Source organism: Anas platyrhynchos, chromosome 24, assembly GCF_047663525.1.
Source record: "Anas platyrhynchos isolate ZD024472 breed Pekin duck chromosome 24, IASCAAS_PekinDuck_T2T, whole genome shotgun sequence".
NCBI lineage: Eukaryota > Metazoa > Chordata > Aves > Anseriformes > Anatidae > Anas > Anas platyrhynchos.
This window is the reverse complement of record NC_092610.1, coordinates 5,298,044-5,369,126: the sequence shown is the minus strand read 5'-3', so window position 1 is coordinate 5,369,126 and position 71,083 is coordinate 5,298,044. Positions and strand designations below refer to the sequence as shown.

The window sequence follows — 71,083 nt, the reverse complement described above, 5'->3', positions numbered from 1 at the left end:
TAATTTAATTTTGCTTTTGATTGTTTCAGTTTCTAGTTATGGTTAGAATCTAAAAACAAAAAGGCAAGACAAAGGTGAAAATGAGAGATTAAAGTGAAATGAGAGATTAAAGAAGCTGGGAAAGCTTTCCTTTGAATGTGAAATGGACTTTTGTCATCCAGTGGGAGGTCTCATCTTCTCACATCATTGATAAGGAATGAGCCCTGCACCACTGGGACAGATGCCTGGAAATATCTTTGTCTCTTCTATGCCTTTTCCCAGAGCTTACATGACTATTAGAAAAAAACAAACAAATACCGCAGGGTCTTTTTAAGAGCTAGTTAGGACAGGTGAAACCTATAATTAATAGGTTATATATGCAGGTATAATTAATTCTACCTCTAATTAAGAGTTTTCTGACATTCTAGAGTATCACAACTTCTCTACAAAACAGCATATTATTTTATTTGTACCTTTTTCCCCAGTGCAAGTGGCAATGTAAGGAGAGGAAAATAACTGCACTCTTGAAAAATATCAAGGACTTAACATGTTAAAATTTTGCTTTGTTGTTTTATTTTGGGTTTTCTTTTTAGAATTTTCCCTGCAATCAAGAAATCTGACTGGAAACAAAGCCTATTTCATTATTCCTTTTGTGGGCAGAAGAGTTATGTTTATTTCTCAACATTTTAGCAGGCTAATTTATTTTTGGAGAAAGTTCAGGTTGTTTCTTTATATTATTCTATAAAAGAGTGCCAGTCTTTAATCTCCCCATTTTAAAGTCTAGCACTGTGCAGCTAATACCATTGTTACCTTGGAGTAGGTTTCTCTGTTATTTCCCATTGCTGCAAAAGAGCATTATAGATATGAAATTGTGCTGGGCAGGGGCAGGGAAAGAAAAGCTGGCCAGGAATATAAATTACTTTTCCTTTCATTCATATCAAGTTTGCAGTTATGCTGCCATAAAACTAGAGTAAAACCCCTCTTAGCAAAGGTTTTACACCATGGAATTAAGTGGAGTTGCTTTGTGTTCACAACCCTGAATTCAATGGAACCCGAATAGTGCTAATAAAAGCACTAAAAAGATACACATAAAAAAATAAGCAGAATCTGGCCCTTCAGATGTACCCCTCTGATGTTGAAGCCCTAAGTCACGGCTACGTGCAGCAAGCAAGGAGAGCACAGGCAGCAGTGTCCTCCTTGCTAGCAGCTGTTGCTTGCAGGCCCGTGGTGGTGGGAAACCACTGCCCTGGGCAAGGCCAGGCCTCCTCTCTGAATACATGTAATGTGGTTTCCTCGCTCTGATGTGTCAGTGGGGCTTTCCAGGAGTGTCCTCTTCTGGGGTTTTGGAGAGCCGCTCCTGGGTGGTGGCCCCCTGAGCGCGGCGGGGTTGAGGATTCCCACACTTGCTCTTTGACTTGGCAGAGGTGGAGCTCTCTGAGCAGATGCTCCTCTGACTCATGCAGGTGTAAATAGAGATTTCCTCCAAGAAAAGCTGCGCGTTACACCTATCCGCTCTGCTGGAGCTGGTGGAGTCACTGCCGATTCATACTGGGAAAATTTGGCTCTATGACCCCGACCACTGGACCACACAGTCCATTCCCTTCACCTCTCCATGATTCATGTACAGTAACAGACTTGTAAGGATGATATGTTTTCAGCAGATGTTCCCTACGCCAGCTGGATGAATAAGCATCCAAAGCATTGCACTAAGTAACCAGGGCCAGCAGAGAAAACAGGCTGGTGGGCTCATGTCTCGGGGCATTGATCTGTGCGGAAAAGAAAAGCTTTTGCCCAGGGATCCTGAGGCATTATCTGCAAAATAGATGTAAACATGTACACAGTGGCAGGAGAGACATTTCAGGGAGTTCTGAGTTCTCTCTGTTCTGAAGTCCAGTAGCCCAAAGTGGGGAGGCTCTCCTCCCCACTTTGGGGAAGCAGTGGCATAAACCCCATCTAGATATTGCACATCTGCTTTAGAGGGGAAAAAAACTTATTTTTTTTCTTTTTCTTTTTTTTTTTTTTTCTCAAAATGATTGTTATCCAAAATTTAAAGAGAAGTTTTCCAAATTTTTATTTTCACAGCATTTGACATATCCAGCAGGGAAAGGAATAGACATAAATGCTGGATTGTGATGCCAAATGTTGGTTAAATACAGCAGGCCCCTTCTCAGGTCCTGGGACATGAAAAAGGCCATTCTGCCACAATCAATTCTGCTGAGACTCCTGGCCTGGATTTTGAAGACCTAAAAGAAAAACGTAACGTTTTGGATGGTTACCAGGATCAAAAGAAACTCCCAGCTGAAATGGTTTCTCTATATCTACTATCAAACATGTAGCTGCTACCCACGTAGTACTTTTAAAATCCATGAGAACAGCAAATTAATATGTAAAAATTGTATCTTTGTGTTTCATAGAAATTTCCCATTGAGAGCTATCAGTCAGCCCTCCAAATTATATCCATATAAAATAGATGAAGTCGTCAGTGAATTTAATGGAATCTCTGCTCTTTTCTCCTACTGGGCTATATAAAACTCTGCTTAGATCATTTTTCTTGGAGTGTGGAAAGGAGAGGAAAGTGGTTGCTGTGTATTTTCTTCTGTTCTTAGTCTGTGCTTCTTGAGAAGAATGGTTCAGTAATTGCTGAATGTTTTCAGCTATTTTTCTTCTTTCTCTTGATTGGATTTTTTTTTAGATTTCAATCAGCTCTATAGTGCAACAGCCACACTGAGAAACTATGGCAGGAATTTCCCTTGTACATGTTAAAGATCTCTTTATCAAAACTTCTTAATTATTATACATTCCACTTACAGTGATAAAACTCCATGTGATAATTGTGGTGTGCTTCTTTTTTTTTTTTTTAGATTCGATTTAATGAAGTATTTTAATTTTGTTTCTGTATCTCTTGATGTGAATCTAAGCTGAGCTGCCTACTTAGCCTGCCTCCAAATAAAGTCTATGCAGGACCTGTCCCAGGATTCTTCACCAGATTATATTTTCTTCCATCTTCAGTTTTCTATTTTAGGTGAACACAGTAAAATATCATGCATGAAGCTAATGACATGGTGACTGAATCCTCAAGAGCAGTCCCACAGAATTACAGACTGCTGAAAACCTTGCATATCAGAGTAATTATTTTTTTTAATAAACCAGATCAAAAATTGCTCAGCTGCTGGGTTAGATAACTTCACCAGAATTAATAGTTTTGCAGGCAGCAAAGCATCTTTGTCCTCTGAAATGAGTGCAAGGATGGTCTTCCTGGTGACTTGGAACCCATCAGCAGAGTCAGCGCCCTCTGCACCAGGGAGGGTGGTACCATTTCACTAAAAGTGTTTTCTTGTAGGATTTTGCAGCAGGACTTTGCCAAGAGTTGCATGATGACAGATGGGTGGTGAGGACCTTCTGCCTCCATTGCAAGGAGGGCTCTTTGTGCTAACTGCAGAGCTCCAACCGCTCTATTCAAAACCAATTCAAAATCCCATTCAAAGACCTCATTAACTCAGTGGGAGCCTGGTCCAACTGAGAATTTTAAGCTTAGGTCCTTAATAAGGACAGTCACAAGGGGACAGAGACAGCAGGATATATTCCATTTGTTTCTAACCAGGATGAAATTAATCTCTATGCAGAAAATCAGCTTAAGGACTCTACCCTACTTAAATTCCTGCAAGGCCTCTGTAGTTCACTTGAGTAATCATTGATTGGATTCTTAAGAGATACAGAGAAGCTCTAGCTAGTTACAGTACATCTGTGAATAACTGCATTTTTGGTCCTTAGGCAGTTCTGAATTTTGGAGAAAAAGGGGAAGAAAAATCAAACAGAAATGAAAGTATCCAAAAGTGTGGTGTCTTGCATAATAAGACTCTCAAAATCTGATCAAGTGAAACATTTTGGGTTGGTTGCAACATATTTTTTTCCATATATAGCACTGAAACATATTTTGAGGTCAATTTTCTTTTTCAACCTGAGAAGGTGAATTTTTTTTTTTTAAAAATGGCAAAACAAAATGTTCCCATTTTTTATATTATAATTTGGGGGTGGAGTTTTTTTTTGGAAAAAGTTTGAAGTTGCAATACATTTGTGTAAGGTACAAGCTGATCCTCATCTGAGTTTTTGGCTAGAAAAGTTTGGCTTGGGCTTTCTGCACCCCTTATTCCTATGCTACTGCTGGAGATGAAGCACTTGCACGAGAGGGGCTGTCTGTGTGGGGGTAGGTATAGTGGCCATGTAAGGGGAAATGGATTGTTCTCGTTTTGGCAGAAAAGACGAATGTTTTGAAATCTATGCGCACAAACTGCAGCAATATTTTAAGACCAATGGTACTGGGGACAGTCACAAGAAAAGACCATTTGCAACCCTGCAAGATTGATGCTTCCTTTCAGGAATGGGTGTAAAACGTAAGATTTCTCTGTGCCACAGGAAAAAAAACGCTCCTGGCCTGATCCAAAAGCACCTGAGCCACGGAACCGATCGGTGTTACCACAGTGACATCAAGAGGCCACCGCAGGGGACACAACTGCTCTGCAGAGCTCGCAGAGGGGCACTGGGGGACAGGGGCTCGCTCAGGGCCCTCTCTGTGGCCAGGGCACAGCCATTTCCCAAAGCCTGGCTCCCAGTCCTGAGCCTGCATCTGAGGCTGGCTTTCAGGGCAAAAAGCCTGCAGAGCTAAATACTTGTTGAAGTCACCCAGAAGCTTTAATGTTTCATGCCCCCCTCCCCAGGCAGGGTGGTTCAAGGCCTGCTGCTGCCTGAGGGCAGCCTGCCAGGCCTGGGACGAGCTGGGCCTCCGAAACACCTTCACACAGGGCTTCCTGAGGAAAACAGGGAGGTGTTGCTGCAGAACCACACAGTACCCACCAAATCCTTCTTTTTATTTCCTTGAAGATGAGTGTCGATAGCACTGACACCAACTGGCCAGGCCCTTCTCTGCCCGGCTCCCTGCCTAACCCAACTCACACCCCTCCCTCCATCTCCTACAGCTCTTTGCACAGAGGACCCCACCTTCACTATGCAGACACCCTCTTTAGTTGTAGCACTGCTAAATCTCTTAGCACTACAGCAAAACTTGAACAATATAATTAGTATTATAATTAGGACAATTACTTTCCATATGTAGCAGTCTAAAGTGCTTAGAAATTAATCAATTAAAAGCCAGAGTGGAATGAGACCTGTTCATCCCCTTGTTGTAGAACCAGTGTTGTGATTGTGCTCCCAGGAGACTGGCTTCATGTGCCTGGGTTTTGGGGGTATGCATGGCTGTGTTACTCCATACATTCCTCCCCCATGAAGCATGGTGGCCTCTGCCCTGGGATGTGGGAGAGGGTCCTGCCTGGTACCAACCAAGTCCATGTGGCTCCTCTGCCACAGGACAGCTGAGTTTTTTGGCAGGACAGGTTCCTTCTGCTCACAGAAAGGTGCTCCAGGGGGACCAGATTGGGTTGAATTCTTGGTATGTAGGTGTCAGAGATAATTCCATGCCTCAACTCTCTATATGCTTGTGGGGAGGAATAATTGCTGTTTTCCTGCCAAGCAAATGCTTGGTCTTATGGCTAAACAATAGAAACAATGCCAAAGGCTGAGGATGCCACAGTTATTCCCTGAGAGATTTCTTATTCAAGAGGTAGTTTAATTTTAATCATCATGTTTATCCAAAAATATGATCTAAGGTGTCAGAATTGGTTAGTTTGTTGAAGTGATGACATTCCCAAACAGAATTGGGATCTGCAGTACATGCAACAGCTGCATGCACCTGCTGCCTGCCCTGCTTTTTGCAGGGCAGTTTTGGGGACAGGCCATCTGTCTGGAGGACAACAACAGCTCAGCACCTGTGTCCCAGTAGCACACCACTCCTGGCCAGGGCTGTCCCCTCTCTCCTGCTGACATCCTCGGTAACCTCCTCTGCTACCAGCAGGCACGGTTCCCTCCACAGCCTTTCTGCTGATTTTCGGTGGGAATTAGTCAGATACATGCAATCATCCTTTGTGCTGGAAGTGCAACCAGGTAAATTTTATTGAGATACTAGTCTTTAACGCAGCAAGGGTTTCTTTCTAACCAGGCTAACAGCAGTCTTATCGTCCCCATTTTCCTTCCTCCCTACAACTTCTTGCTCAGTGTGACCAGCTGCTAAAAGCTCTCTCTTTTCCTGGGCTCAGTTGGGACTTCAGTTGACATTCACAGCTCTGAAAAGGCTTAACTCTACAGTGCAAATTGACTGTTTTCCTACATTTCTCAGCTATTGTTCTTGGCCATGGCTGTTTTGTTAAAAACATACATCAGTGTTTCTCTATCTGCTGCACGGGAATTTGGGTGAAAAGCTTGAGAGTGGGTGAAGGAGCAGAAGCAGCCTCCATGCAGGATCCTAGGTACGTGTAAATATTTGAAAGGTCATTCAGTTATTCATACAGTATGTTCTGCCAGCTTTGTGCAGAAAACACTCACCTTTTTTGGTGTCTTCTAATAAATCTTTTGGGGTTTGCAAATGTAGCAGCAGGCAGATTTGTTCCATTTTGCAGCTAAATAATCCATTGTTTGCTTGTTTGTTTGTTTCCTGAACAAATCAGGCCCAGGGACAAAAATATCATTCATAGGAGGTAATTGCAGATGCTTACAGTGAGCAGCAAGGGCAGGTTATGAACAAACCTGGGGATGGAAAATGCAAAAAAGATGAGATTTTTATATGGTGACTAAGTTCTTGAAATATGTTGTTTTTCTGTTGTGACAAGCAGCAAGCCACTATTTGGGCAAACCTCCTGCAGTTTGCAATGGGCAGGGTCCAGGACTGAACTGTGGAACAGGGTTCTCCTTTGCCCTCAAATAAGGTGAATTTGGCTCTGGATGTGAACTGCTCTTGTGGAGTGTGCCTGTCTCATGGCCAGACCCGATCCTGGGTTGGCCTCTGTGCTGGAGGACAAGCACTCAGCAGCACCCGCAGTCCTCTGGAGTCCGATGGATGCTCACACATCTGTGTGCCTATGCCGTAGGAGTCTGGGACGTTTTGTTCCAGAACTTTGATACATCTCAAAGTTGTCCTGTACCCCTGCTATCCTTTCCATTTTGGAGTCTTCCTCAGTCATCCTTTCCACCATGATGTGGAGACAGCTCCAGCTGCCATTGCAGAAGGGATTCCTCTCTGCTAACAAGCCCGTTATATCTTATATCCTATATCTTATATTGGACAGCCAAGGTGGGGTTTAGCTCCAGATTAAGGAGCAGCATTTTGGTTGTTGACTGGAGATACCTCTGCATGCCGGGTGGGTGTCTGCTCTAAGGTGACCTAAACAGCTCCCAGTCTCAGGCCAGATCTTCAGCAAATGTGTTGGGAATTTAGACATCCAGCACACATGGAAACGTCTAAGCTTAAGTGTCATAATCTGGAATTGAATCCCATATTTAATTTTATAAGGTTAGGTCAAGGTAGGAGGGATCTCTACTTTAATCAATCATATAAACACCCTGGGGGTGTTTAAGGGAAGGTTGGATGTGGTACTTAGGGACATGGTTTAGTGGATGAGAGTGGTGGTAGGGAGATGATTGGACCAGATATCTTGGAGGACTTTTCCAACCTTTATGATTCTGTGATTGCATACGAAGAACGACTGAACAAAAATATTGGCACATCAATTTATCCTCATTGACTGATTTAGATGAAACTGCTACCTTATTTAAAACCAAAGGATGGCACTTTTCTTGTGTAGCTTTGTAAGTAAAAGCTAACACAGCAGCTTCCTCTATCCAGCTGAATCAAAACAATAGTCTTTTACCTCTGTGAGCACTTAAACATACTCCAAGATGATTATTTTTTATGTCTGAATAAAGCAGAAGGCATGTAAAGTAATGTATAAAATATGGTAAGGTATATCTAGAGGGAGGCTGTACAGACATCTAGCATAGCAAAACTGATATAAAATATAATGAAAGAATAAAGCAGGTAACAGGGCAGATATAAATCCTGGTGCAATGAATAAAGCATGTCACATAATGGCGATAAAAAGTAGCAAATGGCAAAACACGCATCAGCATAGACATAAAGCATAATGAACTGATGGATGAAAGTCACTTTAATGGATAGATCACTCTTGTCACTCTGAATAAGCAAAATGATCATTTTGTCTTCTGAGCCCTCAGAGAGCTTCTGGCTACACAGGACTATCGGGAGGGGGTTCCAGTTTTCATATTCAGAAATTAATAATACCTGACACTTGCAAATACCTTTCGCTGAATATTATCATCAGGTCTAGAAATCTGTCAGGATGAAAACCTTCACTGCTGGCTTAGCAGGGGGAGCTGGGAGGAAGCAGGTCAGCATGACGCACTGAGCCAGGCTGGAGTGTGCCGAAACCCAGCGATGCTGCTGCTACGAGCCCATCCATGGCCACGTCCCCAGTGCTTGCACAAAGATCTGTTCCCCAAATATCCCCAATGAAACACAGTCTGCTCAGTAAGACGTAGGCAGAAAAGCACAGATGGACTGCCGTTCTCACTGTTTTTCACCTTTGTTCAAAGTGTATTTGAAAGCATTTTTTAAATCATGTTGATGTATTTCACAAGTTGCATTGTGATTCTCTCTGAATGCAAGGTTTCACCTTGTTACCACTAAAGCACTGTTGGGGGGACAGGAGGCTTTGCAGAGGGAAAGGAGGAACCCAACCACCTGCCCCTGTGGCAGGACGGCTGCAGTGGGGTTGGGCTGGATGGACTCAGGCACAGATGTCACTAAAGTCCAGGCTGGCAAAACTCACTGAATGGGGAATATTTTAAGCTGTGAGCACCCTCCATGTTGATCCAAGGTAGGATCCCATGATGCAGAGCTGTTTGTAGCTCACAAGCAGCTGCAAATCTCACTTGCGGAGAAAGCCTGACATGCTCCCTTGGCCCACCAGAGCCTTTACCTGCAATCTGGCAGCCAGCAGCAGCCTCTCAGTGACTGCACAGCTTCTTGCTTCTCTTGTGTCCTTTGCAAGCTGCGTTTTCACAAACCTTCTTTTGCAAAAAGGTCTGAAAGGGAAGTGCATTTAGTTTAATTATGAGACTCGACAAGCAGAAGCCATTTGTCAGCCACTTAACCAAACTCTCCCTTTTTCCTGGCAGCGGCAGATGCCTGAGCCCAACTGGTTTGCAACAGGAATTTGCGGTATCAAACCTAATGCCAGCCTCTGCAGGAGATTTATTGCTCTGCTGGCATGCAGCACCTCTCTCATTAAGGCTCTCACATTGTTGTTTGGCTTCTTCTAAAGTGCAAATACATTAAGCGATGCTTTGGAGCAAGCCAATTAGGAAGGACAGAAGCAACATTTCCATTGACTGGGGCCAGGCCCAGGACTAACCAGGATCAGGGCTGCATGGAAATTGGGAGACTCTTACAGGTGTTAGGGGTTTTGCACATCGGAAGCCGAGGTGCAAGCCAGCTCTGTTGTAGGCTTGTTGTCTCGCAGGGAAAAGTTTCTTAATATCTTTGTACTTTGTTTCCTCATCTAGACTGAAAACTTTATCTTTCTAACCTGACCTTCCGCTTGCAGGGTTTTCACTTCTTCAGTAATTGTCCTTACATAGAGTAGTGCGTGCCTGAATGTGGGTGTGAATGGGGCATAAAGATTTAGACAGGGAACGTGCAGCTGTGCTGATTCCCTTCTGAGTAACATGGGCAATCTGGTGGCTCCAGTTTATTCACAGTGGCTGTTCTACAGTCCTGTTTGGCACTGCTAGGTTAATAGTTGGATTTGATGGTCTTAAAATCTTTTAAAACCTAAGTGATTCCATCATGCTGCTCTCAGTGAGAAGCACCACAACCCAACCTGGTCATGTCTTCACCACTGCGGGAGCAAAAGAGCCCAGCACATGGCTTAGGTTCAGCTTCTCCCCATGCTCTGTCTGAAGGAGACGTCTTGATGGGAGATGCTTGCTGTTTGCAGCAGGCTGTGAATCAAGCTGGGGACCCTGAGCTGAAGCAGTGAGACCCCTCAAATGAGAGATCTTGTCTGGGATTGCTTCCAGGAAGGAGCCAGGGCCAAGGCTCCGAGAAGCACATAACACATGTCCGTTAACTCTATGGAAAAACTAGGGCTGTGTTCCTCAGAGCAGACTGACTTCCTACAACGCTGATCTTTCAGCAGCAGTCTGGGTGTCTGAAGGACCTGGTATGCAGACCACTGAAAGGGGCCACTCAGGATAATGCTGGAGGCCAAGTATGCAGTGGCATTTAGGCAGTGCAGGACTATTTGAAGCCAATAGTCCAGCCTGGGCCACACTTTCTATTTGTTTTTACACGTTGTGAGCTAAGTTTGGGTATGGTATGCTCAAACACACAAGCAAGCCTCTGTCTGCCTCTAAAAGGATGGGGGAATTGCATAGGGAAAGTACACTTTTCAAGGAAAGTCAGGTTCAAATTATGAACCGGCTTTTCATATTAGCAGGAAATAGTTGATCCTCCTGCACCTTCGTTCAGCTGGGCCCACAAACTGGCTTTGAGGGGAGGCAACCCCCAAAGAAAATATACTTCATGTGGAGAAGGAAAAGCAAAGCCTGTTTTTGTAACTGATTTGTAAATGAAAGATGTTTAAACAGGCCAATTTTTAAAGCCAAATATTATTTTTAACTGTATCCCCCCAGAGATGCCCCAGACATTATTGTGGTTTGACATAGCACTAGGTACCCCAGGGGTTCTGATAGATGCAGGGCTTGAAGCTTGTGGTGCCTTCAGTCCTCATCTAAGACTTTGTACTTTCCCTGAGCATGAAAAGATTTCATTTTCATGCTCTACAGTGGGTCCTCCAGTGAATGCTGGCAGCTGGAATTTTCTTTTTTTGTCCAGTAGTTAGATGAAATTATTGCATCTATTCTGAAATGCACTAAAACAGCCCCATTTTTAGCCCAAAGATCACCCACCGGAATGGAGACAACCAGAAACGGTGTCAGAATATTACCAGTTATTTGTCACAAGTGGCTTGGTTCAACAGGGACCCCAAAGCGGCAGGATTTAGCCAAAACCTGCTCTGAGGTACACGAAAACATGCAGTCACTGTTCACCTTATATCTCCCATTCCTTCCTCTTTTCACCTGACAGTTTCCTGGAGGCTAGGAAGCAGGAGCTCTGAAACACTGGAGTCTATATTCATAATGCTGCTTGGAATTAAAGCAACAAGAAAACTGTATGTCTTCGTAACATTGCCCCAGTGTGTCTGGAGGGGAAAAAAAAAAAGCTCCTGGCAGAGATAATGTTCCAGCAACCTGTCTCTCCCCACCTCCAGAGTTGAAGTTTTTACCCTCACAGAGCTGCTTTGCTCTGCCAGGTGATGTTGACGAGGAAGGCGGATGTTGTACTCCATTAAGGGCACTTTTTCCTAATATAAACTGCATCCTGAGTAGGGAGCTTTCTTGCTGTGTTTAAAGGAGTGTTGTAGGTGTCTGCTGCCTCAGTGCTGAACGTCTCCAGAGGCCTGGAGGGATGGTGGTCACTTGGTGTTGTGCTCAGTGCAAGCTCTGCCCATGGAGACACATCTGGGACAGAGCTGTCTCTCATGGACAGAGACAATTTTTAGGCTTGGGGACTAATATTAGGCTTTTGCACTCCTTCCGCTGCAGTAGTGACCTCAGGAAGGCAAAGTTTTTGCAGAGCCATAAATATCACAGAGGTTTGGGTCGGGCTGAGGGCTCAAAGGCAGGGGCAGACAGTGCGGCGATGTCCTGCTCAGAGCTCGTAACCCCAGGATGGGACAAGGGGAGGTGTCAGAAATGTCTCCTGTCCTTGGCAATGTTCAGTGCAGAGCTGGACTGGAGAGCAAGGCCCTGACCCCTGGACAAGCCCTTCTCTCACTTCAAAGCATGGAAATTAAAACAACAGGCAAGACTGCAGGCACATTCAGTTTCTCAAGGCCAATAAATATTCACCAACAGCACTGAGATCACAGAGCGTTTCCAGGAGATGTGGCTTCTCTTCTGTTTTGTTTATTAAAACAAACAAACAAAAACCAGCAATTGCACTTGAAGCAAATGCAGACAAACCCCTTCAGTGGTTAAAGACCTTTGCAAATATTTCCCTTTATACTTAAAGAGAGACTGAATGAAAGATACTGCTTTTAAGCAAACAGGTGATCCCATCTTGGGGGCTTCAGCCCAAACCCTTCAGCACAGTGATAAGGCATGATAAAATCTTTACTTCTGTCAATAAGCAAAAGCTATCTTGAAGGAGTGTTTCCCAGCTGCTGCCATGGGTTTGCGTTCACATATGAAGGCAAGAAGACGCAGGAGGCCTCTTGTAGCGAGACACCCAGAGCTATACTCTGTAGAAGTTACTTATTTCCTATCCTGGAAGAAAAAGAGGCAGAATCTGCAAAAGCTCATACCAGGAAGTAATGAGACCAAACGTATTTCAAATTTACTCTGTATAAAAAAATGTATCTTTGAAATTCGGAGGTAGGCAGGTTTGGAGTGGATTGCAGAAATATAGCTTACAGCAATGGCACCTTTTGCCAACACTGTAATTTCAGAGTCTATAAATTTCATGTTTTCCTTGTAAAGAGTTCTCTCCTTGTAAAACGAGCAGCCTGGGAATCTGCAAGCACCAGTTACCTTCCCAGCTTCCTTCTGGCCAGCAGCGTGGCCACAAACTGGGGCATTTCTGCATTCTCACCTCCCCACCTATAGATGAGGGGTAGAGATGCCTGCCCCCCTCAGCAGAGCCTGCTGAGACTAAACAAGTCGTCCAGACGAGGGATCTTACAGCACCCTTTGCAGGTGCTATGGTTTGTACAGGAGCCACACTGACATTTATGGAGGTGAACAGGGATGAGATGTGAATGGAGCCAAGTGTTGGATTTTGCCAGGGTCTCCAGCACGGCATGGAGAACCCCAGGCTGCAGGCACACCTGCAAGATCCTTGTACGAGGCCCTGCTCAATCTGTGCTCTTCTGACTCAAAAAAGCGAGGCTATGGCCCACGTGCAGGCGGTTGACCTGCTGGGGAGCCAGAAAAGCAGCATATGTAGGCGTGTAATTGCAGCAGGCTCCATCCTACCTTAGTTGCAGGTTTCCAAGGCTGTCGGCAGCCCTCCTAAGAGCCCGTGACCCACCAGCCTCCCATCAGGCAGGGCTCTGCTGCTGTCCCATGGTGAAAGGGTAAGGGGGAGACTTGGAGGCTGTGAGCATTTCTGTTGAAGCAGTGGGATAGCAGGGAGCACAAGTTGTCCATGGCTGGGTGATGCTCTGGCTCTCAGCTGGTCCCAGGGAGACCTCAAGGCTGCCTTTGGCTTCCTGATGGCCACGGCGCAGGATTTGTGCTACTGTCATTGGTCGTTTGAAGAGTATGTGTCCATCTTCTTCCCCACCACATTGTTATAATCACCAAACAGAAAAAAAAAAAAAAAAAAAGAGTCCTTTCCCTTTTCTTCTTCCCCCAGCTGTGCTTAGCTGTCATTTGCAAACTGTTTTCCAAAAATGCAAGGCTGAGAAACACAGAGGAGGAAAAAAAAAAAAAGCATGTGACTCCAAAACCTGGGACTTCAGTAATAAACTGTTAAGTTTGGTAAAAGTCCAAAGAAAACCATGGGAATATGCAACGGGGCCCAGCTGCACTGCCCCTGCCCTGCCCTGGCGTGTCATTGTGCTGCAGAGATCCCTGGCTCTGGAGGGAGAGCTGGACATAAAAGCTTTTATGTCTCAGATGATTTAAGTTATAAGTTTAGCTTGTCTCAGCAGCAGTGTCTCCAGGGGCATTCAGCTTCTTGTATTTCATACTCATGCTGCCCAGAACTCCTGACTTTCTCTAAAAACGCATCACCGTGGGACCTCCGTGGCATTTGGGAGCATCCACTCAGCCAGGCTGAAGGTTTCCAGTGCACATCCATGGACCTGCAGTACTCCCTACAGCCTTGGAGGGCTACAGGACAGCTACTCCCTGGCACTGAGGTGGAATTTGTACTCGTAGGTTCGTGATGAACAATCAAGAGAAGCCTCTTCCAAAGCAGGTAAGGCTGGCTATGCTGGCTGGGCAAAGTACCTGGGAGAGTGAAGCAGGGAGCTTGGTGAGTACATTTGATATGCTGCAAGAAGGTGCCCAAGTCCCCGGAGATCTCGTGTGAGTGTCCCCTGGCTGTCACTGCACGCTGGCTGCAGAGCTGCCACCCTGCCCAGCCACACCACGAAGCCAGAAACTGGAGCCACTCTGCTCTGCAGGAGGGCTAAAGCATGTCCTAAAGCACTGTCCAACAGAAAAGAGAAGGAAGCGAGTGAAGGAGGAAAAAGAGAAGGAAAAAAAAAAAAACAAAACAGTTTTCATGAGAATGGTGATAAATATATAGAAAAGAGCAAGTTTTAATGAGTTCAAGCAGACACAAATGTACTGCATGGGGCTAAGTCACTTGGGCTCAGGTCTTGTTGCTGCTTCACCTTTCTTATCTAGGGGCTGGCTGATGCAAATCACGTCCATCCTGAACCTGTGGATCTCACAGCCGAGGACCCCGTCCCTCGCTGTCTCACTGCCCCGCTGGGCCTGGAGGCTGGGGCTGCTCAGGCACCAGCTCCCAGGAGCACTTCCAGGGAACGGTGACTTTGCTGGCAAGGAAGCAGCTGCTTCAGATGGAGGAATTTGGATGCCGCACTGTAAAAACAGTGGGTCAAGTTTAAGGTGAAATTCTCGGCCCCCTTCTTTTGTTTCCGAGGATTTTTGTAGGACAAAGCTGCATCCAGGTTCGGTGCCTGCCTCTCCCTATACACCCCGCTTGCTGGCCACTACCTGCCCGAAGCAGCTTTTGTGCTTGCATTTGCCATCTGGGATGTGCAAGCAGTTAAAGATCTGTCAGAAAAGCAACACAATTTTGCTTTCTTTATTATTGAGAAATCAAAGACCTCATGTGACTGTGTAGATGACTTAACACATTTATAGACCAGGAAGGAAGTTGAACTGCACTGCTTGCTTCGCTTTGCAGTGGGGCAGCTGCTGCAAATTCAACTCCTCTAACTCCCAGCTGTGCAGAGGAATCCGAACATGACCACCGAAACGACCACCGAGCCCCCAAAATGTTGCTTCTTCAACATCAAGACGGCAACAGTCGCTCTAGGGATCTTCCACATGGTAAGTTGCAGAAGGGGGGACAGGGAAGGGGAGACGAGAAGGGAGAGGCAGAGGTGCAGTCCTTGCAGAAGGTGTAATTGTTGCAGATCACCAGGCTTCCTGACCGTTCATATTTCTGTGCTCCCAAAAGTGAAAGACAAATGATTTTAAAGGGATGAACAAGTTTGGGGGAACGGTGGGAGAGAGGTGGGGGAAAGGAAGAAACTTATTGTCTTGGGAGGAGTTTTTAACTATTTTTCCCCAGCTATACCCATTGGAGATCGTGGAAACTACCTCTGCTTCCTGCTATTTCCCTTACAGCTTAATGCAGGAGCATTAATTAACGCAGGAGCATTAATGCAGGAGCATTAAGCTCCTGCAGGGCTCGGCACAGCCACCTGGACCTATCGGTTAGGAACTGGGCGGCGCAGGGCAATGTGAACGTTGGGGCAAGCAATGTCTGGGTGGGCAAAGTGACCTCGTTCCCCTCTGTACGGCCACTTGGAGCCAATACACACCCTTTTGGTTTCCGTTTTGACATGCGGCTGTGCTCGGCTGCCAGCAGCTGGCGAGCTGCTCGGGGTGGTTGCAGATGGCAGTGAGAAGAGGCAGCGGAGCCTGGGGGGGATGCTTCTGGCCCCAGCCCGGTGGCAGAGAAGTGCTTTCAGGTGGCTTTGAGTCATGGTGAGGATGTGGTTTCTTGTGCAGCAGAGGCACTTTAAATAATCCCTTCTGCTGCACTCAGTGCGCACAGTCACAGGCTGGGAGCCCGCAGGGTGATAACAGCTAACGGGGACTCGCAGCTTGGCATCTGTGGCAGCTGTGCCATGCACAAAAGGATGTGCCATGGTCCTGCAACACAGCTAGCCACCTTTCCTGGGGCAGCCAGAGCAAACCAGGCATCCCCTCACTGTGCCATAGTCCCCTCCTCACTCACACAAAGCCGAGGCTGAGGTCCCACATGTGTTGCTGTAACAGTTTTGACTTCCATAACATCAATAGAGGATTTGATTCATAAAATGAAGGGCAACAGAATCTGAAGATCAGCTTAGTTGCTTTTGGTGAGGTAAGGGAAAGGGAAAGCTTTCAGTGAAGGATAAGGGGATATCAACACGCCAGGAGCAGCAGCACCAGGGGTTGCTGGAGGCTGCAAGTGAGGGGGTGGCTGTGCTCAGAGCAAGGCAGGGGCTGTGCTTGGGTGAGCAGAGTCTTGGTAGCTCCGTGATGTGGGGCAGGAGGTGGCCCTGTGCCACCCAGGAGCAGGAGAGCAGAGACATTTGGGTCTGCACCGCATCTTTGTGCAGCCCAGCTGCCAACATCTTTCCCCTGGCATTTCTCGAAAGCCAGGTGCTGTAATGGCATTTCTAATGCCAAATTTTAATCGTTTGGGGACCTCAAAATATTATGAGATTGGTTTAAAGAATCATGCAATTTTATTGCCTCTTTTGCCTTCTGCTTTTTGAGCATCTAGATTACCCCCCAGGCAGGCTTCTCATCTTCTCACCACAAGCTCAAAACTTATAATCTCTCTGCTTTAAAGAAAAGGAAATTGCTGAATTTCTTGTGCAGTCTCATGACCCCAAGACACAAAAACTGAGCCGTATGAAAGCTGAGGGTTTGCAGCGGAGCACTAACAATTTCTGACAACCAATTAAACGTGTAGCCTTCACAGAGGGACGGTCACGAACTGTTTAGAAATGGGAGCTCATAGGAAGCCTACACAAGATTTGAAGAGGAACTGGCAAAATGAAAGATCTGAGCAAAGGCAGGAAATGCATGACAGGGAGCTTCGACACGATTTCTCTAGAGAGATACAAGCATGCCTTGCGATGTGAGCTGCCTGGTGTCAGTGGAGAAATGGGCACAGAGAGAAAGGGAGCTAGTTTTTCCCAGCTGGGAGGGGGAATCATAAAGAAATGTCCTTTGTCTCTCTGCAAAATCCACAAACGTGTTGTAATGAGGCACATTTTTCTCATAATTGTTTCACTGTGATGCTCCTAACAACAGAAGGGACTCCTGATTGTCACCAGTGTGAGATGGCAGAGAACGAGACACCAGCTCATGGTGCTGGTGGCTAACAGAGAAACCTTCAGCTCCAGTGACATTATTTGAAATATGTGTTATTTAAATAAAGCGCTGTACATCTGCTGAAGGCATAGGATGAGTTTTAAACAGCAAAAGGCAGAGCCTTGGTGTGAGGCTTTGCAGGGCTTTCAGGAAGGACTTTGCAGAAGAGGTACAAAGGCCGCTCAGTGAGGGCAGGAAAAACTGCTTTTCTTTGCAAGATGGCAAAGGCAGAAGTCGTAAGACAGACATCCTGAGCCAGCCCCGAAGTCCAGCAGCCTCCCAACCAGTCTCCAACAGCAGCCAGCCACTGCTGCCTGGAGAAGAAGGTCTTGGCAGGAGGACAAGTGATCCCTGCCCTATGCATCCTCTGTAGTAAGTACATGAGAGACTGCTTGGGGTTACATGAAAATCTCTCATAGTTTCTAGCTGTTGAGTTTAAAAATCTCCAGATCTGCTGTGTCCATATTTCCTTTTCAATCATTTCTTTTCCAAGTTTGACAACTCTTAGCATAACAGGGCTCTCCATGAGCAGAGGCTTTTTCCTACAAGGTCTTTTATGTTGATGTGAGTGTTATCCCTCATCTGGCTGTTAGCAGTGGAGACATGATTCAAACCAGAAACTGTACGGTACACTTAGTTGTAGTTTATAGCTTGTCCTATATAAATAAAAGGGTAGGTTTATGTGAGAAGACACCCAGATTCTCTGCACTGCTTGCTAAAAGAGTGTGAAGGATGATCCTGGGCCCTGACGCCAAGAGATGCTGTCTGGCTTGGGGTCAGTCCCTTTTGGAGCAGGTTAGTCCTGAAGGAAACTAGTTGCAGTGGCTCAAGCCAGAACCAGGGAACAAGCTAAGTATTAAGCAGTGTGGGCAATCGGGATTTAGTGCTGGAGCTACCCATTGACCCTCTTATGTGGGACAAGCCTGCACTGAGCAGCTGAATGTGACTCTAAACATGTTTGTAAAATAGACTCACCCTGTGTCTTAAGCACATTGACAGGCATGGACTTAGGATAACCCATGTTGTAATGAGGCCTAAACTCTCATTTTTCAGCCAAAGCCATCAGCGCGTGCCCTCCTTCTGCTCTGCTGGGACATAATTCGTTTCCCCCCTGCACCAGACACACGAACACACTGTGGGATCTCACCACGCTTTTGGAGCAGATCCTGCAGGGCCACAGCTGGGTCCTTCTCCCTCTGCCCACCCATAGCTGCTGGTATCCTGGGTAGGAATCTGCCATTTGAAAATAACTCGTGTGCAGCTCAGCTGCTGCTACGGTGTCTGGCTGGATGTGGCTGGTGGCAGGAGGGGTTAGGGTCAGCCTCTGAAACTCCGTGGCACAGCATTACAAAAGCAAAAGATTGGTTTCTAGAAGATCAGTGCAGGGCATGTGATGCCAGGGAGCATTAGCAGCTAATATGCAGCTGGGGCATAGATTAAGGAGCCAGAGATGCTCTTGAAGATGTGGGCTGACCCACGAAAGCATATGGGGAATGTGCAGGGACACTCTGAACCCTCAAATCTGCTGCTGCTGGCTCCTGACAGTGACTGTCACTGCAATCCCAGAGCCTCTAACTCCCCGAGTCCCTCCTGCTCCCCGTGTGTCTGTACCTCCTGTGTCATCTCAGTCGGTTTCTTTTAGACAGATCCCCAAGAAAACCAGTTTGATTTTTGGAGTAGATTGTGTTGTCTTCCTGCTTTATGAGCTAACACAGAGGAATAGCAACCTTTTTCATTTCCTGCCTCGTCTCTACCTTTTTGATGATGTTGCTGCAGGTGAGCAGAGGAAGGGGAAGAGAAAGGGAATTTATAACTCAGCAGTGACATGGATGATTTGCTACATCAATACTGTTGGTTTGTATCCGTGTAAATTATTGCTGGGAGTCCCAGTGATGAATCATAGTGATGCTGGGTGATAGCAATGCCATCAAACACGAGCTCTCAGGCTTTGTGGCAGTGTCTTGTCCTCCTATAAATTAGATTTGTCTTACTGCTGATCTCTTCATAGGCAGTTGAAATAAATCATGGGTGTGCTCAAACAAGTGGGGAAGGAGAAGGAGGGGGATGAGGAGGGGACAGTTGTGTGGTTAGCAAAGCTTCACGAGGTGTTGTGAGGTGACTTGCAGGTGACTTTCAAAGGAAGCCTGTGGAGGAATTTGTCCTTCTGCTCTTTGGCTCCTGCAGAGGTTTCAAGTTATTTGACATCAGCTTCAAGAGCAAAGCCTGGCAGTTGCTTCTGTGTGTACAGCATAGGCAGAAAAGATGCAATTCGTTTGCAACTAGTTCTTGATTAGAGACAAAGGTCTTGAAAAGTAGCATCTCAGTAGGTTGGTCTGGCCTCTGTCACAGCAGTGCTCTTCTCTTTGGTTTTCAGAAAAAAAGAAGACACATGACGCAGCTTCTGACAGCAGCTTAACCCCACTGTAGCTGCAGAATTATTCCCCAGGGAACAGGGGCTGCATGCATTGTGCAATTAAGTTTCTGCCTTGCAAGACACCCCCTTGCTTGCTTAAATTAACTGCCTTGGGTTAACGGCTGGCTCTACCTCAGTCCTGCATCGCTCCCCCGTGTTACAGATCTAACAGTCCTGCAGCAGGGGTTGGATTTTTGCCAAGCAGTTTGCAGCTCTCGTTTGAGAAGGAAGAGAGGTGTCCTCCAGAGGATGTGGCCATAGGAGAGAAAATAAGAAGTGGAAGCTGGTGGAGGGGCTGGGCGAGGCATGGCACTGAGCAGGCTGTGAATTGATTGCCAGGAGGTGAGATTTCCTATTTTAAACCACTCTCTGCTATCATGACATAGCAATAAAAGGGAACTGGATGTTGCTCAGAGCTCGTGTGTCTGTCTGAAATGGGAACCGTTTGGTTTCTTCTGGAGATGGAGGGTGTGTCTCGAATGAGAACATAAATGGAGCCCTGGGGAGTATGTTCTCTGCAGGAATGGATCCGACTGACTCACGCCAGGCAGCGGGGTGTCAGACCCAAGGCTGGGTGATGGAGACATCTCCTGCTCCAGGCTCTGCACTTGTGATGGAATGGCCCAGGGACCCTCGTCCCTTATTGTGTTCAGTGGCTCATTCTCTCTATGCAAAAGCCCTTTTAAATGGAAAGTTTAAACTGACTTTCACTTAAAAAAATCTTCTCATCAATCTTTCTGCTTGTGCTTGGGTTTTCTATCTGATATGTAGGCCTCCATTTAACAGAAACCCGAAAAAGCAATTTCTTCTTGTATTTCCCATGCTGACAGTTGAAGAGTTTGACCAACAGCAGCAATAAGGAAAGCTAAGTCTCTTGGGGAGTGTGTGCATGAATCCTCAGAAAAGTTAGGGCAGGCAAAGTAAGCGTGGGATCTGCACGTGTAGTTAGTTAAGAGGTGTTTTACATCTCAGGAGAGACCATCAAGTGTAAAGAAACTTGAGATCGCTGCAATTTCATCCTGGGCAAGGCTCAGTGCTTCCATGGGAGTTTAAACACTATTACATTAAAATGAGTTCATGTTAACTTTCTTGTGCCCCTGTAAGGAGATCTGTCGGCCTCACAAACAAATTGTGGTGCTTGTTTGCTGGACAGTGAAAACAAAATAACATAAAACAAAAACTTTGGGATATTGGACAATGCAGAAGAAAATGAGAAAATGTGACACATCCAACTCTGACTCTAGACAGTATTTAAATTCAGAGGGACAGCTAATGCCTTGGGCGGGACACCGGGCTGCAGTCCCCACTGCAGCAAGCAGGGCTTGGCCGATGCTCCTTCAAGAGGTGAGAGGCTCCCAGGAACCCTGTGGATGTGCTCCAGTTCTTTTGGAAACTGTGCTTACAGCTTGTGGCAAAGAGAGCTGATGAATTTGGTTTGGAGGATAGTTCCTAGTCTTCTCCAGCTAATGCAGACAGTGGGAGAGTCTGCATTCAGTTCCTGTCTCTGCTACAGGCCAGCATCACTGCTGCCCTCCCAGCCTTGCTTCCCCATCTCTGGGCCAATGCAAAGCCTTTCCTGCCATGTTTTTTTGTTTATTTGTTTGCTTGCTTGCTTGCAATGTCAAGCGTAGCACAGGAGGCATCTGACGGCATTACTCCAGCCAGAACTCTGCCTAGATCTTGCATTGCACCTCCAGCCACCGCTCTTCAAAAGACAAAATGTGTTCTCTCTTCTGCTTGCATAACAGCTAGGCTTGTCTCATCTCCCTGCAGTTGCTTGTTTTGTGCTGTTTCCCACACGCGGCGTTTGCAAACATAGCACAACCGCAGCTGTTCCGGTTCCTCCCTGCCTGCATCACTTCTTTAAGCAAGTGTTGAAACGAAAGGCTGCTACAGCTATTGCAGAAAAGTTGTTTCAGATACACGGTATGTGAGCTTGTGTTGATCTTGGTGGCAGATATACTGGCTTCCTGCATCGCTGCGGGCTTCAGATAACTCCCAGGCAGAGGCTGTGCAGTCCACGTAAAATGGCTTCTCTCACTCACCTCTGCACAGTGACCTTTTTTTTTTTTTTGCTGACAGTCCTTTTATTGCCTCCTGCCCACATAGCGTGCAGAATGGGTGCTCCCAAAGCTGGGCCTGGTGTTGGTGGGGTGCAGACGGAGCCACGTTTGCACAGGTTCCCACATTTTTGCACAGCACAGGATTTCCTCTCCTGCAGACTCAGTTCTCATGCCTCTGCAGGAAATCACACAGGGCACGATGGTCCCTGCGTTTCTGCTGGTCTGACTCCTGCTCTCTGCTCTCAGGCTGTTGCTGTGGCAAGAGGTCCTCCTGGATGGAGGTACAGCTCAGGCAGAGAAGACGTGGCAGGTCTTTGCAAGCAGCAGAGAGGTCAGAGAGCTTGTCCAGACAGTGAGAGGTGGAGCCGCAGGATGTTCCCTGCTTGCCCATGTTCCCTGCTTCCCCAGGGAATGTAGCAGCAGCCTTCCTCCCCATGCTGTGAAGGCAATTTGAAAATAACCCGGCACACCCTCTGCTGCTCATGGAAAGTGCAGCTGTGTGTGTAGGGCTGGCAGACCGAGCTGTGGTCCAGCTTGCTCCTGCCTAAATAATGCAGAAGAAATGAAGAACACGGCAAGCGTGAGGGACAGCAGAGAATGGAGGATGAGGAGGAACTGATGAACAGTATGGGAGACAGGGTGGTGCAGAAATGCGCCTTCAAAATACACAGTGCTGAAAGTATCAGAAAGGTCATGAAGGAGCAATAAATAGCATCAGGGCAGTTCTCCCCAGGAGGAGGTGTTTGCTCTGACAACACTACGTGGGTACTGACTGATTCTCTCTTGTGGCCTTGGACTTCTGGTTCTTGCATCCACAGCAGGTGTGATGCCCTGGGATGTGCTGTCTGTAGCGTACAGGCTGGCAGGGTGGGATTATCCCCAGGAGGGGCTGTGGTGAGGCTGTCTGGCATTGTGGCTCTTTGTTTTCTGGGTTTACATGCATGGAAATTCCCTGGACCTGCTGTTTGAGGTGCTCCATGATGAGGTTTCCAGCCTTAGAGAGCTTCAGCCTGACTGCCCAGCGCCTTACGTGTGAGCCAGGAGCTCTCTCTAACCTGGGGGTTAGAAATTATCTTTCACTGCAGAAGTACAGGGTTAGGACTGAGACCACAGCTTCTGTGAAACTTGGTGGAGAAGAGAAAATCATTTCGGTTCAATGTTAAAAAGTACATTTCCAAGGTTTTCTCAAATAAAAGAAGGAAAATGATATTTTTTTGTCAACGAAGTAGTATATGCAAACTTACAGAGAGAGCTTTATTCTTTTTGTGTTTCTTTTTGCAATTTGAAATGCTCTTGTTACATTTAGTTCAATTCCAAAGCAAAATGCAATTTCAACATGTAAAGCCAGGACTTCCACGATAAAACATACTGAAACAAATCTTGATAACTTTATAATTCCTCCATCTTCTTTCAGAAGCTGGCAGAAAAAGGCGGTTAAACCCAAACCATTAATAAACTGATAACTTTTCCCTCAGTATTTGCTTCTAAAGGATTTTAAACCCTTCATGGCTGTCTCACTTGGAGAGCCACCCCACACTTAGGACTGGGGCCATTGTGTGCTCCCTGGAAACAAATCTGCTGATGGGAAGTTGGCCTGTGGCCCACTGAATTGTGTCTTTTGCCTTTGTTCTCCTAGGTTATGAGCATTTTGCTGCTGATCGAGTATTCCCTGGAGGTGGCAAGCGGGAAAGGCTTTTGCAAAGACCTGGACAAGGATTACTACAGAGTTGGTAGGTTGCAGGGGTGCTGGAAAGCAGCGAGGGACAGGGGGGGTTGAGAGGGAGCCCAAAATCCAGCATTGGGTCCATTTTCTTTTTCATCAAAGAGAAATGGAAATTGGTATTCAGAGCAGATGGACCAAAAGCTCAGACTTGGAGAGAAAATTTAACCTCTACAGATTTGGATTTTGGTTTAGTCCATGGCTGTGTTTGGTGTTTGGAGACCAAATGTGAGCCCAGTGAAGCTGTTATTTCTTTATTTCAGAGGGGTGTGGATTGGGCCTTCAGCACAAACTCCTTTTGTATTGCTCCAGCTTTCCTTCGCTCTGCAATACACTTCCCCACTCCCATCCCTTTGCCCCAAATCCCTCCTGTTTCTTTTTTTTTCAGAAAATGAGTTGTCTGCAAGAAGCAGCCAGTCTGTTTCATATCTCACAAATAGTCACAAGCATCACATTCATCACAGCTGATTGAATTCCTACTGCTCGAGCTAGGGAGGATCTAGCTTAGCTTTCAGAGACAGGCAGATTTCTCATGTAGGGTGCCATTTAGAAGAAAATAACTCTCCAAGCCTCAAAAATTACTGAGCCAGGCTAATTTGGCATGAAGCTGTTTGGAGACAACAAACACATGGGTACTTTTTCCTTTTCTTAGTCACTTTTCGGTGTAAAACCACAAGTTGAGATAACCGTTCCCCACTGTGCTCAGAAAGCAGGAAACCAGACTCCCCCAGCCTGCATCGCCTCTCCTTGCGGAGAAGTCCTAAGGAACCCCACACAAAATGCAACCCACAGCAACAAGGACTTGCCAGTTCCCTGCTTTTCCAGCTTGTTCTCTCCCAGGCTGCAGAAATGTGCAGAGAGACCCCTGAGAGGGGAGGAAAAGGAGACCAAGCCCAGCAGCCTCCTGCACATCCCAGCCTCACTTGCCCCCGTGGTCGGGGTCAGACTGTGGAAAGCACCAGGCATAGCTGCTGTCTGGGCAAAGTTAGTGTTGACAGATGGGTCTGGATTTGTCAAAAACTCCAGCTGGGTTCTGGGAGGCACTACTGTGATCCACCACAGCTATTTTGACAGGCATCAACATTAAGTGAAGAATGGAAATTTGGGTGAGTCCTGCTACTAGGGTGTGGAGCAAAGGTCTGCTCTCATGGCGCACATATTCCACAAGGGGCTTTATTTCCAACCAAGTCCAGGCTGGGTGGGTTGGAGGCTACTTTGCTTGGCTGTGGTCCACATGGGCCCCTCTGCAGCTGTGGCTCATCTCAATACCCAGGGCAGGCTTGCGTGATGACTGCTTTGCAAAATGCTTTCTGCGGAGCTTTCCAGAGGCTTCCTTAAGGCAACATGCAACGCAGCAACCAGGCTCTAAAGCCCTGCTGCTTTCCTTGATGGGATCAGCACAATGTAGGTAGGAGAACCCAGTTTTCCATTTCTGTAACATAGATTTCCAATTTTAATTTTACAGATAAAAATCAAATGATGCAAGTGTGACCTTAAGGTCTTCCTTTTTTTACTGTTGTTGCTTCTTTTTTTTCTTTTTTTTTTTTTTTTTAATGTTTCTTCTTGTTGTTTTGGTACACCTGGCATGGACATGAGCACAGTGGGAAATATTTTTTCCTGATGGTACAATATTCTGACTAATTCAATAATATGAAGTGCTGAAAACTGAACATGATATTTTCAGATCTGAATACTTTCCCACAGACACAGTTACATAAAATGACAAGTGTTTTTCATGATTTTTTTGCAGAATGATAATCTGAGGCCAATAATTTTCACTTTTCTTCCAGTATCTAAGTAATATTTTTTTTTTAAAGAAAAAGAATCAAATTGTTAAGACAGATTTTCCAGATAATTTCCATACTAAACCTTTATATGCTTTCTAAGCAATATGTGCACTTTTGCAAATCTGGAGTGTTTTCTTTAAGAACAGAACCGTTCCGAGTGGAACTGGCCCTGTTTTTAACAGCCCCCCCTCTTCCCACACAATCAAAATGACAGGTCTTCCCCCTCCCCCTCTTCCACTGCCTCCTACACAAAAAGGAACATTTCATAATGAAATCCCCAGCACTTCCACTTGGCTTCTCTTCCCAAGCGTTTTCAAAGGGCTCTGCCTGGGAGATTGAGAGTGCTTTCTGAATATAGTTGGAATAAACACAGCGCAACCCTTCTATTTCCAGAAAGTAGCAGGGAAGCAAGAGAGCTAAGAGGTACACAAAGTTCAATACGACTTCAAAACCCAGATGGAAGAGTTGGAGAACAATTTGGGGAGAGGTTCTGTAGATGCCCTCAGCATCTGCTGCTCTATTTGTAGATTCGGCCGGATTAAAGCACGTCTCAGAATATATAATGCTAACACTGTAGTCACGGCCCAGGAATATAAACCAGGCAAGGTTTATGGGAAAATGCTTTCCACCAATAAATGATACAGTACAAAAAATACAGATAGCTCTTTATAAATAATCACAGCTCGCTCAGGATTTCTCAGAAATCTATTTCAGAAGCAGGATGCTCTGTCCCTAGCAGCCTGCCACTCCATGCTGGTTTACAAGGTGCCACAGGCAGGGTGGATCCTAGAGCACTCCTTGGAAATATGCTTTTAAATTAAAGGTCACCAAGAGATTAATAGAAGACCTACTAAAAATGTTCAATTAAAATGGGAAGAAGAACTCAGTTTCTTCTCTGTCCTTTGGGAACCCTTGAACCTTCCCACCCACAGTGGGGTGAACCCAAAGATGTTAGCTAGTCTAAAGCAGGTCAAACTTTACTACCTACGTAATATTTAAGCAATATCACAAGATTGATTTGGCCAGGCAGAGGGAGCAGGAAATAAACTCTGCTGTGTTGTGATCTGGGGCATTCACGTGCAATTTTGAAGAATCAGGTTCACATCTTTAGGCTCTGTCTCACACACAGCAGAAAGCTTGGCGTGCGTTTCCCATGCAGCTCCTCCATTTCCAGGCTATTAGAAACCTCCTCTTGGAGCTGAGAAGTGTTTCTAACAAAAGTCTCCTTGGCAGTGCTTCAGTCTTTAAAAAAAAACATGAGCTTTGGCTGACTAGATTTTCTTGCTGGAAAAAAAAATAATAAAAAAAATAAAAATAAAAAAAAACTAATCCCCCCAAAACATTTCAATTAAAACCTCCTTACAAGTTCTAAGCCACTTACATGATTGCTTTTCTGTCTTGGAGATGTAACGCCCCACTGCTTGCCATAGTTCAGGTCTTTAGTATGTCTTCAATTCATGTCTTTTCGTATGCCTGAATTTTAATCACTTTTATTTTTCATTAATGGCTATATAAAAATCATCACTGTGGGCAAAGTACAACTGGAGAAGTTGTTTCAATTTCTGCCCTGTCAGCCAAGAAAAATACTATGGTATGCCTGGACCTGTGTGTGTGTACATCCCATATCCTACGCAGAAAATAGTCCCTCCTGCTCTGATCAGAAGCGGATCAAGCTGAAGGGACTGGGAGGCTTTTTTCCCTTGCTAGAGCTGCCCATCCTTCGAATGTGGCTGTCCAGAAACATTTCCCTGCAGCTTATCAGCAGCACACAACCATCCTCGACAATCTGTGAATACAACTGTTAAACCACAGCTTTATGAGCCTTGCCTTTCCCAAGCCAGTTTATTGGCTGTAAAATAGAAAGGAGTTCATCTGCATCCATGGCAAATATGAGGAGTCACTCAAAGTCCCTCCTGGTTATATTCAGAACATAAAGCCCAATGTGAAGTTAATCAAAAGTAGACATTCGGCAAAAAAATTATCTCCCTTCCTGTTTGTTGGGTGGGCTTATTTGGTACCACTTGCTAGTAGTGCAGCTCTGCAGAGGCTCTGATATGAGCCCCCATTCAGGTTACTCTACTTCCCCGAGGGAAATGGCATTTATTTCACAGCATCCAAATTCCTCCTCATGAAATTCCTTGGGATCTCTGGGAGACTCAGCTGGTCTCAGAGAGTTTGAACAAGAAAAATAAGGCAGAGCAGTTTATTGTTGTATGCTTTTGGAAGAGGCACCTCAAAACGGACAAGCTCTCACCATGCTCTGCCAGCGATGAAGTGCCATTGCCAGGATGGAGGTGGTGTGGAACAGAAATATGGGTACGATCCTGAGGCTGTACAAGTGCACCAGGTTTTGTGAAGAGTGACATTTCTTCCGTGCCTGACTCATAAAATCAGAGCAGAAGTAAGGTGGGTCCCTGGAGGTCTCCAATCCAACCTCCTGCTCACGCCAGGGCTGACTCCAAAGCTGGGGCAACTTGCCCAGGGCTTTGGCCAGCTGCTGTTTGCAGATTTCCAGAAATGGGGATTCCATAAGCTCTCCGCTTCGCTGCTCAAGGATGCATCACTTATTGTAAGACTTTTTTTTCTTTTTCTATAGAGTTTCCATTATTGTGACAAATGAGTCTTTGCTTGCACTAACAGCCCTCAAAGACCCCATGTACCTCCTACAAGGGCTAACTTTGTTATTCCCTAAATACTTTGGTATTTTTTTAAGGTGTTACAGAAGAAAACAGTGTATTCCTGAGACAGGCAGCAGATGAACATGAGAGGAACAAAGGGGAAATTGTGGAGTGATGCCCCTAGGCATGAGATTATACAGATGCTCAGCCTTGCTATAAGAGTCCTAAATATGGCCATTTTCTGAGGCCCTTTAAGTACAAAAGAGACCAACATTCATCCTACAAAGGCCAACTAAGCATGAAGGGAGAGATTGAATGGACTTAAAAATTACTTTCTTAACATTTTTGAACCACAGATACTTAGCATGGAAAGAGCCTGTTGGTCACACCAAGCTGGGCTGTGGGGTCTGCTGTGGCCGAATGCCTCCAAGCCCAGGGACCCTGCTGCTCTTCTCCTGGTCCCGGAAGGCAACCTGCCACCCTGCCAGCCCTTGTGGAATATTTCAGGTGGCATTTGGCCCCTCTAACATGCTCTGTGTTCCCATCCCACAAAGGATTTTTATAGGCAGGGTAAGAGCCAGCAGCTACCACTCCCTAAGGGTTCACTCCTTTAGCCCATTCTGTTAAAAAAAAAAAAAAAAAAAAAAAAAAAGGATGTGCTCTCACAAAGGAAGAAGTCATTTTGTCAAAGCAAAATCTTTGATTACTGAGGCCAGATCTGTTGGTGCTAAAACATCCCTAGAACAGGGAGATGTGCTGCCAGCAGAAAGGGCGAGTGTATCTGCTGTGAAGAAGCAGGAGGCAGGCAGTGGGTGGAAGGTTGCTTTTTCTTGCTTTTCCTTTTCCTTTCCATCCCTCTGTTTCTGTCAGGTTGCAGACTTTTTGTTTCTTTGGGTTTTCTTTGTGTTGTGTTTTTTCTTTAATCTAGGTTCTGCTTGGGAAGTTCAGCTGGACAATTAGCCTGCAGAAGCGATGGCTGGTTATCCCATTAATTAGCGAGCCTGCCGAGAGCTGAAGCATGAGACCAGGCAGAAAGAGGCAGAAAAACACAGCTGCCTTGAATCTGAGGAAACACCATGCTAAAGAGAGAAATCCCCTCTGGGGCAGGCAGCTGATTGCTGATTCTGGGAGGAGAACAAGGGAAAATGGGGTTTAGCGGGGCTCGGCTGTTTGCTTTTTCATCCATCTCTGCAAATGCTGAGTGTGTTGTCTTTGTCAAGCTCTTCTTTATTTGGAGCTTATGCTGTCGTTGTGCTAACCTTTGTTTCTTTGTGCACCACCTCAGCCTTGTTTCCACTCTCCTGCTTCTGAGAGGTGGGGTTGGTTTTCTGCCTTGAAGCTCGGGCTCTTTCCGTGACCCTCATGAGCTGCAAAGCTGTGAGCAGCCTCTTCTGCAGTACAGCACCACATCCATTCCTCTCTCTGTTCTCGTTTAAGGCTTGCTGGGTTTGGGTTTCCTTTCCCTGCTGTTTCCTAAGACTTCTTCCTCTTCTTACATGTTTCAATTCTCATTATTTTACAGTTAAAAAAAAAAAAAAAAAAAAGCAGGGAGAAAAAAAAAAAAAAAAAAAAAAAAAAAAAACACACCGGGATTTATTTTCCAGAATAGAAGCGAAAGCTGTAAAAGCTGCTCCCTCATTTTGTGCTGTCAAACTCCCTTTTTCCTGATACACCTTAAGTGTTTGTTGGACACTTTCTATTGCTCCCTTTGGCCTTTCCTGGCTGACACCTGTGTGTGCAGCAGCTCTTGTTGCTCTTGCAGCAGCAAGCCTCTCCTGTTCCAGATAAGCCACTTGTGCTCCTCCAGGAGATGTGGGCTCCTCAGAGGGTTTTCCCCTTCGAGCTCCCGAGAGAAAGGAGTTTCTCATGCTTGGGGAAGGAAGTGCTGGTCAGAGCTTCTTCTCAGGCTAATGGTTTCTCTCAGAAAATCTCAAGCGTGCTGCTGACTACTTGAGAAGAAAGTAAGGGAAGTTAGAATATCTGACTGCTGTATCAATGCGTTTAAATGAAAGTGGGTGCCCTCTGCTAGCAAAGGCTGTGCAGTGAGGAGCGTTGGTGCCACCTGCCCTGTCTGGCTGCCAGTTGTGGCTCAGCCCAGCTGTCAGGCAGGTCTTTTACAACCCTGGGAGGGCTCCAGAGCTTCTCACCATCATTTTTGGTCCTTTCTTTAGCTTGCATTTGTCCATACCTACCCTGCTTAGAGCTGGAGGCATGCCTGACAGTTTGCACGTTGCAGTTCCTGCAGCTCATGGGCGCTCATCTCCTGCCAGATGTCACAGGCATGGCTGGGTGGAAGGTCTGTCCTTCTCCAGCACAGCTCTTGCTCTGACTGGGGAGAGCTGAGTGCATTTCGGTCCCTCACTGGCCAAATTATGGCATAACTGCAACTGCTCTGGGGCAAATATTTTGTTACTGCAAACAACAGTGTTGGGATTACATGCCAGAAAAAGAGGAACTTCACTGCCTTGACATATATTTTTTTTTAATAAAAATCAAACACAAACAAAAAACTATTGTTAGCAAAGATAGGAGTTGAGTTAAAGGCAATTTAATATATGCCCAAACACTGATGTACTCTTCTATCCCCACATTTGGTAACGTGCTACCAAAGCTGTAGGCAAAAATTCTCAAAGCTGTCCAAGGTGGTGTGGTGTCTTTGAGAGAGGGTTTGGGGTGGAGTTGTGTAATATGGAGCAGTGAAAGGATTTCATTGCAGCTGGAATAGATAAGGAATCCAATATATGACAACATAATTCTATATTTCTTTATGAAAGCAAGTGGAAGGGCTTAAAGAGGTAATGGAAGAATATAGTTAAGGACTGGATTTATTCACTAGTCGTGGAATAAATTGCACAGCTGTCTGCGGGGAAAACAAACCAGTAATCAAACCTTTCTGATGTCTGAGGGATGTTGTACCTTTGGAAAGCAACAGTTGCTTTAAAAAAGCCAGAAAAAAATAAAAGTTTGGCTCTCTTCTAATAAATCTCTATCCTTTATTCAAGCATTTTGTAATTGGAGACCCAAATAATGTGTTGCTACTTTAAATTCAGGTAAAGCAATAAGAAAGAAATCAGGCTTGAGCTGGAGGAGGCACTACAAAAGACTGTGCATCATGCAGAGGTGGATAAAGAAAGTAGCAGTGCTTTGCCTTTGGAGAGAGCTGCTTTTTTTCTTCTTTTTTAAGAAAAAAAAAAATGACGCTATGTAGACTGCTACAGAGATCAAATATGTATAGTGTTCGGTGCAAGCAAAACTTTGGTAGTCCTTATCAGGGCAGGCTGCAATACCAAGAGGGAAAATTGCTTTGTGGGAACTGTTCAGTAGGAAGCTACACACCTGGCAGAGATCGCCTTCCTGGGCCCACAACAGCAGACAGCGATTACCTAGCCCTGTAGGCAGAACTACCTCATGTTGTTCTCCTTGCACGTTCATTTTTTTAAGGAGGATGTTGCATTTGGCAACTACAGAGACTGGATGGAGGCGAGGTATTTCACTCCGAAACTCTGTGGTCCATGCTAGTGGTGGGTGGTTGAAATTTGTGCTTCTTGCCTGCTGAAGTATCTTGCAGATTGTCCCATAGCTTTTGCTGTTGGTTAGCTTATCTGAGTCTCACATAATTTCCTGCTCAGACTTATTAATCCTGCATGCCTAAAGCTACTCTGCCTTTCATTATTATTATTGTTTTACCTTAATATTGTAGCCCAGGATATTTAAAATTTCAGTCCAAGCAATAAAGACTTTTGGCTTCCATGTGCCTGAGCTGAGAACCTGCACAAGGAGAGGGCTAAAGTAACAGAAACTTCAAAGGCAGATGAAAAAGTGAGTGCAGAAAGTGCAAAGAGGGCAATCTCTAGCACTTTGGCTGCATGGCATTCACTCTGTCACATCTGCAGTTGTTTCTGCCAGGTTATCACACTTAAAATCTTCCCTAGAGGCATGGTTGAATAGGTACATTAGACTCCAGCTTTTAGTAATGTGGAAATTACTTTTCTTACTTGTAGCTGATGTCATCACCAGTTTCCTGTTGATCATCATGCTTTTCATCATCAGCTTCAACCTGCTCCTTGGTGTGGTGAAGGTATGTTCTCCACAAATGACGTTCAGCCACTTGCCAGGAACTCTCCATGTTAGGGGAGGTATTGGGGGAAGGACTGGAGGATGCTCATTGGAAATGCTGAAGTAAGACCAAAATGATAGATAAATATCTCTGCTCTTTTAAAACAGAGGGAGAGCAACTGGTTTTACAGTTTCAGGCTCATTTGCAAGGCTGCTAACTGTTAGATTCACCAAAACTGAGTGACATTTAAATCAAAGCCATTTCTTATGTTATGGGGTGGAAATAATCCTGATTTGGAAACGTTGCTGTATTGCCTCATTTCCTTGCTATTTTGCAAGTCAGGTCTTGGAGGGTAGCCGTAATTCCCCTATTACATGAGGATTCATTTTCTATTTCAGGAGAAGAAGTGACTGTGCATTGGTCTGGGAACTTGGCTTTCTTTGTAGCTCAACACTTGGGGTAGCTGAACAACAGTTCTGGTGGGATCAAGTGTCAAGGTCACAATGTGAAAGTTGATGGAAACTTTCTGAGGGGGTTGAAAAATATCAATGTTGATGCCCTTCACTGTTTCTGAAGCATTTGTCAACACTATATCTGCATTTGGAGGCAGAAATTGCAGGAGAGGATTTGTTCTCAAAGCACACATCCTTTCCAGTATCGATAGCTGTTCTCTTTCTCTCACTCGAAACAGAAATAACTGGCATTGCTTTTCTTTCTCAGAATAGGGAACGTCTCCTGATCCCGTTCCTTGCTCTACAAATCATGGACTTTCTACTCAGCCTCCTAACGATGTTCAGTTCCTACATACAAGTCCCAGCCATCGTTTCTGTGTCATCCCTTAGCCACATGGTAGGTCACAGCTCACTGTTGGGATGGTCCTTGGTGTCCTCTATGGGATGGATGCCCACACAAAATGTAGGGGTTCAGGGTCACTGCCCTGGACCACAGCTTTTCATGGAGGTGGATCCTACACTGGCTGCAGGCAGGGTGCAATTCTTAGGGGTTAGAGGATCCACAAGGAAATCGAGTGACAGCTGGGACAGTGTTTAGTTTCCCATGTCTGAGAGTCTTCCTGTTGATTTTATTTTCTGTCTCAGGGCTCTGGGGAGGTTGTTGTGAGTGTGCTGGAGACAAGCTAGGAATATCACTGCACCAGCTAGAGGCTTCTTCAGAGGAGCTAGTATAAATGAACCCAACAAGATGGTTTGCTAATCATTTTGGCTTGAATAAGTGAATTAAATAGCTTAGGTTGTAAATGAGATGAAAGCAGAGGCCTGTGTAAATGGGGGAAATCTATAAACGTGACACAATCTTGTAATCATAACCAAAACCCTGTTCCCTGCCCTTCTTGCGCTTGCAGCAGGGACGCTCGAAGATCCCATTCCTGGCTCTGCAGCTCCTGGACTTCTGCCTGAGTATTCTCACCCTCTGCAGCTCCTACATGGAGGTCCCCACCTATCTCAGCCTCAAGTCTTCAGACAACGGGGTAGGTGGTGAGCAAGCCCAGCAGATTTGTCATGCTGCGAACTGCTAAGTTTCTTTCAGTGGCTGTTATGACAAAGTAAACTTTCTCTGATCTCTATGGTGTATCCAGAACTGCTCTGTTTGATGATAAAAGAGGATTTTCCATATGTTCTCACCAACACAGTGTTCTTGACTGACAGCTTGCTTATGCATGTGTTTCTTAAAAGTACACTCTGTTTTTCTTGTAAGAATCTTATGGATGCAAATTGCAGGGCAAAATGATTTGGATAGAGCCTGCCTGCATACATTGAAAATGCATCAACTTTTCATCTTTATTAAACAGTCGCACTTTTAGTTCTCATTTAAATAGTCTTCTGAAGATCTTTGCCAAAGGAGTGTTAACAGCAATAATAACAACAATAATGATATACCCAAAAGTAACTGGAGATGTGCTTGTTGTGAGAGGCAGGCTGACAAATCTGCTGGGATATCCACCACATTATGTGACCCTAGGAAAGGGAACAAGTGTTTGACTGACACCCTCTACCTCTTTTCACAGGGCTTTTTGCCAACCCTGGAGAAGTTGTCAACAGAGGAATATGCCAAAGTGATGGTCACCTTCACAATTGCGTTCATTGCTGTCCTCTTCCTGAAGGTAAATATCTGTAGGGTGTGGTGAGCAGCGAAGGCTGAAATAAAGCTCCCTAGCCTGAGGGACAGGAGGATTGGTTCTACTTATCTCTCAAATCTTCCAGGGCCTTGCAAAGTCTTCTCAGTCTCTCCTTGGGTGCAATAGGACATATGCCTCAGTGTAGGTCTGATACTCAGGTCACTGCTTTTGCTTCTGCAAGTGTGAGTTATAAAGCAAGCTCTCTCTCATATTCAGAAACTATTACTGCCCATTCATCTCTAAAAGGATAAGACGTTTGAAAACAACTTATAGGAAACTATTCTGCTATTGTGTGACAAAATAGATAATTAAGCAGCAGGTTAGATCTTCCACTTGGGTAAGTTCTTATGTGCACCGATGTAAACAGAGCAATGCAAGCTGATAGTCTGAAATTTAATTAAAACCAATGAGCTGCTAGATTCTGCTTACATCTGAGAAAACTCCACTGTGAGAGGGTTTCTGTTCTTCCTGCTTCAGTGGATCACAGAACAGATTTTTCACTGAGGGGTTTCAGACCAGCTAAGAAAATCTCATCTCTCCAGGTACTCAAGCAGATTCTGTCACAGAGAAAGTTGCTACTTGTTGGTTAGAAAGCATTTTTTTATTTAGATTCTTCCTAGGTGGCCAGAAAAGCCAGTGTGGAATGGAGCTTCTGGAATGATTGCACTGCAGACATGTCTTTAGCATGTATTTTAATTGCATAAACTGAGCAATAAGAGTGGAGATAACCCTGAAACCCAGCTGGCTGTGTGGGTTTTTGTGGTGGTTTTAAAGGTGACTCCAGCTCAGACAGACCCAACACCGTTTTCATCAGAAGTCTCCCTGACCTGGCAAATCAGTTGGTTTGAATTTTCTACAGAGTTAGTTACAAGATGGATTCATCTGCAATGAGTTTTTGTGCTGGAGTTTGCAAGAGGAGAGATTAGGGAAGAATAATCTGAAAGATGAAGTGGACAGGTGCACGTACTCCTTGGTCTACTGAGGTCCTCAGAAGTCCCCAAAACAAATCATTAGGAATCAATCCTTCAAACTTAGTGACAATCCCTTCCATCTTTTATTTCTAGCAAAACCATTGTCATGAGAGTTCCTTCCCAGTGATACAGATCTGATGAGGAACAAAGCTACAACAGGAAATATTTTATAGCTAAAACCAATTTAGGTTAAAACCAATTTGACCAATTTAGGGCCCATCAGCTCCAATTCACTGACTACCCCCACCAAGATAGCATCTAAATCATCCCCTCTACCACCATCATGATAAGAATGCAGAAACCAGGAGGAAATAGAACATTTCTGATGGAAGATGAAATAAAATATTTAATATAATTAATTCTGAAGTAGCTCACTGCTGTTCCCTCCTGATGTTTAGGACAAGCTTCCTATCCACTTGTAGTGCCACTAGCTGCCAGTGAGGTTTTCCACTTTTAATTCAGTGTGAAAAAAGGTATCCTACACCAACTCAAGTGTTTTCTAAGTTAGCCAGTAATGGGATGATCCCAAGGTGACTGGATCCCTTTGCATAAACTGTGTGTTCTGCTCAAGCCTGCTATTGCTTGCAGCAGCCTTAATGTAAGCCAACTCTTACAGAATTCAGTGCAGATTCTGGACTGGCACTACAGCAAACTCTTCTGAAAAATCAAAGTAAAAATAAAAAGATTTTTTTTATTATTATTAAATTATTACTTTTTTTTTTTTTTTAGTTTATTGGAGTTTCTTTAGGGATTGAGTGCCTTTTTTTTTTTTTTGTACAGTTTGTATGATGGCTTCAGTGTATTGCATGTTTGCTCTCTGTATGAAAAGGCTTTTAGAAGGAGAAGGTTTTTGCAGTATTCCCTGAAGGTGCTTAAAGTTTGGATTTACCTCCTCATCTCTGTGAGTCTGTTTGAGAGGCAGATTCCTTTAACTCAGATACTTCGTTCCTTGTTCTCATTCTTTGTATTGGCTTTGTGTCAAGACAAACAGTCCTCATTGTTCTAGGAAATCCTAAGCTATATGGCTTGTTCTTGGGACATATAACTCCCTATGTTCCTTTGAAAATACCAACTGTTTTTAAAGTACAGTCTTACGCCAATAAAAATAAGAGGCACACGACTTCGCCTCACTGCGCAACGTAGGGAAAATATTTATTTAATATGGTATGTTTCACAAGCCTTGCTTATTTTCTTGTGCCATAATCTGTCAATCGATCCGTTTTTCTCAGAAAAGCTCTCTATTTACTGCATGTTGTAACTCTGTGAGGTTCAAGGCAGTCTTCTCAGAAAAGTGTAGCTAATGAAAATATAGGATTTTCTTGAATGAGCTGGCCATTCAGGTCAGTCCTAATTGACCAGGGGGCCTTGGATCTCTGAGAGGTGGATTTCGTGCCCATCCACATGTTTCTGAGACATCCAGACTTTGTAGCCTGCTAAGAAAAATAACACGAAAATTAGGACATGCTTTCCTTTCCCACCTGGTGACACTGAGCACTCAGCAGTCTTAAGGTTGTGCTTTATGTTTAATTACATTAATAGTCCTATTGACTTCCCACACCAGTGGGCTGCTCTGAATAGATGGAGTTGTCACCTTTCTAGTGAAGGATCAAGACAGACTGATGTAAGGCCTTGGGATATGCAGTCCCAGACAGCTCTCAAGGAGAGAAGGACAGTGGCAGACTGATGGCAATAGTGGAAATGTTCTTGTTGGCATGCAGTAAAACGGTGGACTTCCCTTTTTTCCTTTTCAGGCCTATATGTTCAAATGTGTCCTGAGCTGCTTTAAGTATATTAAAGCTAGCAAGAGAGGCAGTGTGAAAGTCGACCCACAAGCAGCTGAAAAGGTGAGTGAAGACTGCTTTAGGTTTGTCATGAAAAGGCATGGTTTAGAAGGCAAGATGTCTGATGATTCTTCCTTTTGCTCCTTTGGTGGTCTGAGATATGGTTAAACCCTTCAAATGTTCATTGACAGGTACTAATAACCAATTTACAATTATGTAATATTTTATTCAATTTGCCTTTGGAAGGTTTTATTTTTTTTAATGGTATCAGCAAGGAAGCTGATACCCAGATTTCAGACAAAGTAGATAAATGTGAATATATCACTTTTAATCTCTGATCTGCAGATGTGCTTTTAATTTCAGGTCAACTTTGGTTTCTGTGCCTAACAGTGCTACCCCTGTTTAAAATTAAGTTTGTCTTCACCTTTTTCTGGATCAATGTCTGAGAGATTTGGTCTATTTCCCTTCATTTTAAGTATGCTAAAATATGTGTGCAATGTGTACACACACACACACACACACATATATATATATTTATATATTCATCAATGTCCTTACCTAGATTACCGGTGATCTCTTTAATAGTAGCATCCAGCTGCTCTGACACAATGGAAGAATATTGAAGACTTTCCAAAAATGAGGGATACTGTAAAGAGGGATGAGAATTAAAGAGGAAGAATATGGAATGCTAAGCTTAGGCATTTGTCTCGTTGAAATTTGGTAAATATAAGCCTTGTCTTGCCAGCAGTGTGTGCCCCTGCTGTGCATGCATCAAGGCCCTCAGCAATGATCTGAGCTTAGTTTCTTTGCTTAGGCAGTGAGCCTTATATTCTGGACATTAAAGAGTTTTGGTCCACTTGTTTCGGCAATGCTTTGGGACACAGAGGTGGGACTGGCAGCAAAGTGGTTGTAAAGTGCTGCTCACCTCCAACTCTTCTGGATTTCTGCCCTCCATCTCCTACAACCCACCTGGTTCTTCTCCCCTACTTTGAAATGGGAAGAGAAACATGTCCAAGATAAATTCATTTGGAACCCTTTGTGTGATCCCCAGAGTGTGACTATAATATTCTTCTCTTTCAGGCTGTGCTGCCATCATATGAGGAAGCCTTAGAGCTGCCCTCCAAGGAATGCCCACCGCCCTACATAGCGATCTAAGCTCTACTCCTGGAGAGAAGACATCTGTACTGCTGTTGGTGCCTCTTACCCCTTCTGTCAGATACTCAGCCTCACTGAGAAGTCCTTACTTTATAGCATATCGTGCTTATTACACTCCAGCTCACTTTTATGAGCCTGTGAAGAGTGATGGTGAACCACTGGTGCTGGTGCCTCATTCTACACTGGCAGTTTTGAGTTGCAGTGCTAATTGTAATAAATTTGACACCAGGCATCAGAGGTTCCCATCACTGGCCTCTGACATCTGCCTGATGTGGAAATGGAGGCATTGGCCTGGATCCCTTGTCAGGCAGAATGCTGCTTCTCATCTGTCTTAGATTTCTAACCCAGCAGATGAGGCATTTAGGAAGTGGAATGGGGGAAAAAACAAGCAAGAAGCTTTCTCTGAGATAGCCCAACCCTGAAGTATGCTATGCTAACCAGCATCTTTTAATGAGGACCTAAGGGAAAGTGATCAGCAAAAAAATGAACTTCTTAAATGAACAACGATGCAGCTTTCATTCTGTCTGCTTACAATAATGATTAATAGTGCGTACTTCAGAACATAGAACATGCTGGAATTGTGACAGTATTGCTCTGCCATTTTATATCTGAGTGTTTGCAATTTTTTTATTTTTTATTTTTTGCTTTTAGTGTGAATTGAAAGATAAGTTTCAATAAAATAATGACAAACTGTTAACAGCTTCAATACTTTGCTGTCTGATTTCTAAAGGGGTGCTGTCCTTACTGTGTGAAGCATGTCACAAGGGAGCAATAACTCACTTTTTTGAAAAATTAGTTCACAAAAAATGGTACTTTGGGTTTAGGTTAATGTCATCTCATTGGCATCAGCTCACGTGTATGCTGTTTGCAAACAAAAATCTGGTATTTCCACCAGCCAGCCCTACATATTCATCTGAGAATCTAGCTTGTTCCTTCCTCTTGCACATTATCACTGCTGATAAAGATCCTGCAATGTGTGTGCTTTTTGTGGCACATCCATGACCCTACCACTGATTGCACAGGTCGGTCCGTGTACATGTTAGTGAATAATGTTGCTAACGATAGGTGGGCAGTAGCTGGAATTTAGCATCTGCTCACCTTTTTGGATGGTTCCCTGCTTTTTAAAATTACTTCAGTATGAAAGTGTGATTTGCTGAGTAATAACTATTCCAATATCATCTACAGTGTGGGCCATGGCCTGAGATTCTTTTTCTGCTCTGAAACAAAACAAAAATTTCAATGAAAGATTTGCCAAAGTACAAATAAGTATCAGTGTTGCCCATGTCCTTTTCACTGAAGGAGTAAAGTACATGTATATGGTGATGAAGATAACGATGTTGACCTTATACTTATACTTAAGCTACTGTTCTCAGTGTTGAAAAGGGATGATTTCCCTTCTCTGTGCTTCATCTCATTAGTTCTGGGGACCAGGATACTCAACAATAGATAAGAAATCTGGAAGGGTGCACTGTCGTCTTAACATTCCTACTGATTTTAAATGTGCTTAAAATCACCATCCAAAGTATAGACCCATCAAATTCCCTGAGCAGTCACAAACAGAAAAGAACTTTCTGATCCTAAATTTGGCATTTGTTTAATTGTGACCAGTGAGCAAGAGACCAACCCAAAATTCAGCCAGGAAACTTCTCAGAAGTAGATGAAGAACCAGCTTCTTGCATCAAATTCCAACCCAATTTCTTGCTTAATTAGGTGCAGAGAGAAAACCTTGGTTTTGAAAATATGAATAATCATTAGTCTGCAACACCTTTCAGTCATCACCTGTCTGTTTTCTTGGTTACAGTCCTGAAAACCAGGCTGGATGCCAAAACTGGCTGCTTCCAATCCCATCAGCTACCAGCCCCTATGGCTGCAGTCCTCGAGGCCAGGTCTGGAGGGGGAACAGGGCTGGGTGACCTCCAAGGCACAAACCTGTGTGGAGCCTCCCCCCTCGTTAGTTGTTTAGGGAGGTATTTGGAAGCACAGTCCCTCCCTTTGTAGGTGCCGAGGTGGGGTGTGACATCTTCACCCCACTGCCTGCCATCAACCAGGCCCAACCAAGAGCCTGGGTCTGCCCAAGGCCTCATTAGGAGAAATCCAGGTAGTTTTACTTGGCTTATAAACCGAAGAGAGTTCCTCAATGTGATCCAACTGAATGGTGTTAAAAATCCTTTCTCATCTCTTTAAGTGGCTCAAATTCTGCTCCTAATTAAATTCCCATTAATGAGAATGCCCCAAGTCTCTTGGGTTAATTGACTTTGATAACAGAACTGAAGTAACTAAAATACACTCAGCATCTCATTGAGGTGGGGTTTGTTTCAAAGTGCATGAGCAGTCAAGCCTCCAGGTACACACCTGATCTTCTAAATGAACCTGATGTTTTGTGGCTCTCAGCAAGCCAGATGATCTCTGCTTCGTGCACTATGTTCTCCGAGGGGCTCAGAATAGCTCCCTGTGAAAGCCTGGCTCAGAAAAACCTACAATCTGATAAAATGTATAGATTTATTGTGAGTTTCCAGCCAGGTCAGGGCTGAGTTCTAGACAGGAAATGGTTTTGGTTTTCTGAAATGTTAGATGATTTGGCCAACACAAACCAAACACGAGCTGTCACCAGTTTGCTAAGAAGTCAGATGATGGCACTATCAATGCTGTTTTTGAGACTGATAAAAGACTCTTTTTAATATACTACTGTTGCACTGTTTTTTCACCTCTGAACTGATTGATTTATGGATGTGAGTCTCTCTAAAATAGGTTGCGAACCAATTCACACAGATATGCTTAATGCTGTTCTGCACTTCCTTTTTTTTTTTTTCCTTTTTCTTTTTTTTTTCCCCTAAAGCAGAAGAGAAATGAGCAGCAATTCCTTGCTACAGATAGAGGATTGAGCTGATAATGTCAGCACTGGCAGGCCAGATAAGTGAGAGGGACAGAACCACCTGCAGAAGCAGCATCATTTCATGGGGGCAGAGATGCTCCAGGACTCCAGAGATGTCCATTAGATTCCCTGTCTGACTGTGGTTTTCCCCCACCGGACCTGAAGCAAAAGATTTTGGTTTTGGTTTCCTCTCTCCCATTTCCCCTTTTGCAGAATGAAAATTAAGGAACTTGGCAGCTGGAAATGTGTTTGACATGAGTGGGAAGAGGGCTTTTTGTTTTAAGTGTCTGTGCTGTCTTGCACTTTGCTTTGAGCACTTCTGTTGGGTTTAATTTATTTTTCTTCTCCTAGCATCCTGTGCCATTGCCTTCGGTCAGTGAAGTCCTCTCCCTCTGCTTGAAGAAAAGAAGCTAAACCAAACACACCTCACTGCTCTCCCTATGCCACAGAAAGGGAAACTGAAGCATGAAGGAAAAGGAAACAGCTCCTGCAATATAATGGGCCCACTCAGAGGAGGAAAGGAAACTGCAAAATGGGTGAGGGTGGTCCTGGGCTGCTCTCAGAACCAGGCTCAGTACTTGAGACTGCAAGAAAGACCTCTAAAGGTGCAAGCAAATCCCTAAAGGCTGCCTTCAGGTCATCCTCATGGCTGTCTGTTTTATTGACAGAAGGTAGTCCTACTTGAGGCACCTTTCCTCAGGCTTATGCTGGTCCTACTGGGATGGTGCTGCGAACCCAAGACAAGTGCTGGAAGTCCTCCCATCTGCCACTCACAGCCTCATAGTGAGATGTTTGATAAACCTGTCTGGTGATTGGGAGAGTTTTCTGATGAAGAAAACCACCATGAGCTGCCCCAACCATCCAGGCCACATAATTTTGTCAGAGATTTGGCACAGAAATTCAGTAAAAGTTCTGATTCTACAAATCGCGTTGGAGGGTAAACAGCACCAAGCTGGCAGGCGGTACAGGGGCTGTAGAGCCTGGGGAGGATTGGAAGCATTTTTCTGGTGCCGGCTGCTATCAGACTTTGAAATGGCATCTGGAAACGTGATGTAACTGCTAGCAACTTGGCAAAAACAGTGCATAATGCGATGGGAACGACAGCGCTCAAAACCAGGCAGAGCTAGTCATAGCGCCCACTATGATGGAAAGGGCTCTCCTAGCCCAAGGGTATCCTGATGTCCATCAGAGGGACATATAAATAGACCTTGAAGAGGGCAAAGACAGCAACTTGGCGGCATTCCCTGGCACCTCCTCAGGCTGATGTAAGCCCACGTGCTGACTGGCTCCGCAGCAGCTGAGGGAATCCCGGTGATGGATGTGTGGCGCTTCTCCAGCACCCTGTCACCGCAGACCGCCCTGCACCGCAGGGGGACGGGGCTGCCCGGCTGGGTTTTCTCCCTGCCTTCATTCCTGCTGCTTTGAGTGGCACCTACAAACCTGCCAGGATCAGACCCTAGAGCCTGGGACAGGTGCCATTATAATTGCATTAATCAAACATCATTAAAAGTCTTTTTTTTTTCTTTAACATTCCTGCAGACAGTTCATTAAAGTAATTACTTGCATCAGTCGAATGAAGTCGCTGCAACTGAAGTCCCCGGTGGTGGCCCAGAATGACAGACGCTGACAAGCGTGGTCATGTATCAGCCCAAATCCTTGTGCTGTCTCTGTTTTTGTCTGTGTGCCCATCCATCCATCAGGCCAGATGCCCCATGGACTCCAGCTGAGGATCTCCCTCATCCCTCTGTCTGTCCACAGGATTTCTGCAACATTTCTGCTGGTGAAACTTAATTCATAAAGCTCTTCTCGTCTGATCCCACAGTCTTTATTACTACACAGCCCTTTCCTGGTCTGTTTGAAAGGCTTGCTTTGATCCTTCTGCTATGTTGGCTCATTCACCTTGGAGAAGAAAAACTGCTCACATGGTGACCTTCATCTTCACAGGTAGTAAGTCTTCTCCTGCTGCTTCATTCATGCAGTTTAGAGGGACAGAGCCTTCTGGGCCAGGCCAGCACTGGTGGCACTGCCCAGGTGGAAAAGTCAAGGCATGAAGGGATCTGCCCAAAGCTCTGCAGGTGGTGGTCTGCAGGAGGGCCAGGAATAGCGCCCAGGAGGCAACGTTGGCCTCAGGGGAACGTGGGCAAGGTTAACACGGCAAATGAAAACAATCTCTCTGAAATAAATGTGACCCATAAAACACATAAACATTGACTAGCCATAAACAGCATTTACTATTTACAGCATCAGAGCAGGAGGATATTTGCCAGCCATTTGCAGCTTAAAGGATAAACAGTGGTTCTTTTGATCTTGAGTTGTCAAAAGGACTGTATTTAAAGCCATTCCTTTCTCCAGTCTTTCACCTTTTACATCATTTGTTTTATACTTTATACTGATCCCACTGCTGTAAATATCACTTCTGCAGTACAGTGGTGGTGCAGCAAATAACTTTTCTGATAATGAAGCAGACTGGGAGGGACTCCTCCAGTCCCCTAACTTGTACAGAAACACTGCAGGGATAAAACATGGGAACTGGAGCTTTGACTAAATGGCAGCTTTTGTAACTATTTCTCTGAGTATTTGAAAAATGGAGGCTATGAATCTATCTCAGAAACACTCACATGGGAACGTCAAAGGAAACCTGAAAAAGACAGAAAAATTACTGAGTATTTTGCTAAACGTAGGAGTTTTCTGGTGGCTGGCGGGCAAGAAAGCTGTGTTTACTACAACCACCACGTTTGTTTAGAGTGAAATAAAACTCAACAGTAAACTACTCAGGATTTGGCTGCTTGTCTCTTCCCAAGCACTCTCCTTGCTCTGCTGCCTCCATGGCCAACTGGCGTGACTTAGCCACATTGCCAGATTCCCTCTAGGAAGTATTTACAGCCCAGGGCTACAAACACTGTACTTTCTTTTTAAGGAAAATCCAACATTTTAAATGCCTTCTGTCTGAACCCTAGTGGAAGTTTGGAAATGTCCTGACATCCTGGAGGTCTGATTTCCTTTTTCGCACAGAAAACCACTCCCTTCTGCTAGGTCATTTGCATGGAAGTGACTTATGGACTGATTCATTTTGATTTTGTCATTTCAATTCATTGCAGCGTGACATTTATGCTGCCATATTAAATGTGGTAATGGTGTATTTATTGGAAACATGTAAATATAAAACTAAAATGCCTTTTTAAAAGAAAACAAACAAAAGAAATTGGAAAAGTAAAATGCCAAATCAAAACAAAGCGTTTCTGCATTATCAGAACTAAAATGTCATTTTTCTTGGCTTTTTCCATCTAATCTACAATCCTGTGAAATGTTATGCATATGATGATAGAGAAAGCATCTCAATTTATACAGTTTATGCCATCAGACTTTCTTGTTGTATGACAGCAGAAGCCAGCAGCTTTCCCACCTGATCACTGCCTGTATCAGTATGGGTTTGCTTCCTTGTAATACTTTTTCTTAAACTGGGATGTGCTCTTTCCTGCCCCATCCCTAGGCTGGCAAATGTGGTGATACAAAGCACGAAGGCACCAAGCAGCAGGGTAGTGTAGGATTGGGGTTTTAGGAAACAGGAAAATGAGTTAGAAAAGCAAGGGAAGATGGGAAGGAGAGCACAGCACAAGGAGCAAACCACAAAGTTTGCAGTGTGCTGGAGCATCATGCAGAGCTTGCAGGTGCTGAAGGAAAACCTATCTCCTGCTTGGATGCAGAGGCTGATGCTGCCTTTCCTGATCTGTCATGCTGGGGAGGACAAGCTGTGTTTCCTAATTTCCTCCTGCTGTCCCTGACTGCCTCTGGAAAGGCATTGATTTTAATTCAGTCTCATCTGTGCAAGCAGAAGCCTTGGCTATAGCTTGGCTGTGTCACTTGTTACGGCAGTGCAAAGCTCTCTACCCCACTAAGCACTTCCAATTTCATTATTTTCCAGCTGAAGTCTCCCAGCGGTTCAAGCACTGACGGTGAGCTTCATTTCACACTGCCACGTCTCTAAGTGTGTCTCATCTGTGCCGTGACACCCAGGCACTGCAGCCAACTCATCGCAGCCGAGCCTCCCGATGGGCATCAGCGAGCAAAGCCTCACACCAGCGGTCATGAGACAACCCCAGCATCTCCAGCCCCTCCGCCCAGCCACTGCTAGTGGAGCTCAACAGACCATTCCTATAGAGAGGTCACATATTGGAGATTTCTCCAAAAATGACATTCGTCACCTGCAGCCTGAGACTAGTCTAGGCAGGGCCATAATCTGAGCACAGAAGAGCAAGGGAACATGCTGCAAACCCAAGCCAGAAAATCCCTGTGGGTACAGGCTTTGCCTTTCCCTGCCCCCTTCCTTGCCATGACACAAAGCACATACGTGCCTTTCCTCTTCCATCTGCACTCGGATAATAACAAAACGGGACCATGGGGGAAAAAATCTCCCTGGCTACACAGCTTGCCACCAGGCTGAAGCACTTGATTTTGGCAGGAGAAAGTCAGGCCCAGGATTCTCCAACAGAGGAAGGGAAGTGAGGAGCTGGGCTGTACAACAAGTGCTCCTTCAGCCGAGGGACTCGGACATGCAGGAGGTGTGGGGAGAGCGGCGTTTCCTCGCACTGGGACACGAGAAGCCTCCAACAGCAGCTCTGCAGAAGGGCAGGGCCGCTCTGGGGCCGGTGTGAGCCATTAATGGCTCGTCTGTTTACGTTGCAAGCGGGCTCGGGAAGAGCTTTAAATGCATATTTTCCTCTTGAAATATTGAACCCAGTGTTTTCATTTTCGGAGGCCTGGGGAAAAATTATGTTTCATATTTTAAAAATAAACACTGCTTTTACAGAGGTATAAATGCAGACCTATAGTATCCAGCACACCTTTGCCTCTTGCCTTATTTTCAAAGCTTTAATGTTGCTTGTGTGCCCCAACCTCTGCTAGTGAAAATATTCACCTGAAATGTATTTATCTTTCTTTGCTAATTAGCAGCAAAATGACACAGAGAAACTTTATATTTTCCTCAGCAAGAACAGCCATAGAGACTTCATTTACGGAGGGCTCTGAATGATCCCTATTCATGGCAAGCAAGTACTGTCTGCACCAATAGGGCCTTGTATGCATGGCAGAGCAACGGGCAAAACCCCATCACAGAGACAGCTGGAGGCAAAATCTCCAGGATTTTACGTTTTGATTTCCCTTTGTTCCCTACTAATTGTAAATGTGTGTGTGGACCTCTATCTGTTTTGTATATCTGAGGGACAAATGTGTCTGTGTGCATATGAGCACACAGGTGATACCAGTGTGTAGGATTTATGCCTATTTGCACCCATTCATGTATAAACACATCCACAAAAAGCATGAATGGAAGAGACCTACATGTCTGTATATATGTCACATACAAATGTATATATATGAGCAAACACATGCAATAATGTATGTATTGCATGTATTTTCATATGCATATATATATATGATATATAAGCATTTATATGTTAAGGTTTTATGCAGGGTTATTTGTACATGCACACTAATAGGTGAAGGTCTGAATGTGTTTTCTATACTAATCCACACTCATATTCTGCAATTTTCACATCCTACACAGTAGCCCTTTTAATCCCAGGGGTTCCTCTGAAGTAGGAACCAAATGAAACAAGATGCCACCAAGCTTGGAAAAGGGAAGGTGGCTCCAGACCTCAGTGACAGAAAGAGGTGAAATGGGAGCAAGAAAAAGTTCAGGTGACGCATTTGCTCCTCCAGGCTAAAAATTTCCAGCCAGCTCCAGAGAGTCTGGAAAGCATGTCCCTGGCTGTGTTTGTGTGTATCTGGGATATCAGTGGGTCAAATCCATGCTGATTTTGCATGAAAACATAGCCATGTTTTAATATTTTAATTAACACTTTTAATGTTGGAAGAGTTAAGAATAGTCTGGTAACTGCACTAAGGGCAGGTCCTTTTTTTTTCCTAATCAAAGAGCCCTTCTCTCCGGGAAGTCTCAGTCTCTGTTGAAGCACTTTTGGAGTAAAGAGAGACTCTGAATAAGGGAAAGGAAACCAGCCTTTGAATTACAGGTAGTTTGCCATGGCACTGCACTAACACAATGCAGATGCAATGGATGAGTGCTCCAAGGGTGCAGCTGAAAGGTGAGCAAAGACTAATCCATCACAGTGGAAGGGCTTTAATCAGCTGACAGCAGTGTAATACTGCAGTTAATAAAAAGAAAATAGATGCACTGCTTTGTGATGGATCCATCATTAAATTCATCTTACTCTAGTACAAAATCTCCCTGCTGTTCTTCCATAAAGAAGACATTGGATTTCTGCTCACTTGCAGCATCATCGGTCTTATTTGTTGATTCAGATTATTGGCTTCTTGTGGCAGGAGCTGTATCTCCCTCGTGTGTACGGACCTGAACGCTCCGCTGTTAAAAATAAATCAAACTTATAATCTGCCTGTCTATCCTGAGTTCCTTGTCTATTTATCTAGTTTAGACTACTGACTTCTTTCTCTCTCCCCCTGCTCTCCGGCGCAGGGGCACAGCTTCATAGAGAAGTGCCTGTTCCCTGCAGGAAGAAATTTGTTCTCCATCCTGCGCTTTTGCCTGTGCCTGCCCAAGCCTTGCTCTTTTCTTCCTTTTCCCCATTCCCTCATCAGGGCTTTAACCCACAAATTAAGGCAGGAAAGTGAAGCCCCCAGTCCCGCAGGCTGGTTTCCAGCCCTGTTCTTGGCCAGCATGGGGACTGGGCGATGATTTGTGCATCCCCCTTCCCTCCGCCGCCCCCTCCCCGGGCTCTGCCGCAGGAAGGACACGAGCCTGACACACCGCAGGGCGTTTGCTTACAGTGGCAAAGCCCAGCAAACGCAGACGGGAGCTGGTGATTGACAGGCTAAGCCCAGTTCCCCAGGGCTGGTTTCACTGGTCCCACTGTTACGGTCCCAGATTCCCCACATACCGTGCCGCTGCGGGTCCCTTTATAGCCTCCCATCCCCTTCGCCGAGCAATGGAGCCATTGTGGAGGGGCTGGGGGCCGGCAGGGCTGGACGTCCACCTCCTCCCCACCTTCGTGCAATATTTTCTCCCAGTCCTTCTCGCTTGCCCCTTGTGCCCCCCCCGGCACTTCACACGTGTCAGGGGCTGGCCCCATGCCTCCCCGAGGAAGGGCAGGTTAATACCTCCGGGCCAAGGCTCCTGCTTGCCACTCCGCATCCAGCCTCCAGCTCCTCCGCAGCCATGGACAGGATTTTCTCCACCGTGCTGCTCTCTTTGCTGCTTCTCCTCCAGAGCTATGGAGTTTGGGGGGCACCTCCACAGCCCAGAGGTAAGTGGGAGCTGAGCAGCTCCTGGGGGAGCTGGGGGTCTGTCCCCAGCTGCTGGTCACCAGCTGCCTAGGGTTGGGATGGGTTTGTTGGCAAGGAGAAGGATGAAGCAATACCCAACATCATTCCAGGAAGCAGAGGAGCTTTCTCTGGTGTTTTCCCAAGGCAGTAAACCTGCAGATGCATTTTCTTCTGCCTCCGGTCATTGCTTTAGAGTAGAAGCAGGATGCTGTGCAGAGGTGGCATCAGGTCAGCCCTAGCTGTGGCATGGCAGCAGCTTTGGGGCTCGCTGCTTTGGGCTGGAGGAAGCTTCCCTGTGCCTCCGAAATGTCTCCTCCTCGGCACAGCTCTGCAGAGGGCTGGCTTGGCTGGGAGCTTGTGGAGGATTTGGCCAGACCCTCCAGCTCTGGTTAACCTCACCGAGCAGGAAGGTCTGGGCCAGGTTCCTGAGGCCGGGCCTTCCCTAGGTTTTACTTCAGCCATCCTTGAGCAAAACCCAGCTCTGTTTGTATTTCAAGAGGGGTGTAAAGCAGCCAGGTGGGAGAGGAGCCACTGGCTCTTTGAGGTTGCAGGGTGCAGCTCCAGTGTCTCTAAATCCTTGCTTGCAATTCGTGTCAGCAAGTGCTAGACTCAGAAGGGAAGGGCTGGTGGCCTGGTACCGAGAAAACTTCTCTTCCAGGGGCAGGCTGTGGCTTATGAAGGGGAATTTTCTGATATACTGACCAGATTTTTCTTACTAACTTGGAAAGGGAAAGTTATCTTTGCTGTGGAACCACTAAGCACTACTGAAGTCAGAAAACCGAACAGAGCAGCCATTCAGCCCAGCCCTACTGTGAGCCATCACTATTTCTAAAATAAACATCTTTTCATTCTGAATTACTAGGCAAGAGTCTTGTTCTCTTAATCAATACGGGAAAGGTGCCCTAAGAGAGATTTTCTGCTAAATCAGTTCATGAAGTTCAGCTATTCCTGAATAACTTCAAGGGTGGACGTTTTTAATACTAGTGGAGGATTTTACTTCTGGTTTAATTCTACTTTAAAATAAACAATGTTGAGTCAAGATGTCACTCGGAACAAGTGTGCCTGACTGTCACCTGCTGGAGATAACGCAGGCCTGTCCTGCAGAGCCAGATGTGCACAGCAGCTGCGACCAGACAGGCTGAAATCCCAAAGCTCCTGATGCCTTATAACTTTTTTTCTCTTCATTTCCCTGAAATATACTTCACTCCCATTAAAAAAAAAAAAAAAAAAAAAAAAAAAAAAAAAAAAAGTTATTTAGAGCAAAATCGCAGAGCTCCTATGCAAAAAGAAAATATACTTCAAAACTTCTATAGGATCCAATTGTTCCTAAGGGAAAAAATAACTTTTGTTCCTTGGTTTATCCCTAAAAATGAATGTGATGCATTAGCTACAGTGGCAAAGGGGAATATGTACTTTATTTCTGGAGGAGCTGATTGCAAGACCTTGAGCTTTTCTCTGTATCTTCATTTATCTCCTGTAAAATGGGCATAACCTACCCCTGGTAGGGGGATTTGCAATACTGTAGAAAATGGACTGCCAACTGAGTTTTTCCTTCCTCTGCAATGAATTATTATGTCAAATCAAAAGTCCCCCATATAGGAAAAGGTTCAACTGCATTTTAGTTGAAACTAGAGCATCTGAGGAAGTAACCGCTGCCTGCTTCTCTTCTACACACAGCATCATTTTGAGGGACCTTTTCTGGGAGCCAGAAGCAGATTCAGCATTAGTGTCTCTCAGGAAACTAACCTGATTATATTCTTTATGGATATATCACTGGGTATTTATTTTCATGTGTCTGAAAGACTGAAAGCCACATTAGATTTCACACTGAGGACCAGCTATAATATTTATGCCATAATTTGGAACAGATTTGTTGGCCCAAAAGCTCACATTTAAAAATTTACACAGAAACCTCCTTTATGATATAACCTATATCATCTCTCTCTATGGAAATCAAATATTAGCAGAGCACTTGATATCCCTCAGAGACAGGCTAAACGATAGGAAAAAATAATAATAATATCAGAATGTTATAGGTCTGGTGGGGAAAATGGGGCAATTCATTCAGAAATTCATAAAAAATATCAGCCCTTTTTATGCATTGCTACAGCTTAACATTAATATGGAAAGAAAAGAATGAAAATTAGAAATTAAAAAAGAAAAATATTAGTCAGCTGTTTGCATTGCTAATGTTTCCTGTTTATCCATTTATTTTTTACAGTGGATACTCATGCCTTACTATGATCTTGCAGAAATTATCTATCAATGGCATGGTTCTACATATCTGTTGTGTTCTCCCTCAACAGCTCAAAGAAAAAAAAAAAAAAAGTGCTGGTCTTTGCTGTGTTACAGAATTTCATTATTAGTGACACTAGCTGAAAAACATGCGACTGGGTTGTGTTATGTTCATTAGTTAATCTGGGGCTCTTGCTTCACAACTGAAACTGAACTGCCAAGTGTAATGCCTGCTTCTGGTCAAGCATGACAAAGGCACAAGCTCATTAATTAATGTCCTTGTGGCTTGGTTTTACATGTCCAAAACGCAGTAACTTCTTTTGAGACTTCCTTTGATACAGAAGTGCATATAACGGGCTCCAGCTCACAGCTTTCCTCCTCCCTCCGTGCTGCTGTGAGTGAATTAAGTTTCGTGTCGACATTAGCAGCAGCCTGGTGTTACAAGTGGGCAACCTGCTCCCACAAGCGCAGAGCTGGTATCTCATCAGCTCACTGCTGTAGAAGTACATGTTGTCAACCGGTAAATGTGTTGTTCTTCCAGACATTTTTCTATGAAAGGGAAAAGAACATTTAGAAACATGAGGTTAAACTGGTCTCTGTGGGCCTCTCTAAGAAAGAGAAAGAAAAGATTGCAGCTTGCAGGTCCTCAGCTGTAAGATTTTTTTTTTATTTTTTTTTTTCCTCCTTGTATATTTTTCTCTTCTTTTTCTTTTATTTTTTGTCTTCCTCCTTTTTGTTTCCAGGCACCCTGTGTCGAACCAAGCCCACCGACCTGGTGTTTGTCATCGACAGCTCTCGAAGCGTGCGCCCACAGGAGTTTGAGAAAGTCAAAGTCTTCATGTCCCGGGTGATTGAGGGACTGGATGTGGGCCCCAACTCCACCCGGGTGGGTGTGATCAATTATGCCAGTGCTGTCAAGAACGAGTTCTCCCTCAAGACACACCAAACCAAAGCTGGGCTCCTGCAGGCGGTCCGGAGGATAGAGCCGCTATCCACTGGGACTATGACTGGCCTGGCCATCCAGTTTGCCATCAGCCGGGCTTTTAGTGACTCAGAAGGGGCCAGGCTGAGGTCTCCCAATATTAATAAGGTAAGGAGGCTATCCCTTGCTTGGGAGCTCCCTCTTTCAGGGGGTATGGTTGGAAAAATTGGAGAGGAGGAAAGGTGATTCTGTTTGTGTGGGACGATACTGAGACATCCTTGAGATGTTAAATGCTTTGATTGCATGGGGCGAAGAGTTGGACAGAAGTTGCTGGGGTAAATTTAATCCAGTTTCACCAGCTCTCCTCCCTGGCTGGAGAGTCTGTGCTGTGGGACATGGCTCCCAGCTTCCAAAACATGCCACCGTGAGATGCTTGTTTCAGCCAGGTTTCCTAAGCCTGAATGTATTTGATGATTATTTGTCATCTTCCCCAGTGCACTGTAATAAAAATGCTTCAGAATCCACCATAGTGAAAAGTGAGACAACCTTCTGAAAGTTTCCTTTGAAATGGGCCCTTTCAGTTGCATATATAAAGCAAAGTGCTGTTTCTGTATCCTCCACTGCTCTCACAGTTACTCATAGGCTGGCTAATGACCATGTTTTCCTTTCTGGGTATTTCCTTCTTGTACACTGGCTTTAATGACTATTTAGCTTTTAAGGCTGTGGTATAAAATCAGATTAATTCCACACGTGGTTCCATCACTGCTCCTGACCCAGTTTCCCTGCTCAGGAAACTCACCCTTTAAAAAAAATACTCCCCAGATACCTCACTCACCCCTCCAGATTTGGCCCTGAAGGCAACCAGACCTCAGCCCAGTGACAGTCATCAGGAAAACTCTCTTCTGAGCAGGTGGAAAATGCATATAATTTGCGATATATGTTTTATCTAAACATCATAAATGAACCTCCTAGGCCTTTTTGTCCTGTGCCAGGTCCGCTGGCTCTCTGCTATAAGACCAGACCAGAAAAATAAGCAAAGGCTTTAGCAAGCAGAGAGAGCTTTCCACCAGCTGGACAACAGCCCAGCTTTTGGAGTGAGGAAGCTTGGGATTTTTCTCCTGATTACATTTTTGGAACGTCGGACGCTTTCCATTTCCCTTATTGCTGGTAATGCTCTAGTGAAGGCAGAGCAGTACATGGAAAGATGCCCAGGGATGGCAAGTCAAAAATAATACTGAAAAGTGTAAAACAGGCACCTATAATGATCTGTCATCTGCAAAAAGCAGCATCCTGAAAGCTTTACTGGACTGGAATTCACAAGACACCCCTGAAAAATGAGACCATCTCCCCAAAAGATGATCTAATTAATTTTCTTGTGTGCTCCTTCACCCTGTTCAACCACAGGCAACTTGCATATGTGAATGAATCCATCCTCATATTGTCTTTGCATTGTGGGGAAATTATCTGTATTTTAGTCTAAATCTGGCTTCACACAATAGGAAGAAAACCAAGAGTGATAGCCCAAGAAAATTACACTCCGAGAAACTTTCCCTAAGTTTCACTGGCAATCAGCTTCAGCAAAACTCATCTGACCAGCCATCACAATCACATCACTCCTGGAGCTTAGGAGTCAAAATCTAATAACCCAGCTCTCACAGGGCAGCTCAGGGGCCTGATGGCTTTTTATTCAAAAGGAGTAATGTTTTTTGCTTGTCAAGTGCTTTGAGGTTCACTGAAAGAAAGCACTGCAATATGGCAAGGCATTATTAATATTCTATTGTCATTAATTTTTAGTAAAGAGCTTTAAAATCCTTTAGGTGCGAGACTAATTGTTCTCATTCAACTACTTCAAAGAAATCAAGTGTGGAATCAGACTTTCACTCAAGCCTGCTGTTTTCTGGTGGTACAAACAACTTCCTGCAGCTGCCAAGCTGTGTTTTGCATTTCCCCACTGCCCCAGCAGCAGCAAACATGCCACCAGCCACCAGGCAAGGCAGCAGTGGTAGACGTTGCCCACTCCCACCACTCACAGGATTTGGGGGAGACCCACTTCTCAGTGAGCTCGGGGCTGCCCAGTTTCTCCACGAACCACTTCACTGAAGAATTGTTCCAGATCTTGCATGCAAGAGACGTTTCCTCCAGTGAAACTATTCCAGGAGAAATGAAGGGAAGGTGGCAGCTCCCCAGCAGAGCTCTTTTGCCACCTCACCAAGAGCCCAGCTTGGCCAGAGCACCCTGTGCTGGGGAAATGTGAGCAGAGGGGGGCTGCAGGTCTCCTCTAAGCAGGATCATCCATAGCCACATACAAACGGTGACTTTCTGTCCAGAAGATAAATATTATGGGAAATGTTCTTCTTTTCTGGGTATCGCTTAGCACAAAACCAGGCAACTGAACCAAAACAACAACAATAAAACTATCTGGGTGATAGTTTCTATTCCTGCTTTTCAGAAATTCTTAATGTGATTGAAATTTAAAAAAAAAAAAAAAAAAAAAAAAAAAAAAAAAAAAAAAAAAAAAAAAAAAAAAAAAAAAAAGCAGCTAAACAAGAATAAGGAAAACATTTTGCCTTCCACACAAAAAATCCCAACAGTTTGAATGCCAGACCACTGAAACATTTCAGTTGTTGAATATTGACAGACAAAAAGGCCATTTACTTAAAGCTTATTTTTTATCTCACTCCATTAATTCTTGGTCAGTACTTCCAGACCAAGGTGCACAAAGCAAGACAAAGTAAGTCCAGCAAACTCTTTCCCTTCTGTGACCTTCTTCTTTTCAGGATGTCACCATCATCTGCTGGGATGATGAATAGACCATGCAGTAATTTAAGAAGGGGAAGCTTCCAGAAACGCTGGGCACAGTCCTTGCTCCTTCACACGGCAGATATCCAGCAAGACCTTGTGAAAATTGGCACTAGGATTTTTAACCACATGGGACTGGCCAAAGCATCACAAGATCATTTGGTCTTGCTGTGCTCTGTGCTGCAAATGTCACCGCAGGATGGGGAAAAACACTATTTGTTTCTGCAAGAGCTCAAAGTAAACTCTCTTTATACCTCTATCAAAACTACAGGGGTGCCCAATTACTTTTATCTTTCTTTAGGAAGAACAACAAATAGGTTGTCAGACTGATGAGAAAATCAGGGGCTTATTCAGCTTTCTTCCCAATTCCCCTTTCACTGCTGTTACAACACGCATGTAATACGCTGCGCAATGAGACATAGCTCCCTCATTAGCTGCTGGATTGCCTACACATGGCTGCCCTAAAATATGAATATCTAGGGATGCCTGTGAATACTCTAGTGTCTTAGTTAACCGAGAATAAATTGTGTCATGAGAACATAGGGGATTTCTATATGAGAGAAGTAACACAAGACAGAGATTCTGGATCCAGAAAGTAAGGAATTCACAGCAAACAAAGAAAGGTGGTGTTAAAATGAGTAGAGATTTGACCTCAAAAGTAAACGTTTCTGAGTTTCCCTAGGGAAAATCTGGAGATCCTGTTGAGTTATTTGGAACAGCAAAGAGATTTCACCCTTTCTTAATTCTTCCCACACGGCCATCAGCTGAGCCCAGCACAACCTCTGCTGCAGAGCAGAGGCAGCCTCTGCAGGCGTGGTGGTTGCTCCTTGCTTCTGACCCGTCGTGCTCTTTTCCAAGCAAGGCACATATCAGGACTTCCATTTTTTTTTAAATGAGACAAGGTCATAACACAGAGAATTACAGAGATCCTGTGACTGAAAATCATTTGGAGGTAGGTTTAAAATAAAAGGATGTAATTTTTTTTTTTTTTTCATGCTGGAACTCTTTGCTTCAGGCTGGCAGAAAGGGCAAAAGTCTAGAGGGGGAATCCTGGGAAAAATAAGGATTTCCTGATTATCAAGATATATGTGTAAATTTATACAATAGCAAATTCACTTTAAATTTGTTTCTATTTCTCACACTCTTTCTGTAAGCACCTGGTTCTGTCCACAGTCCCAGAAAGTTTCCCTGGCTGGCCAGTGCTGGGTCTGACTCCTGTTACAGTTACTTTAGCCATGGGCTTGCTGCTGAATTCCCAATGCCAGACTCTTTTTGTGTCCAAATTCTGTTCTCTCCAAATTCCAACATCAGGTCAGAAAGCAGCATGAATATTGACTGCACTGTAGTAGATTTTCACACAGATCCATTGCGAAAATCTTTCCCATCAGATCCAGATGTGGATGCTGCTACCAGACATCTCCTGGGTTGTGCCTGGGCCTCTGGCCTATGTGGAGATGCCACCCTGATGTGAAGAAACTCAGGGACTGATTAAACTTGGAGAATCACTTTGCTTAGACAGGGAAATGCCAGGAAGACACGGAACACCTCTGTCCTGTGACAAACACTGCAAGAAAAATACGCAGCTGCTGACCGAGACCTGTTCACAGGGCAGAGCTCCTCGCAGATGTGACTTGGTGGTACATCTTGTTTCTGACAGGCTTTTGCTAAGCTCTGACTGGCAGCTCCATCTCAGAGCTGCTCAGCCCGCTGCTGAGCCAAGGGCTCTCTCTCCTGGCAGAAAGCACGACTGCATGGCTGCTGCTCCTGAAACAGCCCGGTGCTCCTCTTGGTCAGTCTGTTTGCCACGTTCATTCCCCTGAACAAGCACTGACAGCTGCCACAGGTGACTCTTTTCTTATTTCGGTCATGAGCAAAAGAGAAATAGTTCCATGTATTTTACTTACTCTCTTAGAAGCATCTAGTTGCTGAATCCTCATGTCCATAATCTTTTAATCCTGTGGCCCTTATGAAGAGCAGATAAACCTGAGCTTGCAGCCCTTCACCAGACTGAAAGTTCTGCATTTTCCCAGCTTCTCCCATCTTTTGTACAGAAGGAAAGTTCTGGACAGGGCAGCAGGTTATTTTATCATTGCAAATGCACTGGGGCAGATGAGTGCAGCACTTAGTCATCACTCTGCAGATGGGCAGAGGGGAAGGAACCACTTCAGCAGCATGGCCAGGGCCCCGTGGGAACAGGAACCCCACTCCTGACCTTACCAAGCTGACTCTTCTCCCTCCCAAGGGCGCAAAACAGCCGTCGCCGTGCTGTCCCAGCTGAGCAGCCAGTGGGTCTCCTGATTTCATCTTCAGAAAGATGGAGACCATATATGGCCTAGAGGACAACAGCAAATACCACCTTGGTGACCTGACGATGGCTCACTCAAAGCCATTGGTGCTGCTAGACAGACTCCTCTCTGTTTCTCTTTCTCTCTCCCTCTCTCTCTCTCTTTTTTTTTTTTTTTTTTACTGCTCATTATGTTTCTCCATACTGCATTACATCCCAATTAGTTGCTTGGGACTTGACAGCGGTGTCACAATAAAACAATTGTAAGGAAAAGTGGCAGGAGCAGATGAATTGCCAAAGAATGGAACTGAAGGTTTTGTGACAATGTCACTTATCATAAGAAGAATAAAAAGGAAAACAGGCAATCTAGCAACAGGAGCAGGGCTCTTGGAGGCTTTGCACTGGTTTAGGGTGTCACCATCCGTGGTGACATCCAGTTCTCACTTACATCAGCTGTCATTTTAATGCTGATGTTAGTAGGGGTAGGATTTCACCACTGCTCTTTGTGGTGGAATGGGAAATCAGAAATCATGCCTGGCACCGACACATGGTGTGACCTTACACAGATCACTTCCTCTCTTTCTGCTTCAATTTCTCCATCTATAAAATGGGGAAAAGCCTTAACCTCCTTAGTTTACCATACTCCTGAGATTCTTAGATGGACAAAGATGCTACAAAAATCCCAGAGGTGCCCTTAGTGTCAGCTGGGGGTTCATGAAAATAGTTTGGCTTGAGCATTAGTTTGCTTATGAAGAATGTAACCTTTACTTTGGTTTCCTTAAGGCCGAGATGCACCATATGTCCCTTAATTAAAACAGTCAGGTCCATGGCAGTTTAACCTTTCCAGCTCAGGAAGAAACAAACTGCACATGAAAAGAATGGCTTGTGTGATCTCAGGAAGAACAGGAAGAGGGGGAGGAGGTGCCATTTCCTTTTTTCTTTAATTTTAGAAATGTGAACCCTTCTTTACTACTCCAGGCTGTTCCACGCGCAGTAGTGATACTGAGCCCGTTTCACACACACCCCTGCTCTCTGCCCCTCTCTGTGCAGGTGGCGATTGTTGTGACCGACGGACGTCCCCAGGATGGAGTGCAGGATGTGTCAGCAAGGGCCAGAGCAGCTGGCATCGAGATCTTTGCCATCGGGGTTGGCCGGGTGGACATGCACACCCTGCGGCAAATTGCTAGCGAGCCCCTGGATGACCACGTGGACTACGTGGAGAGCTACAGTGTTATAGAGAAGCTGACCCACAAGTTTCAAGAAGCTTTCTGTGGTAAGTCCTTGCCACAACCCCTGGGTTCCTAGCCAAAAGTGCAAGTGGCTGCCAGCAAGCTTTTCACAGAAATGTCACATGTGATCATCCTTCACCCATCTGTTTCCTTTTTCCAAGGACTCGGGTCTGCAGAACAAATCAGTATAGCAGAGAGGTGCTCTCTGAAGTTGCTTTTCAAGAGTCTGAGGTTTTGTTTAGGGAATTTCAGGTTTTGTTTACAGAAGTCTCCAGACTTCATTTGCACCCAAGAGTTTGTACACAGGACCCATCTACTACTTGAGGCAGAGAAAAAGAGCCTCAAAAACAGGAGCTTTAAATAGCTAAAATCGTTGCCCTTATGTTTAAGCCTATCTGGGCAGTGCTGACGATCTGGCTGGTAATTTCCCCTGCCAGCATCTTCTGAATTCCCTGTTAAACAAGGGCTGGTTTCACTTGCTTGCTGGAGGCTGAGCCACCTTTGCCTGACTGTGCTGTTATTTCTGCAAGCCCTGTGCAACAGGAAACTCTCCTGGTTGGTACAGTACCTAACACCTATCTGCATAGTGTATAAAAAGAGCCTGACTATCCTACAAACACATATTCACGCCTACACGAACCAGTGAATGGAATGAGAGAGCTTTATTGCTTTCAAACGTACCCAGAAGCTGTAGGAGGTGGTCTATAAATACCCGTTTTGTGTCAGCAAGAGCGGCCTGGGGGCTTCACACGCCCATCCTGCCAAAGCACAGACGTGTGGCAACACTTTTTTGAAAGGTGCAATACACCACAGTGCCTACGGCAAAGTATTGCAAACACGTACACACAGATGGACCTGTAAAACTCTCTGAGACTGATTTCTTCAAGAGGTGTAAAATTTCATGATTCAACTTTCAGCCTACAAATGATGGGGGGAGCAGCTTTTTGTCGAGGAAAACTTCGTCCTCTGTAGGAAGGAGGAAAACTTTGAATATAAAGTGAGTCATGTATTATAATGAGGTGTCACCACAGCAGAAGCTCATGAAAGAAGGGAACAAATACTACATACTAAGGGGAGCAGAGACAATATTCAAGAAGGTGGCATCCAGGCCATGAATATTCGTGGGAGTTTGTGTTGGCTGCCCTGGAGTCAGGAGTCAGCCAGAGACAGGGAGGCCTGAAAATCTGTTTTGAAGTTCTGGCATTGGTGTCATTCAAAAAGAGGAAGAAAAAAATCCTTTCTGGGCCTCGCTTTTCAGATTTGTAACATGCAGCTGACAAAGTTCTCCCCATGGTAAAAACCCTCAGAGATGCATCCAAGGGAAGCACTGTGCTAAGGATTATTACAACTAACAGACAGCAGCACCATATTAACTGCCAAGTGGGTTGTTATCATGCTATGCAAGCAGCTGCACAAAACTGTCCTTGGAGATGTACCCAAACACCACCTGCTATTGCACAGCACAGCTTGTGGAAGCAGTGTGCAGTGGAAGCAGGAGGAGCTGTGCAGCACTGGCCAAGCTGCTACCCCATAATGCTCAACAAACACATGAGAAAAAGTGAGACCTTTAATGATCCAGCTACTAGTTAGACTGATAAGATCTCTGTAGCCTTGAAGGAACTCAACCTGAGAGCCCAGTGTTATAGCCAACTGCATAGCTAATAATATTCCTAATTACATCAGCTACCGTTATATGGCACAATATGCAGGTGCATGAACTGGGAAGGCCAAAAGTACAAAATACATGTAGAGCAGAACACAAACAAATAGAAATAATGAGCAGAATCCCCTTGATTTTGAAAGACTTCCCACCACCTCCTATTATTACAATAAAACCAAAAATGCTCCATTTTCTGCACAGATTTCCATGCTCTTTGTGAATAAATTTGCTACAACCAGATTTGTTTAGCTTCAGATTTGTTTTCCATCATCATTGCTGTAGCCATGACAGTGCTGTCAGTCACTGAGTGCTGCTGGCTCAAACTGCTGCAGCTCAGCTTCTGTTTGCTCAGCATCTTATAGGAGTCAGCTCCAGGTTAAGATCAGCAGGCAGAAATATTTGTAAAGAGTGAGTCTGAAAGTTGTACGTGTGAAGGTAGCTCTGAAGTGAATTCCAAGTATGTTTGGACATGAAGCCCATCCGGGAATGACAGCTGTACCTGGCACTGAACTCACTAATCATAACTGTACTATGTAGCTGGGAAAATGGGTACTGGCCAGCCCAGATGGTAGTTTGGAAACCAAATCTCATCCCGTAGCTTTGGAGAGTGAAGTAGATTATGATATGCCCAACAGACAGATGGTTTTTGCCCTTGTTGTGGAGACTATTTCTAGTCCTGGCTGTGTCTTGGAGTCAGGAGACTTGTCACTATTTCTCCTTGCTTCTTATATCTCAATTATTATCCAAGAGTAATGGCTTCCTGCTGCTTTGTATTGCTGCAGGGTGGGTTTAGTTATCACTCAGCGTATAGGATAAATATCATACCTTCTTCATGGGCTGTGTTGGCTCTGGGTTGAGAAGCCTTGGCAAGGTCCCTGTTTTTAATCTGCATCTTTTCTTGCAGTGGTGTCAGACCTGTGTGCCACTGGAGACCACGACTGTGAGCAGATCTGTATTAGCACCCCAGGATCATACAAGTGTGCTTGTAAAGAGGGTTTCACACTGAACAATGATGGGAAGACCTGCAGCGGTACGTAATGACTTTCATTTGCACTGAGCTGAGCTGTGATCTGTGGTCGTGGGGTAGGGATAAGATTGAGACATGGCACACATGTTCTGCTCAGAAAAATCAGGGAAGGAAACCACAAATGTGAATTGTTGGTGATTTTTGATTGATCAAACATATGTCATGAGCAATAAAATGATACTAGGTTTATATTTTCCTACATAATTAGGCAGTCCCAGTTGCTGTCTCCTTTCTCCCTCCTCTCATATTTTGCTTCAGCTTGCAGTGGTGGGTCAGGATCTGCCCTGGATCTTGTTTTCCTGATCGATGGATCCAAGAGTGTACGGCCTGAGAACTTTGAGCTGGTGAAGAAATTCATCAACCAGATCGTGGAGTCGCTGGAGGTGTCAGAAAAACAGGCCCAAGTTGGCCTGGTTCAATACTCCAGTTCTGTCAGGCAGGAGTTTCCTCTGGGACAGTTCAAGAACAAGAAGGACATCAAAGCAGCGGTCAAGAAAATGGACTACATGGAGAAAGGAACAATGACAGGCCAGGCTCTGAAGTACCTCATTGACAGTTCCTTTTCCATTGCCAATGGCGCGAGGCCTGGGGTCCCGAAGGTGGGCATAGTGTTCACCGATGGACGGTCACAAGACTATATCACCGATGCTGCCAAGAAAGCCAAAGATTTAGGTAGGTCTACTGAATTCTTAGTGGTTTGTTTCTCCCTTCAAGCAAATGCTGCATCTAGTATCAGTCCAGGCATCAGTCATTACCAGGTGTCTCTTACCTAGGATAGAAACAGGATACTATAGAGCAACTTTTCCCAGATGGTGCTTGGCTGTCCATGCACACTCATACAGAACATGGAGCAGCTCTGGCTGGGGTTTCAGATGAACCTTGGTTTGCCAGCAGCTGTTTTGTGCTCCCACAGCTCCTCTGTGTCTTTGATCTAAGTCTGCAGGATGTCTCTTTGCTGGACAGAATGGGGTTTCATACATTTGTTATGGGATACATATTGGTGCAGCATCTCACACAAATAAAAAGGAAACTTCAGGGGAAAGCTGAGGATCTATGCTGTTATTAGTCAAATTCAACCACCATCAGTGGCACTCACAATGAGGCAAAGACAACCAGCAGAGAGCCACATGGAGAATAACAGGAGTTGCAGGGCCAAGCGTGGTTTGGCTGTATCAGCCTTAAGGCCTGTAAAAGAAAAATAAGAAACAATAAAACAATAAACAAAGCAGAAACATGTAATGAGGGAGAAAATGTGGACTCTCTGCCCAAATCCTAGACACACCCAGACACGTTAATAGGAAATTTTCTTTAGTTTCTTATGGAACATTAAAAGAGTACAAAGGCTACATATGGATATATTTAAATGTCTAAATACTGTCAAACATACCTGAGATCTGCCCCTTTGCTGACCTCCTGCTGCACAAGTTCGCAGTCTGCTGCCTCGCCGTTAAATGGATGCAGCCCGTGTGAATACCTTCATGAACTGTTAAATCCTTCACTTCCTTTTAAGTTTGGTCTCAACCACTGGATGTGACTAAGGGCTAGCACATAGCCAATGCAGGTCAAGTACAAGCTTATGAAAAGCTGATGTCTACAAAACAAGTTGACAGGTTATGTGGTTGTTCAGCTCTCATAAAACAAAAGGTCCTCCTAAACTGCATGCATAGAAACAAGACTTCAGGCCTTGTTTCTTCCTCTTCTCTTCTCCCCACGCAGACATCCCCAACAGCTGCTACTAAGTGATTTCACTGGGATAAATAACAAGATGCTTACAACGAGATTCCAAACACGTTCCTTGCACTGTACTTAGGGGAGAAATAAATGGACACAACCAGAGGCAGAAAGACAAGGGAAAAAGGGGAGGAAGGGAAAACATTACCAAAGTCTAGACCTAAACGTGGACAAGTAGAGAAAAATTTCTAAACAGGTGTTAAGTAGCGTTATCATTCAAGTCAAGGGGAAAACTGCAGTTCAGTTCAATAGAAACTGGATTGAAACCAGAGGTGGCAATCAGTCTCTTGGCAGTGAAGCACAGTACCTGGACACATGTTCTTAACTCACAGTACGGGTTGCTTGTGATAGAAAATATGAGTTGCAATTTTAGAAAGCCGTCCAGGTACAATTTTACTGAACCCGCAGGTCTCTGTTGCACAGAGAACTTTGCCACTACATAGGTTGATAATGATTGCTAGAGGCTATTATGAAAACTTCCACCGTTTCCTTTTGCTGTATCATTGCTTCCATATTAGTTGGATGCATGATGCTGTCAAGGTGTTATAATGATCTGTCCTTTCTTGTGTCTCTAAAACATTGTTCTTGTGGTGATAGTGGTCATTATCTGGATAATTCTAGTAAAATTTAGCCTGCAAAATATTTTGGAACTTTGGGTGACCTGAAATAAGTCTATTACTGAAATAAGTAGAGGGTAAAGGAGTTAGTTTCCCAATTAACAACCGCGGAGTTTCAAGTAGGCTGGGGGTGCAGAAGAAAGGCAAGGATGTAAAGCTGATGGGGGACTGGTGCCACAGCAGCACGATGCTCCACAGCTGCCCAGCTGACTGGTTCTTATTGCTCACAGGATTTAGGATGTTTGCTGTGGGAGTTGGTAACGCAGTGGAGGATGAGCTGAGGGAAATCGCTTCAGAACCAGTAGCTGAGCACTACTTCTACACAGCTGACTTCAGAACCATCAGCAACATCGGGAAAAAGCTGCAAATGAAGATCTGCATTGGTGAGAGTGGGGGACTGGGGGGAGGGGAGGAATTAGTCGCAGCATTTGGAGAGCAACAAGGCCTAGAAGACTGAAGCAAAAGGACAAAAATGTCCCCTTCAGATGATTGTTACAAAGAGCTCTCAATTCTCAGGGTATCAAGTTTGCAGATTACTCAGAAAGGTCATGAGACATCTGATATTTGGGTGGTTGCCTGAACCGCAGCCACCCACAAATCTCAGGCATCTTGTCCTCATTGGAAGAGCCCTGCATTTGGTCAGATTCAAATTCTGGGAGCACGCTTTAAGACTCAATGGGTTTTCAGGAAACTGGAAGTCCAGGAAAGGCTTCTTGCACTGAGCCTGCCCTATATAACAATGAAATGTGGGAGTCTCTAGACAACTGGGCTTAAAGACGGAAGTGATCAGTCAGATAGTTAGAAGGAATGGCATTTTGATTTCTTTCATGTTTGTGATAGAGAATATAAGATTTGCTTTATTTTATATTTCAGTATTTTTTTCACTGTTGTTCCACTTAACACATCTTCTTGATACTCTGTTCCACAGAGGAAGATCCATGTGAATGTAAATCTATTGTGAAGTTCCAGACAAAAGTAGAAGAACTCATCGATTCATTGCAAAGGAAATATATCCTTTGGAAGCTGTCTTTGTTCAGAACAAAGTGGGTTGGGCTGGGCTTTCAGTGATCAGTGGGGAAAGCCTACACGTGCGGAAAGCAACTTAGATATGTGGTCAGAAAGCTGGGAAGTGCAACTCTTGTGTTCTGACTGTGTCTACCAGGAAGAGTCCCTGCACCAGAGTGCAAGATTCTGGCCTGACATAAGAATGGGCTGAAACCAATAGAGCCAAAGCAGAACATGCCAACCCATTGCTGGGAAGTAATGAACTGCAGGCACCAAGACTTGGGTCAGTTTTTAGGAAGATGCTTAAATGATGCCAATGAGAGAAGTATGGGAGCATGGTTCCTGCATGGGATGAAGCTGCTGCCTCTGCGGGCTGCAGGTCCTGCAAAGCAGGCCAGAATGTGAGGGCTGAAAGCAGCAGTGGCTAACACTGGACTGTGAACACTGGTGCGTGCATGCAGCTGCTAAGTCATTAAACTCCATGAATGGGATTCTTTTTTATGATGGTAAATGGCTGCCATGCAAGCATCTGAGTTGGCTGCCTGAATTTCTCCACAGAACTGGAGGGAAGGAGGGTCATCTACAGCACAACACTTCTGCCGTATTGTTAGGGACACTAAAGTCAGGCAAATTGCATTGTATAGGTCCAATTTTTCTTAGTTGGCTAAGCCTCCATCCTGAGGGACTAATTCCCACATAACTGCAAACACCTCTGGGGAGGCGGGTAGGATCCCATCTGAACTGAGTCTGTGGGATTGCATTCTGTTATGCTGGGTTCCTTCATATTGCACAAAGACCAGGAATAAGTGGTGGGAAGAGAAATAAGGAAAAGAAAAAGAGATGCGGGTAAGATTCAGCCTTCTCATGAGAAAAGGAATTAGTGAAACATTGGAGCAACTCACAACAGGGTTAGGGACAGGCTTCATTACATAGCATCTTAAAAACAATATTCTAATTTATACACACATTTCTGTGGTTTGTTATGTCAGTTACACAGTATATTTTCTCCTCTTTAAGTCAAATTGAGTGAAATCTGTGACTTATATTATGCAAAAGGTCAGAGTAAATCAGCAGTTCTCACCCAGCGGGTTGCCGCTCCCAGGCACATCACGAAAAGCAATTAGTGAAAAGAGCAGAAAATTGCGACATGGTATAACTCCAAGAAAAGCACCCTGCTCCACTCTTCATGCAACCCATAATGCTCCAGGTCAGGAATTCTCTGTCAACCTCTCAAAATACAATCTAACCATTCCTGTATTTTTTTACTCTTCCTTTTATAGTGTTTTATATAGGTGCATGTGAGTATGTGTGTTTGTGTGAATGTTTTACCTTCAGTAAAAGTTGAAAAACAAACAAACAAACAAAAACAAACCTGTTCAACCTGAACAGTTGGGGAAATGCTAGGGAGATGATTTTTGGCGTTCCACTGCTACCTGCTCCCAGCCAGGTAGTTCCAGTATCTGTGCTATAAGCCTTGAGCAATCAATCTCCAACGTGCACTGTCATTTTTTCTCCTTAACTCTTGCTTACTGGAAGCTGTGGCAAAAAGGATTGAAGCCCTGGAGAACAAGATCATCTAAGATCCCAAAAGAGTATTATTTCTCTCCTTCTGAGTGTAACAAAACTAGAAATCCTTCCTTTGTATGGAGGGCAGCTCAGCCACAGTGCTATGGCCAGCTTGTATTTTTAAGAGTCTAGTCTACATGCATTTGTTTAAAAGGGAAAAAGTATAACAGTAGAGCAGACATTGTATAACAGGCAGAGCACTGTGCGTGACAGAGAGCTAGACCATGCTAATGTTCATTGCATCATGTAGAGTGCATATATAAAAAACCTGGGAAGATTTGTTTTTGATTTAAAGCTTAATATATATGTGTGTGTGTTTAAAGGTACTTGACTACGAGTTCTGTGAATCCTTGCTGTGTTCTTCTGCATCTTTTGTTTCTATGCATGAGGTAATTTAATTTAAAAGTCAAAGTGATTTAAAATCAACTCAGATGCTGAGTGTAAAAAGTCAATCCAAGCAGCTGATCGTCTTGTTATTGTAAACATGAAGCATTTGTCTGTAAGTAGATGAAATATAGTAATGATCTCTAAGTGTGCATTACAGATAAGATAGGATAGGATGCTGCTGCTAGTTGGGTTTATCCATAGCTACTGTAAAATACAGAAAGTACAAAAGCTCAGCTTTCCTAACTAGCAAATGCCCTCACAATGTTTCAGTGAACTAGCAGCTGTCCGAGCTAGGCCAGTTCTGGTGAAGTCCTGAGATAACGTGCAATGAGCCAGTGGCCATGGCTCTGTAGATCAAAGGCAGTCCTGTTAACACCAGCCCCAGGAGATGTGCTCCTCCTCAGCTCTCTGGTCTCCACATCCAAAACCCAAGCTCCGAAGCATCATTAGCACCTAAAACACAGGGAACTGTTGCTGAAGCTGCTGCCTGCTGATGGAAAGGGTGCTCTCATCACAGAGGTGACCAGAGGCTCACAGCTCCTTCCTTAGCCCACGCTGTTAAGCACCTTCAAAACCAGTAAGTTCATCTCAACACCTTTTGGACTGCCTTTCCTGGATTCCCAATGCTGACAAGAAAAAAATAAAGAAAAAGAAAATGGTGTGGGCCAGAAGCATCTAATGCTGCCTGTCTCCTAGTGCTGCAGTCTGGCTAGGAGAGGAGAGAAGAGGCCATGGCTATGCATGCCACGATGGCGCACTGTTGAATGTGAGCACAAGGGGTTGGGTTTGGAGGGGGTTTTATTTTTTATTTTTTTTTGTATCAAAATATTTATACTTGAGACTATGTGAAAAGCTTTTCAGAATAACTTGGCCTGTTCAGAAATGAAACCATAGCAGATGTTTTCTGAGTAAATATTAAAAGTTTGCTGAAAATTTTAAAAGTGATTTTAGACGTATTTCTTTGCATAAGTTTGACGTAACTGCCTGACAACACCTCTCCATAGGCTTGGTAGTGGGTGGGAAAGCCTCCATCTCAAGCCACAACCTTTTATTTCAATGCTAGAGAAGAAGCACATCCATAGAGATACTGAGACCGTTCTCTCAAAACAAAAATCTTTGACAACAAAAATCCATTATTATACTCTTGGACTTGGAGGAATAAGGCCACACATTCCCAAGCAGCATCTCAAAGACTACAGTCAGTTTTTGATAGCTAAACCTAGTTGTCTCAGTCAAATAGTGTACAGTCTGTAGATCCAGAGTAATCCCTAGCAACTCCTGTACTTACAGGGATAAGATTTCCATTGTCTAATTATTCACATATAAAATCTAGACCTCTGAGCTTGAGCTTCTTATGTTACATTTGTTTCTCAATAGAAATAGACACCACAGGGCATAATTTTCAGGATTGTCTAAATGTGCATGTCTTAGTGAGACAAAGCAGTGCCGGAGCCTATTTCTCGTTATAGATTATAATGACTCCTTCAAATGTATGCAACTAACACCTAAACACCTCACCCGGGGCAACTGAGCCTCCTCTGCTTCCATCTGAGGAATCTTTTTCCGGGTTTTGCAGAATCACTTTCCATCTTAAAGAGAATATATTTATAATGGGGAAAAAAAAAAAAAAAAAAAACACACCACAGTCAGCAGAAGAAAAGAATCTGCGTGTGCTGGTTTTCAACTTCTCGTTTCACCAAGGTTTGCCTACTCTGAGCTCCTGACAGTTCAGAATCTCACCTTGCTATTGAATAACATTGCGTTTCAGCACAGTGCTACAGACAGTTCAAGAAAAAAAGCATCTGCAAGCCAGGGTCCTGTATTCATGCAGATAGAAAGTGTTACACAAACAACCTGCTGGTGAGGAAGTGAGTGAGTAGCAATCCAGGCGGCGGGTGTGAAAACAAGGTGAAACATTCAGGGCTGTAAAGGTTCATCTCCAAGAGTCAGGAATAATGAACCCATGATGGTTGTGGATGAGAAGATCTGGAGGCTGCAGACAACTGAACAAGGCTTTGCATCAGCTCTTCTCTCTGTCGCTTAATGAGCTGTTGATCCTAATCTCTGCCTCTCTGTTTACAACTAGGTTTCAAATATAGATCAGAAAACATCAGATTGTGGAAATATTTAACAGTTCTTACCATGACCCCTACTGGCTTCACTGGGAAATGGACTGGGCTCAAAAACCCTCCCAGCACCACATATCCTGGGATGAGTCAGAAGTGGTTTTGTTCTATGGAAAAGTCAGAGGAAGAGATAACAGCAATCCCTGGTCAGGGGAGAGAAAACCAGGAAAAAAAAAAAAAAAAAAAAAAGGGGGGGGCTTTGAGAAATGCAGAGGAAGCAAGGCAAACCTCAGCTCTGGAAACCTCACTGCTTGGCAGGCTGATCTCAGCAGGTAAGGTGGGGGATGAAGCCAGTGGGGGTGACTGGGAGCCTCATTTATTACTCTCAGAAACCAGATGAGACTGTAACTATGTTGAAACTGTTGCCTTGAGACAGGTTTTCAAAGAGAATAGAATCTTTTTGGCCAGTAAAACTGCTGTTTCTGTCATCTTCATACAGTCTGCCACTCATCTAGTCCCGGAGCAATACAATGCCCAGGACCCCTGACATATTTCTGAGCCTTTTTCTTTACTCTTTTTTTTTTTTTTTCCCTTTAGTTTGCTATGTCTCTTCAGTTTATCAGCTGATTGGAGGCAATTCACTTCCACCTGATGATGACAGCATTATTTCTCTCTCTCTCTCTCTCTCTTTTTTTTTTTCTCTTTTATCCCCAGCTATTATCAGTTTGCCAATCATGGAAATGAGCTCCTGTATTTAATTTTCTTACATGTCTATTTATTCTTTAAATACCTTGAAAGTTAAGTTTAGCAGTCTCAAGAACTATAAGATGGATTTGATTTGAATTCCTGTCACAGCACCCATGACATCACATCTCTATATGTTTAAATATTACCATTGTCACTCTGCAGTTTAACGCATTTGGCTGACTTCTTTGGTAATGGGATAAAGGTATGTAAAGTGAGGGTTGGATTGTCACCTTCACAGAAAACTGCATCCATTCAGCCTACCATTGCCAGTTCAATCCAACAACTTGCACCATAAAACTCAATATTGTTCATGTCTTTGGGACTGAACCCAGCCCCAGCCCTTTTCTTTCTAGGCCATGCCTAGGGGCCAGTAACTCAAACTGGGCCATGAAGGGCTGAGATATCAAACATTGCTCCTTCAAATCTCTGCAAGCCACCTCGAGAAAGGACCTAGCAGATACAGTGTCTTCTTAAATCACCAAGTTCTGAGTTTCAGAGCAGTGCTCCTGGATGCTGCAAAGAACTGCCCCTACATGCAGACATGGCAGCTTCTGTTTTCAGTATTGACGGAGAACGTATCATTACACACCTTTCCCTAGCTACCTTTCCTAAAATCTTCTTGTCCATCCACCCATCCAACTACCCAACCAACCACCCAAGCAGCCAGGTAGCTATCTTCATATTTCTCAATCCAATAGTCCTTATTCATGGAAAACCATAACCCAAACTAACATTTTGGTGTCAGCAGACCCACCTCACACAATAAAATCCTCCTTAAGGAACACAACACAAGATTGGGCCATAAACAATTTGCAAGTATAAACAGAAAGAAATGTTTTTCCAATGCTCTCCAGTGATGGGAGGGCCAAGATATATTATCAGGCATAGAATTACTTCTGTAACTAATATTTTGTTTTGTGTTACAGATAAAGCAGAACTAAACTAATTAACAATTATTTTTCCTCCCTTTTTGCCTCTCATTGCTTAAAACAACAAAAGAGCTCTTGCCTCTCCAAAGTCAATTAGTCACTGGGCTAGAACATAGGCTTTTGACATTGTAATTAGACTTCATTAATGGATCGCCAAAGGCAGCAAGATGCAAACCTACTAGATGAGCCTCCCTTTGCATTTTCATTCAGTTAATTACATGCTTATCTTGGAAACAAAAGATGCTGCACACAATGAAAAAAAATATTTGTATTGTCCCAAATTGTGGAACGATGAACTTAGGGTGAAAGCCTCCTTGTTAAAGGTTGGAAAGAGATCCTTCTGCTGACACGGAACTTCTTTTCCCTCTCTTTGCTGCTGTGTCCTAAATATGACCTCACCACATTGCCACCAAGTCCTGAGTTCCTTTAGATCTTTTGGCAAAAGAGTTTTTAAAACACTGTCTTTTGGGTCTGGAAAAATATCCATGACCACGTTTTCCTTACCTCCCCCTGGGCATCAGAAGACAGGAGCCTGAAGCTTCCACTCTTCCCAAAGGCAGGGGAAAAGTTTCATCTCTTAGCAGAGCTCTTTTGCCAACATCATCCCTCTGGGGAAGTGATTTTCTCATGCAGGTCATTGATATTATAACAGAGGGCCATTAGTAATCAAATAAAAAGTGCTTTCAATTAAACTGAGGGCTTCTGGTTTGATAACATCTTTCAATAGCAATTTGTAACACTAATACAGCATAATTGCTGCTAATAAATGGGTAGGTAGCAGACCAGTTATTATTATGATTTTTCTCCAAGCAACATCAGGCACTGAAAAGTGTCTCAGGCTGTATGAATTTACTGTTCCTTGTGAAAAGCATTGAACTTCCTCTCTCCTGGTCCTCTGAGGTAATTCAGTGAACAGACAGTTTAAGGTGCTAGTAAATTTATGTTGTGAAAATTATTTGTCATTTAATGTTCAACTTGGGAAGAAGCTTCAACAAGCCAATGTACACTACCCTGCGCAATTCCTTTAATGAACTAACTAAGGATCAGAGCTCTGGCAATAAATTTTAAATGGCTTTACACTTCAGATAGACATTTGGATTTATATATTTTTTAATCAACAATCATGGCCGGAACTGTTTTTTGAGTTTTACAATTGCTGTGTTATTTTATTGTTCTGTGGCCTGCTTCCCACTATTATATACTGCAAAGATTAGACTGGAAATAACCATAAATGCTGAACAGTTATCTGTCCTCAGGTAGTACTATGTTCTTTGCTGGAGATTGTTATCCCTCTTCTCTCCGTGGAGAAAATTAACCCTAATGATAGGGAGCAGGTGGCATCATAAAGTGCTTGAGGCATCAAACAAGGCACTGTAGGGATGGGTAGGGACAGAGAGTCTTTGCTCTCCCAGACTATCCTAAGAAAAGTAAAGGACAAGGCACGTAGGTAAATGTATGGGTGAGCAATGAGGTGCTCTCCTTCCCATACAACTGAGCACATTCCCACACATCTGACTCTCCATCCTGGATGACAGAGACCTGTCTACAGTTGTCAAAGGGCAGCTTTTGGAACAGCCCCCAACACAAAGCTCACAGTGATGTTTCTGGGGTCACAGCAGACTGCTTCCCACACTGTGCTCTCACACTGCACAGCTCTGTGACCTTCACCTGATGAAAAAGCCCTGGTTTCAAAGAGAAGGGTAAAAGGCCCATTCCCATGCTTGGGGCTGAATGTTGCAGCCCAGACCACTGCATGATCATACTACAGCCACCTCTTTCTCACTGCCTTAGAAGCAGGTACAGCAAGGGAAGAAGCAATCCCCCGATATGGTGGGCAACAGAGGGACAAAGGGGCAATGTCCCCATATCCATCAGTCAGATGGAAACAGGGTCTTCAGCACCACAGCACAATCTTACATGAGTCGAGCTG

At 44.5% G+C, this 71,083-nt stretch overlaps 2 protein-coding genes across 2 annotated transcripts; both read left to right on the top strand.

The window, feature by feature from the left end:
* Positions 1-14,838: 14,838 nt before the first annotated feature.
* On the top strand, positions 14,839-38,487 carry LAPTM5 (lysosomal protein transmembrane 5). Its single transcript, XM_005015449.6, has 8 exons — positions 14,839-15,036; positions 23,195-23,288; positions 31,685-31,761; positions 32,461-32,589; positions 33,101-33,226; positions 33,764-33,859; positions 36,597-36,689; positions 37,707-38,487. The coding sequence occupies exons 1-8, from the start codon at positions 14,950-14,952 to the stop codon at positions 37,779-37,781; spliced, it is 777 nt and encodes a 258-aa protein (XP_005015506.3). The 5' UTR covers positions 14,839-14,949; the 3' UTR covers positions 37,782-38,487.
* A 9,311-nt stretch (positions 38,488-47,798) lies between these two features.
* MATN1 (matrilin 1) lies at positions 47,799-66,352 on the top strand. Its single transcript, XM_005015446.6, has 8 exons — positions 47,799-47,930; positions 50,928-51,274; positions 57,240-57,462; positions 59,983-60,108; positions 60,364-60,777; positions 62,684-62,836; positions 63,382-63,462; positions 64,989-66,352. Exons 1-8 carry the CDS (start codon positions 47,843-47,845, stop codon positions 65,036-65,038), a joined length of 1,482 nt encoding a protein of 493 aa, XP_005015503.1. The 5' UTR covers positions 47,799-47,842; the 3' UTR covers positions 65,039-66,352.
* The last annotated feature ends 4,731 nt before the right edge of the window (positions 66,353-71,083 follow it).

Coding starts and splice junctions, on each gene's coding strand:
- MATN1 (XM_005015446.6), top strand. CDS start 47,843: ATGGACAGGATTTTCTCCACCGTGCTGCTCTCTTTGCTGCTTCTCCTC. Junction 51,275..57,239: donor GGTCTCCCAATATTAATAAG/GTAAGGAGGCTA, acceptor CTCTCTGTGCAG/GTGGCGATTGTTGTGACCGA. Junction 62,837..63,381: donor GCAAATGAAGATCTGCATTG/GTGAGAGTGGGG, acceptor TCTGTTCCACAG/AGGAAGATCCATGTGAATGT.
- LAPTM5 (XM_005015449.6), top strand. CDS start 14,950: ATGACCACCGAAACGACCACCGAGCCCCCAAAATGTTGCTTCTTCAAC. Junction 23,289..31,684: donor CAAGGATTACTACAGAGTTG/GTAGGTTGCAGG, acceptor TCTTACTTGTAG/CTGATGTCATCACCAGTTTC. Junction 33,227..33,763: donor TCAAGTCTTCAGACAACGGG/GTAGGTGGTGAG, acceptor CTCTTTTCACAG/GGCTTTTTGCCAACCCTGGA.